General features: G+C 35.8%; 5 protein-coding genes across 20 annotated transcripts in view; 1 reads left to right on the top strand and 4 right to left on the bottom strand.

The window, feature by feature from the left end:
* Positions 1–537: 537 nt before the first annotated feature.
* Positions 538–17,384, top strand: man2b2 (mannosidase, alpha, class 2B, member 2). Of its 2 annotated transcripts, none has more exons than XM_021477750.2 (19): positions 538–729; positions 817–963; positions 2,007–2,112; positions 2,321–2,493; positions 2,619–2,734; positions 4,858–5,035; positions 5,363–5,561; positions 5,655–5,845; positions 6,962–7,145; positions 8,232–8,368; positions 8,461–8,738; positions 8,833–9,024; positions 10,404–10,647; positions 11,657–11,767; positions 12,365–12,557; positions 14,395–14,520; positions 14,722–14,834; positions 16,244–16,364; positions 17,144–17,384. In XM_021477750.2, exons 1-19 carry the CDS (start codon positions 604–606, stop codon positions 17,227–17,229), a joined length of 3,021 nt encoding a protein of 1,006 aa, XP_021333425.1. In that variant the 5' UTR covers positions 538–603; the 3' UTR covers positions 17,230–17,384. The 2 variants fall into 2 exon arrangements, with proteins under 2 accessions (XP_021333425.1, XP_073764361.1); XM_073908260.1 differs by having other exon boundaries at positions 5,347–5,561.
* Positions 17,385–20,814: 3,430 nt separating this feature from the next.
* Positions 20,815–24,615, bottom strand: si:ch211-212k18.9. 8 transcript variants are annotated; one of them, XM_073908273.1, is made up of 8 exons: positions 24,496–24,615; positions 24,249–24,406; positions 24,057–24,155; positions 23,553–23,606; positions 23,259–23,420; positions 22,780–22,887; positions 22,486–22,608; positions 20,815–22,390 (listed from the first exon to the last, which is right to left on the bottom strand). In XM_073908273.1, the coding sequence occupies exons 1-8, from the start codon at positions 24,500–24,502 to the stop codon at positions 22,352–22,354; spliced, it is 750 nt and encodes a 249-aa protein (XP_073764374.1). In that variant the 5' UTR covers positions 24,503–24,615; the 3' UTR covers positions 20,815–22,351. The 8 variants fall into 8 exon arrangements, 7 of the variants coding, with proteins under 7 accessions (XP_073764374.1, XP_073764378.1, XP_073764376.1 ...); XM_073908277.1 differs by having other exon boundaries at positions 23,259–23,362; XM_073908275.1 differs by having other exon boundaries at positions 24,249–24,403.
* Positions 24,616–26,934: 2,319 nt separating this feature from the next.
* si:ch211-212k18.8 lies at positions 26,935–31,356 on the bottom strand. Of its 2 annotated transcripts, none has more exons than NM_001386716.1 (7): positions 31,237–31,356; positions 30,991–31,148; positions 30,798–30,902; positions 28,321–28,374; positions 28,046–28,207; positions 27,384–27,506; positions 26,935–27,289 (listed from the first exon to the last, which is right to left on the bottom strand). In NM_001386716.1, the coding sequence occupies exons 1-7, from the start codon at positions 31,241–31,243 to the stop codon at positions 27,251–27,253; spliced, it is 648 nt and encodes a 215-aa protein (NP_001373645.1). In that variant the 5' UTR covers positions 31,244–31,356; the 3' UTR covers positions 26,935–27,250. The 2 variants fall into 2 exon arrangements, with proteins under 2 accessions (NP_001373645.1, NP_001373646.1); NM_001386717.1 differs by having other exon boundaries at positions 30,991–31,145.
* A 4,277-nt stretch (positions 31,357–35,633) lies between these two features.
* On the bottom strand, positions 35,634–47,318 carry cd68 (CD68 molecule). Its single transcript, XM_002662803.7, has 8 exons — positions 47,090–47,318; positions 45,139–45,183; positions 44,093–44,266; positions 42,776–43,128; positions 42,566–42,685; positions 41,969–42,038; positions 41,009–41,182; positions 35,634–36,477 (listed from the first exon to the last, which is right to left on the bottom strand). The coding sequence occupies exons 2-8, from the start codon at positions 45,143–45,145 to the stop codon at positions 36,338–36,340; spliced, it is 1,038 nt and encodes a 345-aa protein (XP_002662849.2). The 5' UTR covers positions 45,146–45,183; positions 47,090–47,318; the 3' UTR covers positions 35,634–36,337.
* A 1,246-nt stretch (positions 47,319–48,564) lies between these two features.
* Positions 48,565–60,948, bottom strand: part of si:ch211-212k18.6 — a 53,993-nt gene continuing 41,609 nt past the window's right edge. For 5 of the 7 annotated variants that reach the window (XM_073908254.1, XM_073908258.1, XM_073908255.1 and 2 more), the window contains 7 exons: positions 57,934–58,064; positions 57,693–57,820; positions 56,019–56,173; positions 53,362–53,568; positions 52,724–52,818; positions 51,456–51,580; positions 48,565–51,327 (listed from right to left, as the gene is read on the bottom strand). In XM_073908254.1, coding sequence (XP_073764355.1) covers positions 51,068–51,327; positions 51,456–51,580; positions 52,724–52,818; positions 53,362–53,568; positions 56,019–56,173; positions 57,693–57,820; positions 57,934–58,064 — 1,101 coding nt within the window. In that variant the 3' untranslated portion in view covers positions 48,565–51,067. The remainder of the gene's footprint in view (positions 51,328–51,455; positions 51,581–52,723; positions 52,819–53,361; positions 53,569–56,018; positions 56,174–57,692; positions 57,821–57,933; positions 58,065–60,948) is intronic. The other 2 variants (XR_012383225.1, XR_012383226.1) reach the window with 1 other exon arrangement.

Raw genomic sequence — 60,948 nt, 5'->3', positions numbered from 1 at the left:
ATGAAACAATGACTAAATAAATACCCAAATAAATAAATAAACTTATTCCTGCATAAATACAACAATGAATAAATTATTACCCGAATAAATAAATACGTATGTAATCAAATAAATAAATTCTTGCTTAAATAAAACAACGAATAGATAAATACCAGAATAAATATATAAATAAATTCCTGCATAAATAAAAATGAATAAATACCAGAATAAAAAAATTAAATGAGTTCCTGCATAAATAAAACAATGAATAGATAAACACCAGAATACAAAAATAAACAAATTCCTGCATAAATAAAACAATAAAAATTAAATACCTAAATAAATAAGTAAATTAATAAATAAAACGGTAATTAAATAAATAAATAAATTCCCGCATAAATAAAACAATGAATAAATAAATACCCAAATAAATAATAAATAAATTCCTGCATAAAAAAATAATTAATAAAAAAACTAATTTGCTAATATAATTTAAAGTTATTTAGAGAAACTCCCCGCGAACAGGGAAGTAAAAGGTGCGCATGCGCAGGCGATCACGCTCTCAGTCATGAGACTTTTGATACTCGCCGGTTGTGATGTTTTGATGGTTCTAAAGTGGCGAAGATGATTTTCCCTTTCTTCTTCGGTTTACTGCTCATGACAGTCTCTGAAAACGATGCAGCCGAGAAGATTCAAGCTTTCGTCATTCCACACAGTCACATGGATGTTGGCTGGGTGTACACAGTACAGGTAAACACACACAGATCTCTGAGGTATTGTTCTGTATGTGTGTTTCCTCGAGTAAAGCTGTCAGTGTTGTAAAACTTCTCTGTGCAGGAGAGCATGCACGCATACGCCAGCAATGTCTACAGCACTGTGGTAGAAGAGCTGACAAGAGTCAAAAACCGCAAATTCATCGCAGTTGAACAGGAGTTTTTCCGACTCTGGTGGACGAATGTGGCATCAGATTGGCACAAGAAACAGGTGAGAGGACGTAATAGATTTATAGTTATTGTTTACCACGGTGGTTTTCTAAAGCGACCCTTAGAGACCCCCAGGGGACCATTGAGGTTTTATATTCGCACCTTCAATCAGTGACAACTCGTGTCATGGTCTCTACATTGTTTACCACGCTACTTTGAATATTCGATCTGAAATTGAATGCAAGAATGACTGCAAAACAACATTTTGTATACATTAATTATTTGAATGAGAACAGTGTTGTACTTTGATAGACATTGGGTGCCAAAATGATTTCTTTATTTAGAACTGACTAACAATACTTTTCTGAAATTATGTTAAAAAAGAGAAAGTCTGAATGTGCTAATATAAAACCAATTTTACTTGAAGATCCATGAAAAAGTGGAAAAATAACATTTTAACTTGAATATTAATTATACACATTAATACGCAGTGCTGTTTTGAGTAGAAACAATAATGTAACAACAGAAATGAATGTTTTTGTGTTGTATTTTGTATTTCACGTATTTAAAAATAGTAATAAACCTACATTTATCACTGTATAAGTTGAGTCTTTATTGGGCCAGCCCAGTACTAGGAGGTTGGAAACTAATAAAGTGGCCATTTAGGGTTTATAGCTGCAATTTAAAGTTAAGATCAGGCCTCTTGCCCAGTGATCTCCTGTAAACTCTCGAATCATCTAGAACAGTGGTTCTCAAACTGTGGTACGTGTACCACTAGTGGTACGCGGGCTTCCTTCCAGTGGTACACGGAGGAATGAAATATGTCATGTACATGCTACATATAATTCAAATTTTATAAAAAATTATGTATATAATATGCCATATATTATATATAGGCTATATTTCTGAGGTAATCTGCCAGGTTTTTTAACTGTGCAGAGTTGTAGCTGCTTTACTGGGCCTACTACACTACTGTATTTCAATACTGCTCATTTTGGTGGTACTTGGAGAGACAATTTTTTTCGAAGGTGGTACTTGATGAAAAAAGTTTGAGAACCACTGATCTAGAAAACTGTTTTAGGCTGGCTTATTTTGATACATCAGGTGAGACAGCTGCTGCTGGAGGGTCGTCTGGAGTTTATCATCGGTGGTCAGGTGATGCATGATGAGGCGGTGACAGATGTGGATGATGCCATTCTTCAACTCACAGGTTTGTCAGCCCCACACTTTATTTACAAATTAACCTGTAGTGTGTAAACTTACCATGGTGCAGCAGTGCTGGTACATTGTCCTGCCATAGTAATGAACTTTAACGTGGCTTTTACTTCATATTACTGTGGTTTTTGTTTGTGTTAATGTTGTTTTTTTCCATATACAGTAGCTTTTTACTTCTCTCTTTCTTTCTGTCTGGCTTGTAGAGGGCCATGGCTTCTTGTATGAGACTTTTGGTGTTCGGCCACGTTTTGCCTGGCACGTAGATCCCTTTGGAGCGTCAGCCACCACCCCTGTCCTCTTTGCTCTGGCAGGGTTTGATGCTCACCTCATCTCTCGCATCGACTACGACCTTAAAGATGACATGCAGAAAAACAAGGTACCTTTGTGTCACTGTGATGGAATATTTTCGTATATATGAATGCAGCTGTTAATAGTGCAAATTTTAATTGGTAAATGGAGATAAAATTTTGATTCAATGTTGTGATAACGCTGCGTTTGTAGAAATTGCAGTTTGTGTGGAGAGGTTCTCCAACTTTGAAGGAAAAGCAGGAGATTTTCACACACACGATGGACCAGTTCAGTTACTGCACACCATCATATATCCCCTTCTCTAACAGGTCATTTTAACTTTGTTACTTGGTGACTTTTGCTATTAGGTTCTCTTAATTTATACACTAGCATTTAAAGTTTTGTGTCAATTCATGTTTGTTTTTTTTATGTATTATGTATTTTTGTATGCATTTATGTATAAATGAAGACAAAATGATTAACACTGCTGCTTTTGTTCCATATGTTTCTAAAGGGCTGTTTAATAAACATAATAGTTTTAATAACGAATTTATTGTTACTAGTTGAATTGATAACAATGAAAGGTCATCTTTGGTCTTTGCCATGATGTTGACATTACAAATATTTTTCTAGTTATTTTGCAAGATAGTAGTATTCAGCTTAAAATTCTATTTAAAGGCTTAAGAGCATTTCCAGCGTTATGGATGTGACAATTGCAGTAAAAACTCAACACAGAAATTGGCAGACAAAGTATATATTAGCAATATATTTAAACATCTGTATAAATTTTCCCAAAGGTTTTGGGATAAAAAAAAATCTATCTGTAAAAATGTTTCCTATACTATATGAGGAAAATAAAGATGCATTATGGATGTGACCAAAAAAATGGTATGCATGTTTACAGGATACAACATGCTTTGTTGAAATTCTGTAAAAAACTGCACAACCCAGATGAAACGATGCTAATCAAAAGTATAAGAGTCAGCTGTCTGTAGAACAAAAATTATTTGATTTATTTTATTTAAGATGTTTGCATTTATTATGAAAAACCTTCGTTATGGATGTGACATCTCTCCTTTATGGATGTGACCGATGTGAAATTGCCACTTTTGTGACCTTAGAAAACATTGACAGAGACAGTTTTGAGTATTTCTAAAGTACTGTAAAATACTTGCTTACGCAACAATCTTAAAAAACGGTTTCAGTATTTTGGTGATTTTTTTTCTCGTCAATGAGATTTTTTTCATGTCAAGGTTGACATTTCCATGGAAATGCTCTTAACTAGGTTGATAATGCAAATTATTTGAAATCCCGGGTTTGTTCTGCAGGCAATTAAAATAGTTAAGTAATAATAAATAAGTAAAAGAGTTGGTAATAATTTAAAATATATATTTCTATTCCAGCCAATCTAACATATATAAAATACTTTTTGTCAGCAAAAATATAATTGGATATACTTTGGGTATTTTTTCCCTTGGTCTGTTAAAATATTTGAAAATTTGAAAATTTTTAAATATATATAATTTATAGATTATATTTAATCTATATATTTTCAATTCAATTCACCTTTATTTGTATAGCGCTTTTACAATGTAGATTGTGTCAAAGCAGCTTCACATAAAAGATCATAGTAAATTGATACGGTGTAGCTCAGTATTTAGTGTTTAAGTTCAGTTCAGCTCAGTTCAGTGTGGTTTATTAGTCACTATTGAGGGCTTAAACACTGAGCAGCAAATCCATCAATGCATAGCTCTACCGATCCCAAACCATGCAAGCTAGTGGCGACAGCGGAGAGGGAAAAAAACTTCACCAATTGGCGAGAGTGAAGAAAAAAAAACCTTGAGAGAAACCAGACTCAGTTGGGCATGACCATTATAATTTCTCCGCTGGCCAAACGTCTTGTGCAGAGCTGCAGTCTCAGCAAATATATATTGAACAAATAGTATCAACTTTATTGGAATATTTAAAAAATTGGTAAAAGTTTTGGCATTTACATGCAATTTAAAGTCTAAATAGTGACAGAAATTACAGAAATAAATAATTTTATTACAAATGTTTTATTGTAATCATATTTTTAATATAAATAATGTTTTTTTTTATGTAACGCAATTAGTTGTCTTTGTTTTTAACTGTAATTTCTACTAAATAAATGCTGCCTCGGGAAGCATAGATAATAACTACAACTGTTAAAAGTTATTAGTAATTAGTTACTCCGTTAATCAGTTAAAGTTATTAATAATTAATAAAGTTATGGTAACTAATAACTTTTTACATAACAAATTTTCCGAATTTGATTGTAATGCAATAATGTGTACCTTTTGTAAAGCTGCTTTGAAACCATCATTATTGTGAAAAGCACTATACAAATAAACTTGAATTGAATAATGCTAAGAGAAAGCATTTAAACACAATGTTTGAGAAGGTTTTTAATATTAACGATTGTTTTATCTAGATCTGGGTTTTACTGGAATGGTGTTGCCTTGTTTCCGGACCCCCCTAAAGATGGCAAATACCCTAACATGAGTCTCCCAGTGACCAAGGAAACTGTGGAGCTTTATGCACAGACCATGGTGGACAACATCAGACTGAGGGCTCAGTGGTTCAGAAGCAGCCATGTTCTCTGGCCTTGGGTCAGTTCAGCTCCATCCTCCCACAAAACAAAGCATGCGTTGATCGATAGTAGCTACAACATACACTTAATACACAATACACTTCATTAAACATGTACACATAGACATCACCTATATGCTGTACAATTGCAGGTTAACTATGCTTGTATATAATAACTTATATTTGATTGTAACTTTATCTTAAATTGTTTGTAATGCAATAACGAAGCAATCAGCTGCTTTGAAACAATAGTCATTGTAAAAGGCGCTGTAGAAATAAGCTTACATTGAATTGATACTTTTCTAAATGATTATACTAAACTATTATACAGTGTGTTGTATTTACAGGGCTGTGACAAGCAGTTCTACAACGCATCCGTGCAGTTCTCAAACATGGATGTTTTAATGAACTACATTAACACACACAGTGACCAGTATGGAGTTACAGTTCAGTACGCCACACTTAAGGATTATTTCCAGACACTGCACCAAACAAATCTGTCCTGGGACGTGAGAGGAAATCAAGACTTCCTCCCTTACTCAACAGGTTTATGATTATTATTGCTACATCTTTAATTGTGTTTAGGGTTTCACTGGATTATATAATGATGCTGAACAGGGTTTTATTCTCATTTTCCAGAGCCGTTTCAGGCATGGACTGGGTTTTATGGCTCCAGAAATGTGTTGAAAGGTGTGGCACGACGAGCAAGCTCACTTCTGTATGCATCAGAGTCTCTCTTCACTAGATACCATATCAGCTATCCAGATGGTCCAGTACAGAGAGAATGGGCTCTAAGCAAACTCAAGGCCCTGAGATGGGCTGTCTCTGAGGTGCCTTGATTTAAATCTGTGTGTTTGTTACTGTAATTTCCGTTTGGGGCAACTTTAGGCAATATGCTATTTATAACTTAAAGGGAACCTATTATGCATAAATCACATTTATAAGTGGTGTAAATACAGTTGTCTGACAACCGTCTGTATATATAACCAGCTTCTAATAGTAAAAGTTCATTCATTCATTCAGATTTCAGAGGTTATGGATCCGGCGTGTTCCGGCACAGTTTAAGCCCTGGATGAACACCAAATAGACGTCAACAAAATGCCTTTTTATGTCGTAGCAACAAAATCGATTAAAGGGGATGGTTCACTTAAAACTGAAGATTTCCTATTTGAGGTGTAGGTGACGTTTTTTACTCCAGTAGAAAAGTAAAGAAGAATTTTGTTATATAATGGAGGTCAGTTTGTGCTTTACTTTGAGATGAAAAAAACACACACACACATTCAAAAACAAATCATAACCTCTACCAGCAGCTCCCAATGATTCACTAAGGTCTTATAAAGCGAAATGATGCCTCACTGCAACAAACTAAACATATTTTACAATTTTATTACCTTTTATTCACAGCTTGGCCAAATAGATCTGAGCATTAATACTGAAGTATGCACTAAGACTGAATAATGAATTATTTACAAGCACAAAATCACACAAGAGCTTAAGCAATTGGGTTTGTTTAACAAAGATAATGGACTCACCAGTGAATACGTCATTATGCGATCGTTTCACTTCATAAGACCCCAGGTAATCATCAGAAGGCGCTGTTGGTAATTATGATGAGTATTATCTAAGAGTGATGGCACTCATTGACTTTCATTATATGGATATCAGAGCCCAACATTTGCAGCTAAAAACTCTTTAATTTTTTTACTGAAAAAAAAAATCACCTACATTTCAGATCGACTAACGGTGAGTAAATTAACTGGGAAGTTTCACTTTTGGCTGAACTATCCCTTTAATAAATGTAGTTGCTATGACTTTTGAGTATTTTGTTGATGCTTATTTGGCACTTAATTCCAAATAAAAAGTAACCCTGCTATGAGATCATTTGTTGGTTGTGTATTACAATACATTATTGACTAGTTCTGATAGGTGGGTCTGATTTTTACCAGGTTCAGCATCATGACGGCATCACAGGGACCGAATCTCCCAAAGTGGCTGATATGTACATGGAGCATCTCTTGCAAGGCATGATGGGAGCAGAGGAACTCTTGGCAGCCATTTTCCTGCTTCCGCAGACCCTATCCAATGACATCTATGACCAAATCAAGAACACACCCACCACAGCCAGGACTGGTATATGTCTTCATTGAGATTTTCTAAATCAGGGGTTTCTAACATGGTTTCTAGACCTCCGGTGTGCTCAGTCCGTCTTTATCTTTTCCTGTTAATTGAACAGTAATATGTGTAATTGATTTAATTATTGTTTATAAAAATATATAAAATGTCTTACATTTTTAAATATAAAAATAATTCGGTAACACTTTACAATAGGGTTCATTAGTTAATGCATTTACTAGCATGAACTAATCATGAACAACACATATACAGCATTTATTAATAATAATTGAACATTTACTAATGCATTATTAACATCCAAGTCCATGCTTGTTAACATTAGTTAATGCACCATGAGTTAACATGAACTAACAATGAACTACTGTATTTTCATTAACTAACATGAACAAATACAGTAGTAAATGTATTGTTCATTGTTTGTTCATGTTAGTAAATGCATTAATTAACATTAACTAATGAAACTTATTGTAAAGTGTGACCAATAATTCATATTAAATTAAATTGCACTTTATATGTAATTACAAATACAGATGAAGTGAAATCTTAGTTTTTTTGTTTTTTCAAAGATTTCTCAAGTGCTATTTAAATGAGGAGGAAAATGGCTGGAATAAAAGCAGTTTTTAAATGTTTTTTTTTTTTTTTTGTAATATATTCATCAATATTATTTGCCTCCTTGAGAAAAGTTTTTTCAATTGGCTACAGCTGCTGTTGTCAAATAACTTAATATACACTCTTAAAAATACAGGTACAAAATCTGTCACTGCGGTGGTAGCTTTTAAAGCTAGTAAATTTTTGTTCTGAACAGGTCATTAAAGGTACAAATGAATAGCCAAAAAGTACAAATGTGTAACTCAAAGTACATTAAGGGTACAAAATTGAACTAAACCCTAAGTGTACTAATGTCCACCTGCATAGTACAAACGTGTACCTTTTGAAAAGTGACATATTTTGTACCTTTCTTTCTGAGAGTGTAAGTAACCTAGTCAAGCCTTTAAATTCTACTTTAGTCATCAATAATATAATGAGAAGAAAGTGTTTGTTCAAGTGTTTTAATATCTAATTCCAGCTTGGTTGTTGTTTCAGACTCAGAAAATGTTCCTGAACAGCATATCTTCGTGTACAACCCCCTTGCTTGGAATATTTCAACATATGTTAATGTTTCTGTTCAATATGCAATGGCAGTAGTGCTTGACGATGATGGAAAGGCAGTCCCTGCACAGGTAGCCAAAAATAAGTTCTTATCCATTCATTTTTTTTTAATATTCACATTTAATTGCATCTCTCAATCTCAAAACTCAATCATTTTCTGCAGATCCAGCCATCGATGGAGTCTTCCACTGTCTACGATCTGTTTTTCGTTGTTGAACTGGGTGGACTGCAGTACAGAAAGTACACTGTACAGTTCCCACAATCCCCCTGTGACACTGGCTCTGCCTGTGGGGCGACTCATGTGGCCAAAGTAGTGAAATTCAATAAAACAAATGTGAGACAGTGGAAGAAGACTGGTAGAAAGTTGTTACCAGTTCTGAACGAGTGCTATAAACTGATGTTTGACCAAGAGACAAATCTTCTGCACAGCATCACAGACCGGCAAGTTCTACTTCAATATATTACCAGATTACTCAAATGTTTTGTTCAGTCGAACATTTCAGATTAAATTTTGGGCCTTGTCTGTGCGTTACAGGTCAAAAAAGATTAGAGTTCGCGTTCAGCAGGATTTTTGGGAGTATAAGGCCAATGGGGACGTCCAGTCAGGGCCGATTTCAGACAACTACATCTTTACTGCCAACGGCTCAGCTGTTCCTGCTTACAAATCTGTGGTTATGGAGATTGTGCCAGGAAAGGTCATCTCAGAGATTCGTCAGTATTTCTACAGGTAATTGGAATGATTAAGTCTGCTTTGATATCCTAAATCAGTCTATTGGTTGGTCTCTGCCGGTGCAGTGTTAAACGGTCTTCAGAGTATAGTGCTTTTTCATAGAACGCAAAATTACCCATCATGTTTTGCTTGCTCGGAACTTCAGGTTGACAGTTCGATGCGTATAAAGGGTCACATTTGGACAGCTGTGAAATTATACTTTTAATCTAACTTTGAACAAATTCTGCTGTCGATTAGCGCCACCTACTGGACTTACTATTTTATAAATGCGATCTTATGGGAATGGAAAACTTGCTGCAAGTCTGATGGCATCTTGTGCAATTTAAATGGAGCCCTGTCATTGTTAAAGTGAACATGATTTCTTTTTTTTCAAACATATAACCAAGCAAAACAAATGTAATTCACCAAAATGTTTGACACATGCTGAAAAAGAAAGAAGTGGCACAAAGTCAAAATAAAGGGACACTTTGAAATGACAATAAAATAAATGGTAAATACTACACAATACAACTAATCAACTGAAACATAAACAACTCCCGATTAGAATCAACTGGCAAATCAGCCAGTATTGTATCAGTAACATACTTTTTTTGGTAATTTTTGGAAATTGCATGGCATACATACACCTGTTAAGTTTCATATATAATATGGTTTGCTCTATATAATGGTGTGATGTATTGGATGTGCGCACTTGAAGAGCCTGCTGAGCACAGTATAACCGCTGACAGTTCGGGAACACGGACACTGTATTTCAACATCTTATCTGACCAAAGACATTGAATAGGAGATTGTTTTTCTCTCTCACTTGAACCACATCGGACAGAAGCAAAGCAAACTTTTAACACACATCCTCAAAAATCAAAGTTTTGCATCACAAAAACATTCCATAACCCACTCAAAATATTATTGACACCCACTTTCAAATTACCAGTTGAGAAATGATTTCCTTTCTGATGACAATTCAGTTAAAAGTAGCGAAGTGATGTACAGTAAACTAATTTGCATGTATATCTAGCCAATGACAAGAAGTTGACATTAAAATCTATAATATTTTGTGTACACAATTTTTTTATTAAATAATTAATTAAGTGATTACATTTGAATTACATTTCTGAGTACTTTTAAATGTAAAACATAAATAGCCCTTTACATGTGGTCTACTTAAAAACTATTGATTGAATTGTACTATATTGTGATATATACACCATTTAAAATGACTTAGACCGCGATATGAGATTTTTTTTCATATCACCCTGCCCTATTAATAATGCACTCATATTTGGTGGGAATCCCATTTCAGTCATCCATTAAACATCACACACAAGTACTGCATCTAGTATTAGTTCTCAGTGTCAATTCGAATGCTGTCTTTGCAGGGAGGAAGAAGATGCAAACCACACTTACTCTGTGGTGACCAGAGTGCCGGTGGGGTTCAAGGGTCGCCTGTCCTGCTTCAGGCTGGAGCAAAGCTATAAAGTGGGCCCTCTAGAGGTGAACAGAGAGACGGTTTTCAGAACCCGCACCAGTCTGCAGAATAACAGAACACTGTTTACTGACAACAACGGCTATCAGATGATGAAAAGGACCTATAAGGGCTATGCCAACAACACAGTGGCCCGGGTAAATATGATTCACACCTAAAATTTATACCAGTATTTTATAGATGTGAAAGGAAATGTCGACACTTAGATTTTTTTTTTTGCATATTTTTTTAATTGCAAACTTTTCAGAGCTGTTTTCAACAATGCAGAATGACAAGTTTTTTCAAACCACCTCAGATCACTTGGTTTTCACTTCAAACTTGTTACATCACTATTAAGGCCATAGTTTACAAAAAAAGAAGAGTTAAATTCAATCATCCATTAATTGTTACAGACCTTTTTGAGTTTCTTTGCTCTGTTGAACACAAAAGAAGATATTTTGAAAAATGTTGGAAACCTTTGTAACTATTGACTTCCATAGTATTTGTTTTCCTACTATGGAGATCAGTGGTTACAGGTTTTCCGCAGTTGCTAAAATGCTTGAATTTTAATATATGATTATGAAATTTAATTTAGTGTTTTCAAGATTTTGGAAAAACAAAAAAAAAAGTGAAAAAATATAAATATGAAGTGTATTACGTTTTGGATAGTGTAATTATAAACAAATTGAATGCTACAAATTGCCTGGTAGAACTATTACCATGCTGGTAAAGCTCTTACCATGATGACAGTAATATTTGACGTTACCACTAAAAACTATAACTTAAGCAAAACCCATGTTTTGTTTAATATACAATTAGAAACATTTAGAGGTTTTATGAAAGGGTCATATACAATAGATACTTGGCAACCTTTTCCAAGTTTTGGGTAGATCACCCCTGCTAAAGAATTGTGCTGAATGTACAGTGCTTTTTGTTCTTTCTTCTGTTGTCTGACTGTTGTATGGGGGTTGTTTGGTTGTCTACTATCTTAGAGTTTTGTTTTTTGCTATGTTTAAGAATAAAAAATTATAAATAAAAAGGCAATCCTAAAGACAAGAATAGGTGTTCAATGGTTTTAGGACAACTTTGATAAAAGGTTTTGATCCACTTCAGATGTTGACTACTGTATATGTAACACACACTCATCTTTTGTTTTTGCATGCTCAGAATTACTACCCAATGGTTCGAGTGGCCTACATGGAAGATGAATCCAGCAGAGTGGTGTTTCTCAGTGAAAGAGCTCATGGAGTGGCCAGTCTGAGTCAGGGTCAGCTAGAAGTGAGTGTCATTTCACATACAGTTGAACTCAAAATTATTAGCCCTCCTGTGAATTTTTATATATATATATATATATATATATATATATATATATATATATATATATATATATATATATAGGAATTCACAGTATTTCCTATAATATTTTTTCTTCTGGAGAAAGTCTTGTTTTATTTCGGCCCATTTTAAACCCATTTTAAGGTCAATATTATTAGTCCCTTTATGCAATTTTTTACACTACAGAACAAACCACTGTTATATAATGACTTGCTTAATTACCCTAACTTGCCTAATTCACCTAGTTAAGCCTATAAATGTCACTTTAAACTGAATACTAGTATCTTGAAAAATATGTAGTTAAATATTATGTGCTGTCATCATGGCAAAGATAAAAGAAATCAGTTATTAGAAATTAGTTATTAAAACTATTATGTTTAGAAATGTGTTGGAAAAAAAATCTCTCCGTTAAATGGATAATGTGGAAAAAAAATACAGGAGGACTAAAAATCCAGAAGGGCTAATAATTCTGACTAACTGTATATGATACTGTTTAGTCAGTCTTTTTGGTTTTTCTCAATCAGTTGTATTGTCTATCAGGTGATGCTTCATAGGCGGCTCTGGAACAACCAGGAGTGGAATCAGGGTTATAACCTGACCCTGAATGACTCATCTGTGGTGCGGCCCGTTCTTTGGATGATGCTGGGCTCTCCTGATTCATTGTCATCCATCTATCAGCAGGAGGCAGTGGAGCTGCAGCACAGACCAGTGGTTATGGCCATTGACCAGCCCCGTAAGATTGCAGAAAACCAAATAATCATTCCAATTAATCACAAAATCATATGAGTTAAAGGGATAGTTCACCTAAAACTGAATATTCTGTTATATTTTACTCACCCTCATGTCATTACAAATCTTTTGAGGCTTTCTTCACCTTCAAAACACAAATGAAGATGTTTTAGATGAAATCTGAGAGCTCTCTCATTTTCCATTGACCGCAACAGTCCTGTGATGTTTAAAGTCCAGAAAAGGAACCAAAACATTGTGAGTTCCGTTTTTGGCTCCTTTTCTGGACTTTGAACAACTTAATCATTGCTGTCTATGGGGGATACATACAGAAATACATATAAATGTTAGTGTTTTTTTTTTAATGATGATGTACTGTAAGATGCTGATGATCATTAAATCATGAACTTATTCGTTAAAACATAACTTAAAAAGGGTCTATTAAGAGAATTAGAATTTTTGGGTGAACTCACCGTTTACTGTAGATTATTAAAAAGTTTTCTGGTGTCAGTGCAGATAGCCTAGTGGTCAGTGCACTGACTTATAGAGCAACTGTTCAAGTTCAAGTCCCGACTCACCAACCTTTTTTCCGATCCCATCTCTCTCTCGCTCTTTGTTTTTTAGTCAATAGATACTGTCCTATAGTAATACAGTAAAATGGCAATAGAAAAATAGAAAATTAAATATTTTTTAACTGTAAGAAAATTGCTGGTACAAGTCTCAGCTGGGCCAGTTGGCATGTTTGTGTGGAGTTTGCATGTTCTCCTCATGTTAGCGTGGGTTTCCTCAGGCTGCTCTGGTTTCGCCCACAGTCCAAAGACATGTGGTACTGGTGTATTGAATAAATTAAATTGGCCGTAAAGTAGGAGTGTGTGTGACTGCAAGTGCATCCGCTGCGCAAAACATATGTCAGAATAGTTGGTGGTTCATTCCGCTGTTGTGACCCCTGATAAATCAGGGACTAAGCAGAAGGAGTACAAATTAATATATTTTAAAAATAGAGTCGTGGGTAGCACGATTGCCTCACAGCAAGAAGGTCGCTGGTTCGAGCCTCGGCTGGGTCAGTTTGCATTTCTGTGTGGAGTTTGCATCTTCTCCCCGTGTTAGTGTAGGTTTCCTCCTGGTGCTCTGGATTCCCCCACAAGTCCAAAGACATGCGGTATAGGTGAATTGGGTTGGCTAAATTATCAGTAGTGTGTGTGTGTGTGTGTGTGTGAATGAGTGTGTATGGATGTTTCCCAGTGATGGGTTGCGACTGGAAGGGCATCCGCTGCGTAAAACATGTGCTGAATAAGGTGGTGGTTCATTCCGCTGTGGCGACCCCTGATGAATAATAAATAAATTTATGAAAATAGAAAAATTTGAAATGTCCTCCTTCAGCTCAATGCCAGGGTTATTGTTCTTGACTTGAGCTAAAACCATAAAAAAGTTATACATTTTATAACTGTTATAATCATTTACATTTAAAGTTCCTATATACAGCAGTGTGGTGATGTACAGCAAACATGCATTCATATGTGAAACCAAAAGCCTTTCATTGGGTTCATGTCAGGTGAATTCAGCCACATGGACAGAAATTCCCCAGCATGTTCCTCAAACCATTGCTTGACAGTTCTGGCAGTCTATTCATTATATTTTCCCACTCTGTACAGTACGCATTATAACAAATATGAAAAATAAATTCTAAATTGGAAGTGAAGAATAATCATGCTCAAGCGGTTATTTATCTTAAGCTTGCTGCACATCAATAACAAAATACTTATTTTACATATCTTTTTTGTGTGCTTGAGTATGCTGTGTACTGTTAAAGAAACAAAGAAGTGTATTTATTTCTCCACACACAGAGAAGCTACTGAATCAGAGAGAGACGTTTAGTGGACCGTCTGTTCATCCGGTTGTGCTTCCTCAGAATCTCCACATGCAGAGCCTCAGCATCCCAGGCTGGAACTACAGTCCTGAACACAGCTCAGGTCAGCCACGGTATACAGTAGCACTGCTGACACTGCTAAAGATTTCATGTTAAGTTGTAATTTTATTTGTTGGACCCCAGGAAGAATAGCCAGCATGCAGACACAATCCGTACAATATGTGATTCAGGGATTGTATTATGAAGTGCACATCTAAATTTAGCTTAAGTTCAAAATATAAATTTTTTTATATTGTTATCGAAGGTGGAGATGAAAAGTCAGAGGTCAACTTTGATCGTATTCTTTTGAGGATCACACACCTGTATGAAGAAGGAGAAAGCCCAGTGCTGTCACAGCCCACCACTATTAACCTAAAGGTACTTCACATCTGTTCATTTTTAGGCGTAGGCATATTGGCATCACCCTGGGTTCCCACACTTCTTGAAAGTACATAAAAGGCATATGGATTCAAGGCTTGGAAAGTACTTAAAACAAACTTGGGTCCTTAAAAGCGCTTGAATTATATTTGAAATGAAACGATGGTATTTCAGCAAAAGAATTATGGATTCTTAATTTAAATATCTTACATTTTGTACAACAACTCTGACAAAAATGCTCATTTCATCAATATTTCAAAAACCACATTTGAATATTATCAGTGTTGAATTCAACACATTTTATTGAAGTTTTTTTTTTTTTTTTAACTTGACACATTAAATCATCATCACTTTGAAATTTTATTGTAAGTATTAAGTGAAATGCTAAGTACAGTAAGGTGTTTCATGGAGCTACATATGAAGAGTTCAGATGCAAAACCATCTAAATCAATCAGACCTCTTCTTATGTAAATTAGCATTTTCTACCAGGCTGCTCTGATTAGGTTCAGAAGTTTCATTTTTTAGGTAATTGTAAGGTTATTATCTAGGAAATAAAATGCGTTTTTTTTTCTCTCATAAATGTCACGTTAGACAATTCTTTGGTTTTTAAACAGGTACATTTTCTTTTGCGTCAAAACCAGCTAAATCCACTTGTGCTTTTAATGCAAAAACCTCTAAATCCACCTATTGTGACAAGACAGTGTAACTAGTTAAAAAATCATTAAAGATGCAATAATAAATTCTTTTACCAATAATAAAACACCTAAAAATTTTAAATATATAAATCTGTCAAGTAAGTGGCGGTTCATTCCGCTGTGGTAACCCCTGATAATAAGTGTATTATTTTCTTACAATGCACAGAGTTTTGAGGTGAGGGACATTTTCATTTGCCATTCACTGACAGTCAGACAGGCTCATCCAGTTCAACAAACTCCGTCTTTTAAAATTGAAAGCTGAATATGTCTCCTCATAAAAGCTGGCGTATCAGCGTGCTGCTACATTGAAAACATTTGATTCGAGTTGCGTCTTCTGATTGGTTCTCTAAATATAGTGGCTTTTGCCAACAAACTGTTATTTCTGAAAGCGCTGACGCTGGAATTTGGAAGATTTGAAGCAAATCTGTTTGTTGATGGTGTACTACGTGCCTAAAGCATTTACTCAGTGTCAGTAGCTCATTTTTGGCGGAAGTGGCGCTTAGCGGCTTTTGCATCTGAACTCTTCATATGCTGGGGGAATTAAGAAAGATGCTTCAAAAGGTCCTTGAATCTGCTGTTCATGAAAGAATGGGAACCTTGAATACCGTTTTGTCAAGTTGTGTTTCAGGTTAAAATACAAGATGTTTTTTTATAATATGAGTGCCTGAAATTGCTGTGTAAGCATCTGTGTTTCCGTTCATTCTTCAAAAAAAGGAAGTTATGCAGGGCATAGGGAAAGTGTCAAAGGTTCAGGAATGCTCTCTCACTGGAACCTGGAACATATCGGACCTCCAGAGGTGGAACTGGAAAACGGATGAAACCATGCAAAAAACAGGTTATATTTCTAAAATCACACTTCTGTTGAGGGGATGGTTCACACAGAAATAAACACTCAGTTTTTAATGACTCACCAATATCTCATTCCAATCCCCTGAGACCTTTGTTTGTCTTCAGAAAACAAATTAAGATATTTTAGGTGAAAATAGAGCTCCCTTATCCTCCATAGACCGCATCAAAAAACATCCTCAAAGCAGACCATATGTCTTCAATGGTTCAATCGGAATGTTATGAAGCTACGAGAATACTTTTTTTTTTTGCACATAAAACAAAATATTGACTTTATTTAAGTTTCTTGTCATCATTGTCAGTGTAGGGTGCATGTTCATGAGCTCTGTGCATTGATGTATACTCTGATTCCCGCATGACTTCCTCTGTTCGAAACAAATACAGTCAACACCATCATGAACACTGACAGACAGATGGAGAAACTGTTAATTAAAATAGATATTTGGGTTTATGTGCACACAAAAGTATTCCCCTAGCTTGATAATATTCCAGTTAAACAATATAATCTGCTTTGAAAATACCTTTCTGGACTTTGAACAAGTCACAAACCTTGGATGGAGAGTGAGGGAGTTCTCAGATTTCATCAATAACTTAATTTGCATATTATGAACTCATCTTAAGTTTATAAAGTTGAGCAGTTAATAACATCATTTTCAATTCTGGGTGAACTAACCCTTTAAGATCAAACATTTTGATGATAAATCTGGTAAGAAATTTCTGGTAAAGAAAGAAAAAGTGTCATTGTGTTTGTTTTTGCTCTTTTTACAGATAAAAGTGGTTTTAGTGGTGTTACCCAAGACTTCAATGTGACCATTTCCCCAAAAGAAATCAGAACCTTCTTCATCTACTTTTAGTAAACAGTCTGGCAGCAGCCAGTAGTTATCTTCTGTGAAGATTAATTTCTGAAAAAAAATCCAGAATTGTCCCAAAATTGATCACCTAAGCATCTATTCTTAACATTTTACAAAACTCTCCTGTAAACATTTAAATAAAATATAAAAAAAATAAATATTTACTCATTTTCTTTCTTTTGTACATTGCTAAAAACTGTGTTTGTTTCTGTCAATTTTATTTGGTTTGATCTTCAGGCAAATAACATGTTTTAAGATTGCAAATAATGAAGAACTGGATATAACAAAAGTTCAGTACAGGAAATTGACATGCCACAAGCCTCAAGCATCATAGTTTCTGAAAAGGAGTTAAGAGGGAATGTTCAGCCAGCTAGCTTGAAGCCAGTGGTGCTGTCGGTAAGAACTGTCTAGTACAGACTAGTCACTCTATTTAGCTGCATTTATTAACCTTCAACAAGGATTTGTGCTCAGGAGGAAAGGTGTTTATGTTGTTTCTTTTTATGTGTGTGGTTTATGGTCCGATACACGCACACAGGAAAACAAGAAATCAGATTCAGGCCTCTACACAGTTCAGCCATGTGCAGCCAGATAGTGCAACTGTGGACACAGGTGCCTTTAATAAAGCCTTTGAGGCAGTCCTGATTGGCCAGAGATTGAGTGGGTGGAGATTGGAGTAAACCATACACTGAACAGGGGTGTGCCACTACTTTGAGTTTGCAGTTTAGGAAGACAAAACTTTTCAACAGTTTCCTTGTTCTCATGTAATTCATGTAAGTGCAAAATGCCAGTCAATAAGAGGAATAAAACACAGGCTGTGACGATTCACTCTGGATCACTAATACACACACCTTAGACAGCGTTTTGATTGGCCACAATATTTTCTAATGAGATTACAACAATTATAATTTTTCAAATATTTCTAAGTTTATCTAAGCTTGTTTTCTAATTATGTATGTTGGACTCTTATTTAAAATTATAGGCGATTATAGAGCTCTCAGGTTATGCAATTTTGGTATAGACTAGAGCACAGGTGTCAAACTCAGTTCCAAAAAGGCTGCAGCTCTGCACAGTTTAGTTCCAACCCTAATTAAACACACCTGATCAAACTAATTGAGTCCTTCAGGCTTGTTTGAAACCTACAGGTAAGTGTGTTGGAACAGGGTTGGAACTAAACTGTGCAGGGCTTCGGCCCTCCAGGAATTGAGTTTGACAACCCTGGACTAGAGCATCACAGCACAGCTCCTTGTCAGAATGCAAAAACTGGAAAAATGGATTATACACTTGGGCACACAATAAAGGGGCATTAGCTCTGTTTATCAGAATCTTTTGTTAGTTTAACATGGATATTGTGAAATTGGTCAAATACAGTATGTTTGTAATGAGGCAACAGATATATATGTAGGCTGCTGAATACAATAAGTGTTTTATGCACATTTATGTATCCAGTAATTTCGCCCAGCTCTTATTATGATTTTTCTGGAATGAAAAAATCTGTTTATATAGAGCAGTGGTTCTCAAACTGTGGTACATGTAACACATGTGGTACACAAGCTTCCTTCTAGTGGTACGCGGAGAAACCGCTGAATAATTCAAGTAAAACAATGAACACACTTTTAACCCTTTGATGCGTACGATAACAACCATGTGATCAGGAAATTGATTTTAATGGGCTAAACATTTTATTTTCATTTTTCCAATGTTTGTTATGTATTCTATCATTTGAGCTTATTTTCCTCCCCGTACTTGTAGTGGTTGTTGGGGGTTTATCTCGTATTTTTATATCCCAATGTTGACAGGTATAGTTTAATCACCTGCTTCTCTGACACACATTGCCTACTCTAACCAGCAGTGAGCAGATCTAATTTCGAATTTAAATATGTAAATCCATTTCATATATTTAAAATACAAGTTAACGTTGAGATTTTAAAGATATACAAAAAGTCATATATACATTCAACATATTGTAGAAAATATAATTCATTTCTCAGAGTTATCCTTGATTCTCTGTTAGTATGTTGTGTATGTTTTGCCTAAAGAGATGTTAAATCATTTACCTTACAGTCATTCTTTACCATATATATTTTTAGATTCTATACTATATTTTGTATGCTCTGTGAAACTATATGCTAACCGAAACTCGCCTTTGTGATGTATTTTGCATACTAATGAGGCATTTTGCAGAAAGAGCTATCTTGGACAGGAACTATGCAGCAGAAACAATAAAAATAACATGCCTCTGATTTCCTGTGAAAACATACTGGAGCCTATGTAGGTCTCTAAGAATGTGCATTTAACTGGTCCAGTTCTTCCGTGCAGAAAAGCTGACAGAGAGACAGAAACAACCCGCCTTCTCCTTCTTCTGTGGAAAAAAAACTGTGTCTTTAGTGCTGAGTACACTGGTGTGTTCTCTTGGATAGCATTGTATAAATAATAGGACACATTTGTGCGACCCAGGGCCCTAATCGAATTATTCATTTGTTCTTAATAAATTACTAATATTTTTTTTAATTGATCTCCGCCTCCTGAGTTTGTGTTGAACACGCATGGAATTGATTATAAATTCCAACAATATATTTTAACATTTATCAGAGTTATATATAAATATTATGACATACGGTATAACCTATATTTATGAATTCCTTGAACATTTGCAGGTTTTCATGAATAGGCTACTTTATCATAATACTTTACATTTAAGTACAGCAGTTTTCTTTTAACTTTTTAAGAACCGTGCCATTTTTAATAACTTTTAAAATCACATTTTAATCTAAACGTTGATGTCTTATTTATTTATTTATTTATTTTTTTACCTGTGTGTAATTGTTCAATCTATTTATTATGTTTAAAGTGGCTAACAAATAATAAATATTCATAATAATAAGAATTAATCTGCCATGTTTGTGAACTGTGCAGAGCTGTAGCTGCTTAGTCATTATGGTGGTACTTGGAGAGACCATTTTTTCTGAGGTGGTACTTGGTGAAAAAAGTTTGAGAACCACTGATATAGAGGTTGATATAAAATAAGCTTGATAGATTTTGACAACTAGTTCAAAATTTTTGTATGTAATGACTCAAGTAATGAAATGAGGACTATTAGTTTTCTATGGAATGACTATTCAGCATTCACAAGTTTAGACTGACATAAGGAAATGATAATGTTATAAAACAGCAGAGAGTTGTATGAAAGCAATTGATGCACGTCCAAAAGCATTTGCAGTTTGTTGGAAAGAATGAGAAACTGCTACTATGATGTGCGCAATTAATTGTTAATGAATCTAATTGTTTTGAGAAATGCATTAACTGTTGTGCAAATGTAAATAGTGTTGTGAGAAATTCACACACTCTTTCTAGCTGAAGTAAACCTCTCTATAACCTTTGCATCAAAGCATCAAATCAATATGTTAAAATATTTTTTGACAACTGAAAGATGAATTTGGTGCCCGTCCACCACTTCAATAGATGTTAAAATCTGACCATACATATATTTTAAATGAGACCTTGGGTGTCTCGAACATGCACACAGATCTGACTAACTATACAAACTCTTTGCAAGACCTGAAGCTGGCTTCTCCTGATGAAACGGCAAACTTTTATTTCAGTAAAAATTTCTTTAATATATTTATTGTACACAACTGGTCAAAAGTTTTCAAACAGTGAGCTTCATATTTGTAACATATTAAAGGACACCAATGATGCAGAATCAATCTTTGTAGGACAAATTCAGTGTTGCCGGATATAGCAGACTTTACCAGCCTAAAAGCTGTCCAAAATCTGCCCAAACACACAAACCCCACCCCCCTCCACCCCCCAAAAATATTAGATTCATATTTTTATTTAATTTTAATTGAATTTAATCTAAATTAATCAAGTTACTTTAACTGTCATCATTTTAGTCATACAGCAACACCTTTACTTTCGAAATGGGGTATACATTTATCGTATTTGGCGTTTTAAATTCTTTTGATCATAATTAGTTGCTGCTTGTCAATCAGACAACGCATCTATGTGTGTCTTGCTGTTAATTGCAGAATAAATGATCGATAAGTATCATGATAAACTGATGTGAGTTTAACTGCAGGCGCTGGGTGATGAGCGTGCAGGTGAAGGGGAGTCGGATTTGTCCGGGAGTCAGATTTTGATAGAACTTGTCTCCACCTCCTCTTGTGGGTGGGCCCATGCGGTTTGTGCTATGCACTGGTCACTACTAACTGAATGCAGTAGGAGCACACAGTTATGTTTCGTTATATAAGTTGCATATAAAATTTACGTTTCAAAACCGCCCAAATTTTGTCAACCCGCCAAGTCATTTTTTACCCGCAAAATCAAATTCAAAACCACCCTATCTGGCAACACTGTAGGTATAGTGTGTCCACAGTCATTTTGAAGTGAAATTACCACAAGTGCCTTTTTAAAAAATTCCTGATAGGATCCAAACCCTAGAGATTTTGAGGCCCACTACAACATGACGTAGGAGTCCACTTTTCCCTTCCCACCAAATCGATTGATAGAATCCTATTAACATGTCTTCATAGAGACGCATATAAACATGTCCACAGAACAGGATTTGCAAAAAAAAAGCTGATTAAAAGATCTGCTCCAACTCTCTACAATCATCTGCACCTCAAGAATGAGTTTTACAAGCTTAAAGTGTATTTAAAAAGGGCATGTTTACTATAAAAATATAATAAAATTCAGTTTTCTGTAAAACCATAAAGGAAATTGAGGGATTGTGATGTCAAAGCACAGAGATCATGTCACTAGTTAAAATAGATTATTTTTTCTGGATTAGACCATTCTTCGAAACATTTAAGATCATGTAAGTAAGTCAATTACATATTGTGCCTTTAATTCAAAATCTTTGGTACAATTCAGAGGGAATCCTCCTCTGGCCAGGCTACTAAATTGTAACACTAAATCAAATGTTAACAATTTTTAAGTAAACTAACATATTAGGACTGTATTAAGATAGCTACATTTAAAAAAAGGGTACAAAAACATGTATTGGTATGTTTTGTCCTGTAACACTGTTTAAGATACATACTGGTAATACATGACTTGTGTTAGTGATATATTTGACTGTGGTATAAAGTATTACTGTAAGTGTATAATATACACACTCTCGCATTCATTCGGAAGCTGCAGGTGGCGTCATAACAATAACAGGCTGAAAAAGACAACGAAGAGCACCATGTTAATATTATGCGCATCATTAATGCTGCTTTTAAGCATCTCCAGATTTATGGAATGAGCTTTTCTTACCACGTTAGACCTGGGAGAGCAGCATGGAATCACCTTGCAGCAGTATGCGGCTAATGTAATAGCCAGAATAATCTGAACCGTCTCCAAAAGCTCGTCTAACAAAATCAGTTGATTGAACAGCTTCTGTGAGTAGAGAACAAAATTAAATAGCAATAGAAAACATCACTTGGGAAACATTTAAAAAAAGAATTCAAATTTCCGAGACGGGCTAATAATTTTGTCTTCAACTGTACATGAAGAATGCGGTGAACTGCACACAATGCCAAAAAAACCTCTTTAAAGTGGTTGACTTACCTCGGTATGTGAAAATGTAATTCTTTTAAAAATATTTCTCAAATATTTTAACATAACATTCTTCACACTATTGCCTTTTTTCTGGAGAAAGTACTTCTTTTTATTTGACTGGAATAAAAAAAAAAGATTGACCACAGAACAAACCAATGTTATCGAACAACTCGCCTTATTAACCTAATTAAGCATTTAAATGACACTTTAAGCTGAATACCGGCGTCTTAAAAACAACAAAAACTATTATTTACAGTCATCATGGCAAACGCAAAAGAATTTAGTTTATTAGGAATGAGCTATTAAAACTATTATGTTTAAACATGTTTTGGAAAATAAATCTCTTCATTAAACTTGACTAGGGAAACATTTAAAAAAAGAATTCAAATTTCCGAGACAGGCTAATAACTTTGTCTTCAACTGTACATGAAGAATGCGGTGAACTGTACATAATGCCAAAAAAAACCTATTTAAAGTGGTTGACTTACCTCAGTATGTAAACATGTGCTGTTGCTTGGTATTTGTTCATAGTAATTTTCATGGTAATTCCAGCAGCCACCAGGGTGGAAATGTTGCTCACTTAATGTGATTACTACACAGACAAAATATGCCACAGATGTGACGACTTGCATTCCCAAACAAGCCTTAAGCTGTTAAGAAATAAAATGACAGCGATCCAGAAATGCTTATTAATTAGGTGCATTTTCAATTTAGGCATACTATGATAAAATAATGATGTGTTTTTGGAAATTTCTTTGTTTTTGCAGTGCGTCCAGACATACTGTTGGTAGGTGGAGATTCTGAGCTGCTATCGCCACACTGCCAGAAATTATGCCCTGTTTAAGACAAAAGGTGTTACATATCCTTTTCAAAATTGGTCTCAGAGGATGTCTGAAATTGCAGTGTGAGCCAGGCCTATTATTACTGGAGATTCAGAGACTATCTAAAACTTGATTAAAATGCCAAAATATATTATGAAAAAACGCATGACAGTTCTTGGCTCCGGAAACATTACATAAGTCACCATTTAACAAGCTGATTCTATGCAATAACGTTACTACAAGCTGGAGATTTTCCAACATGTCATGTTTTGTGGTTCGAAAAATACGACACGTGACACTAGAACAACATGAAGGTGAGTGAGAAATGATAACATGTTTAAAATTTTTGAGTGAACTAGCCCTTTAAATTATGTTGTGTTCATCTGCAGGATGAAATTTGAGACATGTTTAAACCCTATATTTATTTATTTTTACAGAAAATAATAATGATAAATGTATACTCACAATACTTGAGAGCAGAATAGTTATGTTTGTAGCCCATGCTTCAAGATAAAATGAAATTCTCCAACCAATAAAGAAAACTGTAATCGCGATCTCCGTGATCTGTGGAAAACAACAAAAAAACAGTCCTCACCAGTAACGTTAGATGTTTTGAAACCACATTGTACTGTACATTGATACCAACTTAGTGAGTACCCCTAAAATCTTGGGTTCTCCCTCCAGGTATTTGTATTTATGACGGGGGTTCTTCTGGAAAGAAACTTCCACTAATGTTCCAGCCTCGGCCGAGTCGCTGGGGCTCCGGGCTGCAGCCTCCACAGACACCGCCGCCTCAGCCTCGGGTTCAGCTGCTGCTTTCAAGCATTAACACAAGTCTCTGGGTCACTTTCGACTGGTACACATACTCATTTTTCATACACTCGTTACATATTACATGTCTTACTTATCATTTTCTTTTGCTGGTCTGTAAAGTTTCCCTACAAAACAAATTCTGGATCCGTGAAAAGGGCTCTTGTCTTGTGGGGGTTTGGGAATGTTTCCGCCCCTCTCCCATCTGGAGTATGAGGAGTTAATGCACTTTTTGGACAATACAGATAAGGCTGCATGGACTTAAACCACACGGGGCATATGACTTTAGTTTATGAAAGTAAACTAGATGAGTTACAAGCAAAAACAATACAGAATGTGTAGCCTATATTGACGAGACAAAGAATACACATTCAGTTCCTCTCATAATTAAATTGAATATGAAATATGAAATGTTTCTCTGTAGGTCCACTGTTGTCCTTCCTCCCTATAGTTTCAAATGTCCTCTACAGCGCCATTTTATATATATATATATATATATATATATATATATATATATATATATATATATATATATATATATATATATATATATATATATAATTATAGGGGTAGAAATAATCCTCAAAGGAGACCATATATCTTCAATGGTTAAATCTGAATGTTACAGTAAACTACGAGAATACTTTTATGTGAACATAAAACAAATAGTGACTTTATTAAAGTTTCTTCTCCTCAGTGTCAGTTGGGTGCATGTTCACGAGCTCTATGGACAGATGTACCGGATTCCCGCATGACCTTCTCTGTTAACAAAGCTCAGACACAACCATTGTAACCTCAGCAGTGTGACTAAACGAGACACACATAAAGGGCAGAGCGCTGTCATGAACTCTGACAGCAAGAAGGTGAAACTGTTAAATAAAATCTTTATTTTTAGTTTATGTATACACAAAACTATTCTCATAGCTCGATAATATTCCAATTGAACCATGTAGTCACCTTTAAGGATGGTTTTGGTACCTTTCTGGATTTCGAGTCTGAAACCTTGCTTTTATGGAGGATGAGGGAGCTCTCAGATTTCATTTATTCATGCATTTTCTTTTTCGGCTTAGTCCCTTTATTAATCCGGGGTCACCGCAGCAGAATAAACCGCCAACATGTCCAGCACATGTTCTACGGAGAGGATGCCCTTCCAGCTGCAACCCATCTCTGGGAAACATCCATACACACTCGTTCACACACACACTCTACAGACAATTTAGCTCACCTGATTCACCTGTGCCACATGTCTTTGGACTGTGAGGGAAAATGGAGCACCCGGAGGAAACCAATAATGCGAACGTGGGGAGAACATGCAAACTCCACACAGAAATGCCAACTGACAGAGCCAGCGACCAGCGACCTTCTTGCTGTGAGGCGACAGCACTACCTGTTGCGCCACAACATTCATTCATTCATTCATTTTCTTTTCGGCTTATTCCCTTTATTAATCTGGGGTCTCCACAGCGGGATGAACCGCCCTAATTAATTTTTATATTTACTGTATTTTATTTATCTATGCTTGTCATTTATTTGTTATATATAATTCGAGATTCACTCCCCTACAAAATCCCCCCAATCAAATAATCCTGTTAAATCATCTGGTGAAATTGTATTCACAGCACAATATATATCACAAAAATCCAAAATATTGTGATGTCAGATATTTCCAGTATTGCGAAGCCCTAATTCAAGTATTCAGATATTTGTTAAACTAATTTTCATGACAAAACTCTTTTTCAAAACTTTTCCATGCCTGGAAAATGCATGTCAGAATTCCATGACTTTTCCAGGTTTTCTTTCTTTTGCATATCCAAAAATTGTGTTTGTTTCTGTTTAATTTTAACTCACACTGTGGTTGTTTTTTTGGAAATGGAAAAAATGGCATTTTTAAATCTGCATTTTTATTTTTAGACTGTGCAATATCATATTTTTAACTTAAGAAAATTTAAGAAATTAATATCGGGTGGAATAACCATGATTTTCGATCACAACAAATGAAAAAAAAATTATATTCTGAGCAACTTTCAAAAACGGATCCATTGTTTAAAATCCTGCCCCTTTGTGTTATATAAAAAAGTCAACATTGTTACTTGGCTTGATCTTCAGGCAAATAACAGTTTAAAGGTTGCAAAAAAAAGAGCAGCATATAGCCGAATAATAAGTTCAGTACATTAAAAGACAAGCCTTAAACATCATAGTTTCCTTGTTCTCATGTAATTCATGTGTGCAAAATCCCAGCGAATAAGAGGAATAAAACACAGACTGTGACAATCCACACTTGATTATTAATACACACCCTAGGCTGCATTTTAAAAACAATGTGTGTTTGTAATAAAGAGAAGACAGTAAAATGCCCTGTTTTCTGTAAAACCATAAAGGAAATTAAGGGATTGTGACGTCAAAGGACACAGACCATGTCACTAGTTAAAATTGCTTATTTTTTTGGATTTGAACTTTCTTTTACATTTGGGATCATGCAAGTACATACAGTAAGTCAGCAAAATATACAACATTGATGTAGTGGTTTTTTGATTATTTTAATGAAAAGAAATGTACATATTGTGCCTTTAATTCAAATGTCTTTGGTACAATTCAGAGGGAATCCTCCTCTGGCCAGGCTACTAAATTGTAACACTAAATCAAATGTTAACAATTTTTAAGTAAACTAACATATTAGGACTGTATTAAGATAGCTACATTTAAAAAAAGGGTACAAAAACATGTATTGGTATGTTTTGTCCTGTAACACTGTTTAAGATACATACTGGTAATACATGACTTGTGTTAGTGATATATTTGACTGTGGTATAAAGTATTACTGTAAGTGTATAATATACACACTCTCGCATTCATTCGGAAGCTGCAGGTGGCGTCATAACAATAACAGGCTGAAAAAGACAACGAAGAGCACCATGTTAATATTATGCGCATCATTAAACTGCTTTTAAGCATCTCCAGATTTATGGAATGAGCTTTTCTTACCACGTTAGACCTGGGAGAGCAGCATGGAATCACCTTGCAGCAGTATGCGGCTAATGTAATAGCCAGAACTATCTGAACCGTCTCCAAAAGCTCGTCTAACAAAATCAGTTGATTGAACAGCTTCTGTGATTAGAGAACAAAATTAAATAGCAATATTTACAGTTGAAGACTAAACAATTAGCCTTCCTGTGAAATTTGAATCTTTTAAAAATATTTCTCAAATATTTTAACATAACATTTTTCACACTACTTCCTTTTTTCTGGAGAAAGTACTTCTTTTTATTTGGCTGGAATTAAAAAACAATGATTGACTACAGAACAAACCAATGTTATCGAACAACTCTCCTTATTAACCTTATTAAGCATTTAAATGACACTTTAAGCTGAATACTAATGTCTTAAAAACAACTAAACTATTATGTACAGTCATCATGGCAAACGCAAAAGAATTTAGTTTATTAGGAATGAGCTATTAAAACTATTATGTTTAAACATGTATTGGAAAAATAATCTCTTTATTAAACTTGACTAGGGAAACATTTAAAAAAAGAATTTAAATTTACGAGACAGGCTAATAACTTTGTCTTCAACTGTACATGAAGGATAAGGTGAACTGCACATAATGCCAAAAAAAAAAACCCTCTTTAAAGTGGTTGACTTACCTCAGTATGTAAACATGTGCTGTTGCTTGGTATTTGTTCATGGTAATTGTCGAAGTAAGTCCAGCAGCGACCAGGGTGGAAATGTTGCTCATTAAGAGTGATGATAATACAGACAAAATATGCCACAGATGTGACGACTTGCATTCCCAAACAAGCCTTAAGCTGTTAAGAAATAAAATGACAGCGATCCAGAAATGCTTATTAATTAGGTGCATTTTCAATTTAGGCATACTATGATAAAATAATTATGTGTTTTTGGAAATTTTCAGACATACTGTTGGTAGGTGGAGATTCTGAGCTGCTATCGCCACGCTGCCAGCAATTATGCCCTGTTTAAGACAAAAGGTGTTACATATCCTTTTCAAAATTGGTTCCAGATGATGTCTATAATCTATAATTAGAGTATAACTAGAGCTAGGCTTGTTATTAATGAAGATTCAGAGACAATGTAAACTTGATAAAAATGCCAAGATATATAGTGCATTATGAAAATACATGACAGTTCTGCTTTTAGGAAGTCTTAAATAGTCTTTAAAATGTACTCAAAAGCATAGAGTTGTGCCTTTAGGAATGATCAATTATTTTAACTCTCTACTGCACGGTGTCACCATATGGCAACGTGATATTTATGTTCATTTCCCTGCCACTGTTTTTTAAAGACCAACATGGTTTTTTTTTGTTGTTGGTAAGAGAAGACCTTAGAGTAGCCAATGATGTGCTTTGGTTAAGTCACATGTCATGCAGTGTTTTTCTGTAGCGAATTTCTGACAGACTGACATTTATTGTGAGATGCAGCTGAATGCAAATGTAAACGTCAATAAAAACAAAGGATCAAATTTTGTCAGATCCACAAAAAAAATCTGAAACATCACCTCCAGTAAGGTATGATGACATATTCACAACCAATTTTTTTTTAATTAAATTAGTTTTGTGTAAATTGATCACATGTATGGGCTGCCAATTGGCAACACTGTCCAAGAGTGGAACATGCAATATTGTAATGTGTTAGCTAGCTAGCAGGGTCAGCTGTGAACTTTTAAGTTGTAACAATAACAACATGAAGGCTAGTAATTAGTCATGTGTTAATGGCATTTGCATTATGGATAAAATCTTGTTTTAATGGTAATACTACTTTTGAACAGATATGTATACAGGGAACAGTGTATTAGCGAGCACCACCATGTTCTATGTTAAATGAAAGAAGAGAAGGACAGAACTGGCTCTTCCTGCAGATGAAAGTGAGGGTGAGATGGGTTTTAGTGACCATGAGAATGATGCAGATGAGACATTTGATAGAGACAGTTCAGGTAAGTTTGTTTTTAATAATATCCAGCAAAAAACAATGGAATAAATGAAAGTTGTCGGAATATCAGTTGTTGCAAAGTATGTATAAGGTGTCATTTATAATTTCTGTGTTAAAGCTTATAATACTGCAACACCAATTAAATCATTTCAAACAACAAAACTATTTATTATAAGGGAAGTTTTAAATGTGAAATTTCTGAGTTAGATACACTGTTGGACGTTGAGCCATATGGCAACATATCATAAAGTACCTTAAAAATAAACTTCCACATTTTTTTCACAGCACTTCAAGCTAAGCCATTTCAAGAAAAGAAAAACAGATTAATAGATTTAATAGATTTATCATAATGCATGCGGTAGAGGGTTAAATATATGTTATTATGAGAAATAAACATAAAAATATGTATGTAGTTCCAATTGTAACAAAAAATATGAACAGTATTAAATAAACTAATGCTATAGTCCATAAACTGGTATTGCCCATTCCTGACATCTTTAAAAAAAGTTTTTCAGTTGTGCCCAGTTTTGCTAGATTGGGTAGTTTTGAATGTGATTGAGCGGGTAAAAAAGGGCATGGGCTGGTTGACAAAATTTGGGCGGTTTTGAAACATAATATTTATATGCGACTTATTTAACAAAACAACTGTCCTAACCATTCAGTTAGTAGTGACCAGTGCATATTGCAAACCACGTGGGCAAACCCGCAAGAGGAGTTAAAGGAAAGTTGTATAAAAAAAAATCAGGCTCCCCGGACAAATCTGTCTTCCCTTTAAGTGCATGCGCATGACGCAGCCCCAGCAGTTAAACTCACAACGGTTTATCATGACACTTTTATTAATAATTTTTCCCCACAATTGACAGCAAGAACAAACATAGAAGTGTTGTCTGATTGACAAGCAGCACCTGATTATGTTTAAACCTATATTTTACAGTCAATGGTTTAAACACCAAATAGGACGAATTTAAACCCCATTTCAAAAGTAAAACATACTCTTAACATATCCATGTTGTAACTGCTAGTATCGGTTGCTGTATGGTTAAAATTATGACAGTTAAATCCGATTTAAAATTTAATAAAACATCAATCTTATATTTTGGGTGTTTTTTTGTGCATTTTGGCGGGTTTTGGACAACTTTTGGGCTGGAAAAAGTCAAAATCTGGCAACATGTCCCTCTTCTCCTCAGTCAATATAACGTTACACCAAGCTGGAGATTTTCCAACATTTCTTGTTTTGCGGTTCGAAAAACATGACACTAAAACAACATGAAGGTGAGAGTAGGAAATGATAACCTGCGGTTTAAAATGTTTGAGTGAACTAGCCCTTTAAATGAGGTTTGGTTTATCTGCAGGATTTCGTCGTTTCGCAATGACGTTAAATATTAGGAATGTTTCAACTCCATATTTAATTTTACAAAAAAAATATATATATAATAAATGTATACTCACAATACTGGAGAGCAGAATGGTTGTGTTTGTAGTCCACGCATATGCTTCAAGATAAAATGAAATTCTCCAACCAATAAAGAAAACTGTAATCGCGATCTCCGTGATCTGTGGAAAACGACAACATTAACAGTCCTCACCAGTAGATGTTTTGAAACCACATGGTACTGTACATTCACACCAACTTAGTGTGTACCCCTAAAATCTTGGGTTCTCCCTCCAGGTATTTGTATTTATGACGGGGGTTCTTCTGGAAAGAAACTTCCACTAATGTTCCAGCCTCGCCTGAGTCGCTGGGGCTCCGGGCTGCAGCCTCCACAGACACCGCCGCCTCAGCCTCGGGTTCAGCTGCTGCTTTCAAGCATCAACACAAGTCTCTGGGTCACTTTCGACTGGTACACATACTCATTTTTACACACTCGTTACATATTACATGTCTTACTTATCATTTTCTTTTGCTGGTCTGTAAAGTTTCCTTACAAAACAAATTCTGGATCCGTGAAAAGGGCTCTTGTCTTGTGGGGGTTTGGGAATGTTTCCGCCCCTCTCCCATCTGGAGTATGAGGAGTTAATGCACTTTTTGGACAATACAGATGATAAGGCTGGACTTAAACCAGATGGGGCATGTCCGCACTTTGACTTTAGTTTATGAAAGTGAACTAGATTAGTTATAAGCATAAACAATTCAGAATGTGTAGCTTATTGACGAGACAAAGAAAATGTATTCAATTACTCTCTTAATTTTGGTAAATATGAAATGTTTTTCTGTTGGTCCACTGTTGTTGTTCTTCCTTCCTTCACTGGTGGTTTCAAATATCCTCTACAGCGCCATTACATGCAGTTTGAGCTTAAAGGGATAGCACTGAAGTCAAAAAAGGGCCATATATACTTGCTAAACAAAAGAAAAATTTGCAAACAAAAAATAAAGTATTGAGCAAAAATAAATTAATTAATTAAAATCTCCAAAAATCGCAAAGCGGAAATTTATTTTTGAAAGAAAAAATAGTTTTGCTAACAAAAATAAAGAACTGGAAAGGGAAAATTAAGTTTTGAGAAATAGAAATTACATTTGCAAATATAAAAAGAACTGCAAACAAAAAACAAGCAGTGCAAAACTTTTTTTTTACAAATTTGCATATATTCATCCGTGAGTTTGTAAAGTTTTTTAATTTGCACTTCAAGTTTCTGTGTGCTTTGTGGCCCTGATTTGACAAGGGGGCGGAGTCAAGGGAACTTGGGAGCGCATTTACGGCAGGCAGTCCCAGTTTAAATAATTTTCTGTTAAAACATGTAAAGGTCATGTGACCATCAGGAAGAACACTGTATCTCTTTTCTCACAGGATGCGTTCTCTGTTCTCAGGGTCTCCTGAGTTCGTGCTTCCATGGTAACATGGCAAGAACTGCCTCTACAAGAACATGAGTCTGTTCTCTGCGTTTTTGGAATTGACACACAGCCCTAATGTTATCACATACCGATAAACTTCCGGTGAACAGTTAATGTGACTTTTTCTTTCAATCTTATAAGGTTACTTGTACGGCACGAATGTTTTAATGTAATTAAAATATAATCCGTTAAATAGATTTCAACGTTTATTTAGCTGTTCAAGACTAAAACGAGATAATAATCCTTTTACATGCAGGCACCCGTCAGGATTAGTAGGCTAGCGCAGAAGCTCCATTGAAAACACTGGGGTAAAATAAATGTATTTTAAGACATTGCATTGAAAATTTTTTATTTAATCTAGTGTTTCTTGTGCATTCTTAGACCCACTTTATATCATATATTAATCAGGCAGTAAATATCGTTGTTTTTTAAATGTGCCAATTTTGTAACGGCATACAGCTCATAGGAAGTGCTTGACCCAGGTTACTGAAAAATTCTAAGTCTTTTTACATTCTTCTGCATATACCCCATACACATACTGAAAAAATACACAATATAGTAATAATCCCAAAGTAATAAATCAAACTGCCAGTTTCATTGTTATTATTAAGTATGGGTTTGAGTAAAATGTTGACATTCCTTTTATTATATACATTTTTGTGAACAATGTTGTGGCTGGATCTGTTTTTGACAATTGGTCAGAATTTATTTTTATTTTTTTTGATGTCTTGTGATTGAAAATCAGGGTTATTCCGCTAAATATTAATTTCTTAAATTTTCTGAAGTTAAAAAATATGTTATTGCGCACAGGGCCAGACCATTGCATAGGCAGCATAGGCAAATGCTATGGGCGCCAAAAAGTATATATAATAATAATAATATAGCCTACACTGTAAAACCCAAAAAGTTAAAGTAACTCAAACCATTTGAGGAAACCAATTGCAACAAACCATGTTCAAAAACTAATGCTAATGAGTACTGTGAACTTAATTCATTTGAGTACACAAAGCAATTTGAGCACAGTAAAACCCGATAAGAGAAGAGAAGTCTTAGGACAGAACCCCAGACTTCCCTCTCCCCAGACACTTCCTCCAGCTCCTCCAGGGGCATCCCGGGGTGTTCCCAGGCCAGCCGAGAGACATAGTCCCTTCAGCATGTCCTGGGTCTTCCCCAAAGGCCTCCTCTTAGTGGGACATGCCTGGAACACCTCCCAAGGTAGGGGTCCAGGAGGCATCCGAAACAGATGCCTGAGCCACCTCAGCTGACTTCTATCGATGTGGAGGACTCATTTCGGCTGCTTGTATCCAAGATCTTGTCCTTTCGGTCATGACCCAAAGCTTATGACCATAGGTGAGAATAGGAACGTAGATTGACTGGTAAATCGAGAGCTTTGCCTTTCGGCTCAGCTTCTACTTCACCACAATGGACCGGTACATTGACCGCATTACTGCTGCTGCTGCACCAATCCGCCTGTCAATCTCACGTTCCATCCTTCCCTCATTCGTGAACAAAACTTTCTAACCACCTTTTTCCGGTGGAGCACTATGGCCTCAGACTTGGAGGTGCGGATTCTTATCCCAGCCGCGTCACACTCAGCAGCAAACCACCCCAGTGCGGAAGGTCCATGTTCGATGAAGCCAACAGAACAACATTGTCTGCGAATAACACAGATAAAATCCTGTGGTCCCCGAACCGGATCCCCCCCCAGCCCTAGGCTGCACCTTGAAATTCTGTCCATAAAAAAATTATGAATAGAATTGGTGACAAGGGGCAGCCCTGCCGGAGTCCAACATGCACTGGAAACAAATCTGACTTATTGCCAGCAATGCAAAACAGACTCCTACTCTGTTCATACAGGGACGAGACGGCCCTCAACAGATCGCCTCTGACCCCATACTCCCCGAGCACCCTCCACAGAATGCCACAAGGGGACACGAATGCCTTCTCCAAGTCCACAAAACACATGTAGACTGGTTGGGCATACTCCCATGAACCCTCGAGCACCCTGGTGAGGGTGTAGAGCTGGTTCAGTGTACCACGGCCCGAACGAAAACCGCATTGTTCCTCCTGGATTCTAGGTTCAACCTTCGGCTGGATCCTCCTCTCCAGTACCCTGGCATAGACTTTCCCCGAGAGGCTGAGGAGTGTGATCCCCCAATAGTTGGAGCACACCCTCCGGTCTCCCTTCCTAAAAATGGGAACCACCACCCCAGTTGCCCAGTCCAGAGGTACTGTCCCAGACCTCCATGCGATGTTGTAAAGACGTGTCAGCCATGACAGCCCCACAACATCCAGAGACCTATGATACACAGGGTTACTCCATTTAAGTTGAGGTAATAAAGAATTTAACTCCTTACCTTCAACACTGAGTTCAAAACTCTTTTTCAACTCTCTTTCAACTTTGAGTTATTACACTCATTTCATTTGATAAAGTTGGCTGTTGGGTTTTACAGTGTACTTGCCTAAGACGCACCCCTTCCAAATAATTGCTTTATCTAGGTATATTTAAATTTATTATTAGGCTGGTGTCACTTACAGTAGTTCTCTTCTGCCTTCAGATGCGCTGCTGAGCTTTCTCAGTCTCATCGTAGTAAATCCTACTTTCTAAGTATTTTGAATGTGCGACTGCTTTATTTAAATAAAAGAATGTCCAAGACTAAGCTAGTAAGTTTGTATACTGTATACTAGCAGTAGGCACAGGCCGGAATAAGATTCTGATTTTATGATAACCCCCCAGCCGCGTTGAACGCAATATATTTTATTTTAAGAAACATTTAAAATATTATGGACTAGTAGATTTTGATGTATAGGTTTGTTTTCTGGTGAAGGTACTGTGGCTCTAAGAAAAACCTAAATAAAATAGTTGTGAAAAACATGTTAGAAAAAGTATACATATATCATAGGAACTGTATAACAGACAACGTTGGCGTTTTATAATCTTGACTACCAAACCGCTGTAAACCTTGAAACTGGTTGTCATCCCATGCCTAAATAGCAGTGGAATTTACCGCGATGCAACTGGGCGCCATCTGTAATTTTGCCTAGGGTGCCAAATAGGTTACGATCGGGCCTGATAGTGCAGTCTAAAAATAAATATGCATGTTTGAAAATATGCCATTTTTTCATTTACAAAAATAAGAACCACCATGTTAGATCAAATAAATAGCAGCACAAAAATTATCTCACAAAATCTTGAGAATTTATCAAATATGTTAAGAAACAGACATCGCCCAGACGTGAACTAAACTAAAACTTGTTCAGAAATGTCATAAGCTGCTCTATTTACATATCCTGAAAGTTAGTTTTTGGAACTGAAAGCTGAGGTTACCCACTTGCATATCCTTAAAATTACCCTACTATGTCGCACAACCTTCTGGAATATCCCCGGTTATTGGTTTCCATGAGGATCCATTATGATTATGTTAATAAATGCAACAAATAAATCAGTCATTAAATTCTCTCAACAAATTATTTATTATTCATAACCAAAAATCAAACATTATTCCCTTTATTCAGTGCATAAATGCAGATTCTGATCACAATTCAGTATAGTAAAGACACTCGCTTTGAAAGCAGAAATATAATAATTCACATCAGAATGAAACTGCTTTTAAAAATCGGATATATTATTAATTACAAAACACGATGTGTAAGCATCAACAAATACAAGAAGCTGAATTCCCTTTATGCATCTTTTTATGTTTTAAAGCCCTTTTGGAAAGCTCAGATTAACATTGGTTATCACAAATAAAACGCATTTGATTTGTGTCAGGAACAAAAGAGTACCTATAGATAGAGAGCACTTACATTTAAGATGGAGCCACAATAAATTATGCACATCCTTCTGTCAGCATAAGGTTAGGTTCTTGAAAAAGGGGGATTATTTTATAAAGATATGCTAAATAAGCCATATACTGAGCCATTTATCTAGTTTTATCGATATTCTTTTAGTGGTAACTGTGATGTGGCCCCATCAGCTTGTATTAGGATGTGCCATATAGTCTCTGCATAGTAAACAATGTTCGGACATATCCAAGGCCATCCATGTTCATCCGTACACATAAGTAACATTCACTTACGACATGCATAACAGTATTAAAATTCCCGTAAACCGGAATTGCTGGTTTTTACATGAACAACAACAACAAACTTTAGGCCTCTATAGTGACTGGTAGCCATCAGTCCGCCGTTTCCTGCTGATAAGATAAGCGATGACTACAATGACGATGAGGATGATGAGGATTATGCCCACGGCGATGGGAACGCGGTAGTCAGGTTGATCAGCCTTGCACACATCAGCTGTTGTAAAAACAAGGAGAACAAGATGTCATTGTAAGAAAAGAAAACATCTATAATACAATATAAAACGACTTTTCAAATCAACTAGATTAAAATGTACACCAACTATTGTTCTAAATGTTTACAAAAAACTGTAACGACTGAGGATCATATACTACAAGTGTATTAAAAATGATTGCAATTAAAATGTATAGATTGTACTACCTGTTAGCTTACATCGATTTCATCTAAAATTAAGTGCGATAAAGGAAGCGAGGTTACAAGCACAAACTAAAGGTAGTTCACCCAAAAATGAAAATTTGGTCATTATCACGTCTTGTTCCAAATCTGTTTGACTTTTTTTTTTTTTTTTATGTTGAACACATTAATATATTCTGAAGAAACCATAGTGTTTGGTTTTCCTACTATGGATGTCGATGGTTACAGGTTTTCAGCTTTCTGACCAGGATGTCTTCTACAAAAGGGTGCTTAAATAGTGAGTTAATATTCATTTTTGTGTCAAATATCCTTTCAAGTCCAAGTTATAATTTTTACAACTGTATATGCATTTATGCCACCTTTAAGCAACAATAAACAGTCGGTGTAAAGACATCTAAAGCCCCGCTCAGATCACATGATTTTTGTTGTCGGTTACGAAAGTAAAATACTGACTTGTCGCGAGTAACAAATGTGCCAGACTACTCGTTCCTTCATGATCAGTCATCCCGTGATGTTTACAAACAGCGTTATTTCCCAGAGCAGTTACAAGTTTTGCTAAAACAATATTTCTTATCTCAATTTCAATTGTTTTTAATCTCAATAAACACTGATGCTTACAGACAATTAGCAACATTATTTAAGGGCATTCCTATTCATGACATGAATAGGATCAAACTTAGGATTCCTTTTTAATATAAAAATATTTTCTTTGAAATTCTTTGAAATTCTTTGAAGTTTTGTGAAATTTTTGTTGGTCAGTTATCAATGAACAAGAATAATGAATAACATTTGAGGTGATGAGCTTCAAAACAAATCCGCTATATGCAACCAAGACACAAATTGCCGTGAGATTGTGTTGGTTTGTTAAATAAAATCATTATCTAGCCTAAATAAAATTAAAGTGAAATATTCAGTTTCAGAGAAGCCTTTATTAAATCATTTTCACTATTAATGACAAATTTGAATAAGCAGGAAATGCTTCTGCAATGTATTCGCAGCACTAAACATGTTTCCAGATTATTTCGGAAGAACAAACTCTGTTGGAAGGATGAGAGAACTCAGAAACTCGTGAGAATGGAGATATCTGCATATTTGTGTCAGTCTGTCAGATAAAATTGCTTAAAACACCTTAATATTTTAGAAGAGGTAGTTAAAGTTTGCAAAACCAATGATTGATCTTATCCACCCGTCACCCACCCCTAAGTAAATATGCAGCCTATTTTTTGATTACCTGACCAGCGCATTAACGGCGGCACCCTCGGATATAACCAAATAATTATGTGCACCTATTGCACAGTGTCACCCACGTGACTGAACTCGTTGTGAGAACGAGAAAAAATAAAACATGCTAGACTTTCTGCGATGGTGTCGTGAGGCATCGCAGGCATGGTATCAGTTGTCGTGAACTATGTCACATTACACGAGAAGAAATTATTTAATCTTGTGTCACGACACTCATTTGTTGTTTATGAATCCCCATGACACCCTGCATCAAGAAGATCGTGCCGAAATCGTGACAAATTCATGTGATCTGACCAGGGATTAAATGTTCTTTTAGATGCACCTCTGTTCTACTTCTGCAGTGTAAATTTGACCCTAGACTTTCAAATCAATCCGAAGAAGTAAATGCAAAATATGCACCTCTTGCTAGGAGACAAATGACAACTGTAAACAATATATTTTCTAAAGTCCATTCAACACATCAGATGTCTGGTCTTATCCAACTAGTGGTTTTGACAACTACTGTTGATTCATCTAGTGGTGTGTTTCTCAAGATGGTTCAATGATTAAATGGCCATTCACACTAAGGGCAATAACTATAAATATACTATTATATTATATATACCATTATATACTTTTTTTGTGTAGACACAAGCATTCGTTAATAATAATGATCTGTTTCTTTTTAGTTTATACTATTTTGCAATTCCCTTTTATAACCAGCAGATGTGCACGTTTCAGTGTGCTACGTTTCTTGTGCATCTGACCAGTGAATCCAGCTTGTGTAATTTAATCAAAGCAACTGCAATCTAGTGGAAGTAAAACAACTCTTATTTTTCCGCAGCATTTTCAAAGGAGCAACACAAAGACGATGAAACTATACTGGATACACGAGGTACTTTTATTTTTATACTTCAATTTGCTTAACTGGTTTGCATAGCTTCCATCATTCCCTCCCCTAATACAACCAACTGTTTTCAAGATGGTTATCATCTTTCAATAATGTTTAAAAAGATGGCTAAACATTAAGCAGTAAGCTTCTCCACACTATCATCTGTAGCTTTAAATTATGGCAGCCCTTTATAATTCAATGGATTTTGACTGGCAGTCTACATTTTTTTGTTTATTAGCAAGGAAAAAAAACGTTTTAAAAGTAGTTCCAATGAAATCATTTCTCTAGATCTTTATCGATGACATAGCTGTCATTTGAACTTTTCTGTTTATTAGAATAATGTCTTCAGAGTTGTCATGCTTGGATGGCCCTTAAAGGGATAGTTCACTCAAAAATAAAAATTGACTTACTATTTACTCTCCCTCAAGTGGTTCTAAACCTTTAGTAGTTTCTTTATTGTGTTGAACACAAAAGAAGATGATTTAAGGAAAGCTGAAAACCACTGACTTCCATAGTCAAAACAAATACTATTGAAGTCAATGGTTACAGATTTCCAGCTTTCCTAAACATGACTTTTGTGTTCAACAAAAGAAGAAAATAGTAAAGGGCGAGTCATTTTTGGGTGAACTATCCCTGTAGGTATTTCCAGAAAGCCTCATTAAAATGAACATTTCATAAACCTCATTGCAAACTTGTGGATGAAACTACCACTTGTGGTAGAATATAAGCAAGCTTGCATACAGTACAATCTATACATTTAATTCCACATATGCACAGCGTTCATCTTACATCATTTAGTTTGTTAAACCATTTAAAAAGCACAATTAAAGCAAAAAAAATTTGGGTAAATGAAGTCCCTTATTGCCATGTCTGCTATTTACAGCAGTAATCAGTCATTATTTTAAACTACATCTTTTGAATTAACAGAAGTTCTAGTAACAGAGAAAAAACAATGTGGTTTGAACAACAGATACGAAACCATTCGGGAAACATTGGTGAGAAGCATGCATTGTTGTTGAAGAAACACACCCTTGACTATCAATCTGAGCAAAGGTTGTGTAGTTTATTCCAGCCTTAAATATCAAGAAGACTAGAAAGAGATGCACACCAAAAATATAACAATTCAGAAATGACTATTACTTTTCTGTTGTGTTAAAGGAAACATTTTAACTGATAGTTGTGTCAGATAATAAAAAAAATCTAGCAATTTTTTTTAAAAGTAGCAGATATTTTTAAATAAAAAACTAAAGATGCAAAGAACAAGATCCATATTAGTTAATAATTAATTATAGCAGGTGGCCTTTGAACTTATTAGCAGTTGGACTTTTTCTTTGCGCCAGTTGTTCAGAGTCATCTGGCTGGTCTAACCAGCTTCTTTGCATTGGCACATTTGCAAAAATAATATTTTTTGTAAACAAGTTAAAAAAGGTATGTAGGACATAAGATATGCGTAGGCCCACACGGAATCTGCACACACAGAAATCAGCAGATTTTTAGCCCACCATGGAGTCTATTTATTTACTTGTGTAAATGCGTGTAAATGTATATTTATTCAGTTTTTTTATTAACTTCAGTAATAATATTGACTAATATAAAAGTGTTCATTTGTTTACAATACAGTTTATAAAGTAATATTTTCTGTCTTTTAGTAGATATCCTATGACAGACTTGCTTTGTTTACCAAATAAGTGGATCTAGATAAATTTGCATTGTAAACATTCAATAAAAGTTAAAAAGGTATTACTTTTTATTTCATATATTAAGTTTTTAGTTACGATACACCCAAAATCATTCTGCATAAATCTGCAGATTTGTACAAAATTCTCAGCAGAAATAGCAAAAAAAATGTCAGCCGATTCTGTCTGGCCCTAGTTATGCAGTACTTAAAATAGTAGCGTCTATTTATACTTTGTTACGTAGCTTTGTAACAAAGTAGAGTTTAAGGTTGATTTATTACAAAGACGGGGGTGATTTAAAGGGGTACTTTACCCAAAAAACCTTTGAGTTTCTTTCTTCTGTTGATCAAAAAGAAGATATTTTAGAGAATATTGTAAACTGGTAGTTATTGACTTCCATTGTAAAAAAAAAAAAATATTAATAATGGAAGTCAATGGCTATCAGTTTAGAACATTCTTTAAAAAAAATCTACTTATTTGATCAACAGAGGATAAAAACAGCAACCGACACTTAAAACACGATGACAGAATTCTCATCACTTACGTGTCCCGAATTCGTTGTTTTTGAAGTTGAAGGCTTGAATTTTGTTGTGGGTCAAGTCTAGACTTAGACCGTTCCCCATGTACACCGTCTGAGAGCTGCAGGAGTAATAATGACCAGGAACAGAAGCAAACAGCTGCAAAGAGTCATTCTTCCCAGAGTAGTTTTTTGACCCAACTTTGAGAAAAATAAAAACAATTTTTTCATTACACAATTGTGCGTGATAAAACTACAAGGTCAGGTCTCTTCTTGTTTTTGCTCTGCACATTAATGGATTGGCTCTTCAGTGTTTGGACTCTCAGCAGTGAAAATTAAACCACACTGAACGAAACTGAATTTTAACTCTGAAAACTGGACTGACACTGTTTCAATTTACGATAATCTAATATGTTAGGCTGCTTTGATGCAATCTCCATTGAAAAAGTGCTATAGAAATAAAGATGAATTGAACTGAATTCTTAATCCCACATATGATTGAGATAAGGCTTATATGCAAGGCATAATTATATATAGTCAAAACAACTCTACTTCCTCAGATGAAACATGGAAACATATGGATGCATACGTTAATATACTAGTCTTTAGGCAACGTCTGATTTTTTTTTGTGTTTTTCATACTGCCAAAGATTTACTGTAACCAAAACAACTCTTAATACTTCCTCGTACTTAAATGGCGGCATGTGACATTTAATGTTGTCAAACTGGTTGATCTTCAAAGTCTCGTGTTTGTTTGCCATTTATGTCACATTTGATTCAATTCTTGAACAACCGATTTTAAAATTAAATAATATCAAACTGTTTAAAGAAACAATTACTATTGGTCTATTTTTATCTTTAAATACTTAAATGCAAATATTGTACAACTATACAGATACTAATGTGAAAGTACAAGGAATAAATTTATGACGCTTGTTTTTGGTAATTTACATTATGGTACTATGGTACATATGTAAAGGAGGTTACCTTTAGTATTGAAAGCATAGGTCAAGTCAACTTCCACAAGCTGCACATAGATCTTTTGTGCTGTATCATCCTGAAAAATTAAAGACAGAAATTCATTAGAATGTTAGCCAAAAAACAAGCAAATCGAAACCCTGTCATGCATTTCAAAACCGTAACAGTTTTCCAAATAACTGTTTGAACAAATTTGCCAATTCATACACTTGCTATACTACATTAAAACTAACCTCAATCTGGTAAACAACAACATCAGGCTGAACTTGACCTTAATGACTAACAAACATTATCAGCATAACTGCAGCTTACTGATATTATGCAGGTCACCGTATCTCAGCCTGGTGCCTCCCCTGTGAATTTACTGCTTTATTTGTTATTAAGAGGGCACTCCGATTTCAATAATAGTCTTTTAGTCTTTTATACTTCCTCCTAAAGTGGCCTAAAGTTCTGTTTTTTTTGGACCACACAAACTCAGGTTGCACCCACACACAACAGTTGAATATCACTAGTGTGATTATAAGAAACTACAACCATAAACAAACTTCTAGATAAAAAAAATAAATGTCACCACATCATTGATGAACATTCAGAGAAAATACTTACATTTACAAATTTTAAGATAACTGAACCTTCACCGAATAAAAGATTGATATTAGCTGTCTTTTCCGAACATCCTCCACTGGAAGTAGTTTTGCTTGGCTGTACAATGAATGTGTCGTTAACCTAGAGAGGGCAAGAGAAATGTTTCAAAAGAGTGGATAATATAGGTTTAGACATAAGTGAATCGCATTTGGATGCAGAGAAATCTTTTACCTCGCTGGTGTTCACACGGATCCCAATTGCAAAGTCAGCCAGAATACATAATTTTCCATCTTGACTAGAATTATATTTCCCCACTGTCAAGTTGGCAGGTGGTGTTGGAGCTGGGATTGGAGTGGTTGTGTTCGGGGCATGGGTGGTTGTGTTCGGGGCATGGGTGGTTGTGTTCGGGGCATGGGTGGTTGTGTTCGGGGCATGGGTGGTTGTGTTCGGGGCATGGGTGGTTGTGTTCGGGGCATGGGTGGTTGTGGTTGTAGTCGGGGGAGGGGCGGTTGTGGTTGTGGTTGGGTCAGGTTTGCTTGTAGGACCTCCTTGCAATGTTGAACTGTACTGACCTGAAGTCAGAGCTGAGGAGAAAGATTCAGACAAAAATAAAAATCAATTGTATCCTCAATCACAGAAATTATTCCAAAACATTTACCTTAATAAAAAAATAACTAAGCTACATTTCTAGTGAGAAATAAAGAATAATAGTGTATAGCACTGAGCCTCTATGAATAGTGCACTTGTTGGTTCTATTTACATACATTCACTTCCTCAAGAGCGCGCGCGCTGTCACAAGAACGCACACGTCAAAATTTCCCAACAGGGAAATGTGCTAATTCACTTCAGACGGTTTCACGTGATGTTTGATCAATAGTTTGGACGTACAATAGAAATGCAAGTGCTGGTAACTGACGCTAACTTTAGGGACAGCTTCGCATGTCAACTTGCTTACCACATGGTACACTTGTGAACTTCACTCTACATTCGTTTTAAATGCAAAAACAAACGACATCAGCTGCACTTCAACATCATTTCTAATTTCTTTCAACAGTTCTAACATTTGATAGTCTGAAGCGCGGTGAAGACTTGATCTCAGTGTTTTTCCACAGCGTTGAATTTAATTTAAGCGTGGAAATCGAAACCAGTTTAGGTGCCAAAAAGCGTCACATATCAAGTCTGTTGCTGTCATACTTGCTTTAACAAGTTATCTCGAAAAATACATTAAAAAAAAGTAAATCACTTATTACACATATTAATAATGAAATGATAAGTTAACGTTACAGCTGTATCCTGCACCACCGCCACTTCCTTGATTAAACCAGTTCGTTTTGTTGTAAAGTGAACATAGATAGATAGTCATTTATATACTTAACACAGCTCCTTAATATTTCAGTATAACAAAATACACGATTAAAATGGCGTTTACCAAATGGTGGACACAAGGTAAGCGCACTATTTAATATTCCCACCTAGCAAAAAGTCGTCGAAAAGACGTCTCGTGCTGAGCGGGTTCCCTTTCAAAAGCGAGTAAATAATCTACTTTACCTGCTGCAGCAATGCAAATGGCGATCATTAATAATCCGTGCTTCATTTTCGTCTGTTTTTCGATGCACCTGACACAGAAACTTCGCTGGATTGTCAGCTGTAAAGCGGCGTCAGTAGCCTGTGTGGTGTTGAAAGTCTGTCGCACACTGCACTTATTCGCCTGAAACGAAACCACTGATAAAGCAAAGGAAGTCTGGTCTTAGTGTTTGTCCAATCACAGTTGTAGTTGGACTTTCAGCAGCGTCCCAGAAATTCAATACAGTGCTCAGCTTGCTATAAAGTGAATGAAAACTAATATTGTTGTCTGTAGTTTAGCTTGTAAGATCTGTTATTGTGAGATTTATTGTGCATTCGTCTTTAAATCAGATAACTAGCTACTTCATGACCAGTTCTCAGTTATTTTGTTCAATAAAACGTTTTAAAATGATTTAAATCTACATAAAATCACATATAATCATTGGTAATATAAGGTTAAATAGCCTATGATTTAATTCACATTAATTTGGTTGCTAAAAAGGGGACACATTCTTATCATCCCTTTCAGAAAGAAGTTCAAGTATTGTACTTTAAAACTAAATCAGGGGTGCCAATCTCTGCCCTGAAGGGTTGCTTTTCTGACAACTTAGTCTAACAACAAGTGCATATGATATAATAGCCACAAGTGCACTTGATTTAATGAACTTGTTAAGTTGGTGGCCTCCTTATTGGTCATTGCAGATTATGACTGACATATTTTTATGGTGTCAATAATAGATAGTAATATTAAGGTGCCATTATAAGTCTAGGACAACCTCAGTGCCAGTGCAAACAAATTGGGTCACTTCCTTATCTCACACCTTGACTCCTAACCAGACTTTACAATGAATAAAGAGTTAATAAAACAGTTAAATACAAATGAGAAACAATCTTTTTATTTTTAATTTGCAATAATAAAGCTTATACAGCAGTTCAAATCTCCCTAAACACCGAGCTAAGCAGGAAGCTGTTGTGATTTTGCTGTTAATCATGTGACAAATGCAGGAAGTGAAAAACTGACTCAGGCTCACCATGCATGACAGTAACTGGAGAATCAGTCTGAGTCTCATTAAGCACTGCAATGTCAAAGAATGCACACATGCATTTACATCATTATCTGTTAATATATCAAACTGTAGGAAAATACAGTGAATTTCTATCAAATGATAGTGGTTTTATCATAACCTCTACATCTCATGACTTCTGGAATAAGGCGGGGAAGTTCTGGTAAGTTTTGTAGTATGAGGAAAAACAAGCACAAGAAATGCTGATTGAAATACGATGCATTCCTAGTCTTAGGCAGAAGTCACATGTCTACCTCTTGTGCATTTTTGATAAACACACAAGCAAAATTTCCTCTGAAATCTTTAGAAACAATAAAAAGCGAAAGTTCAAGATCATTAAAGTCCCATATTTACATCTATAAACTGTAAAACTGGGTAAGTTCAGACTAATCAAAGCATTTGTGGATGCAAAACATTTGAGTAAATGACTCCTCTTTTTAAGTTAGTATAACTTAATATTTTTTGTAGGCTACCTACCACAACATGTTTGTGATAGGTGTCTCTCAATAACACTTGCTCTCATTAACTCATAGCCCTCTTTGTCAAAGTGTTGGTTATAATTTGAACGAAATATCATATACAATAATTTGTGCAATTTGTTTGCATAAACAAAAGCTTTGCAAAGGTTCAATTGAACTCATGCACCAAAGAAACAGACCTTTTTGAGTTATTAGGATCTTAAAGTTTAAGATGTGTACTCATAGAGTCTGCTGTTGCAATGAACTGCCACTAACAAACTCACAAACAGTTGATGCCCTAGCTTTAGCGCTGATAAAAAGTTTTATTTATGAATAAATTAAAAGGTTTGGTGACAAAGTTTTAGAGCTGGTCATAGCACCGAGTCTGCTCTATTGAGGGTTTCAAGCGATATTTTGTTTAAGGTTGATTCAGGTAGCCCTGTTGCTCTTCTACTGTTGGATCTTAGGGTGCTTTCACACCTGTGAATCGATTCAGTTGTTCCGAAACAGAGATTACAATTGTTACATTGTTGCTCTTTGCTCTTGGAGCGGTTCGCTTTCACACTGCAAAGTTTCTAATCGGACCAAAAGAGCTTAAACAAGTCACGTGCGAGTAAACTCTCCTCACATTGGTCAGTGTCAGGGTTTATTTTGCAGCGTCCCGCTAAGCTGTCAGGAGAAGTGGTGGTTTGGTGGTGATTGACAGGGTGCGCGCGCGCGATGTGTCTGAGGAGAGATGCGGAGGGGAGGGGTGAGAAGGGTGCGCGACGATGCCTATTTGAGGACCTGTAGGGAGACGCGAGATTACCGGGAGATCATCACTCGTTTGCGGGCATCCGGAGACTCGCGAAACTTCCCACCCCAATCATAATTCTCTCTTCATATAGCCGTATATGCCTATTACATATCCATAAAACACAGTGATACAACCGCGCTCGGATCGGATCGCTTTCTCACTACAATCGAACCGCTCCAGGGTTCGTTTCAATCGAGCCGAGACCACCTCATTCAAGCGATCTCGGAGCGATTACTTTGGCGCGGAACAGAGCGCGATTGCCCTGTTCACATATGCCAATCGAACCGCGCTAACTGGGCAAACGAGATACGTTCCGAAACAAAAGTGTAGGTGTGAAAGCACCCTTAGTGCTGCTTTTGATACAGTGGATCATGACATTCTCACTGATCAGCTTAGAGAACACGCTGGTATTCAGGGTCTAGCCTTGGATTGGTTCTCCTCATATCTGAAGGATAGAACTATCTTAGTCAGTTTGGACAGCTCTTCTTCATCTGTCATTCAATTAGTGTGTGGGGTTCCGCAGGGCTCGATACTGGGTCCTGTTTTGTTTTCCCTTTACTCACTTCCGTTAGGAAAAATGTTTGAAAAGCATGGCATAAATGACCCTCTATATGCTGATGACTCTCAAATCTACTTCCCTATGAAATCTGAGGAATTATCCTACCTTCAGGCTTTGTTTGATTGTTTGACTGATGTGAAGTGTTGGTTAGCAAATAACTTTCTCCAACTGAATGAGGACAAGAGTGAATTCATAGTTTTTGGTCAAAAAGGTTTGGATTTTTATGGCAATCTATCATTGCTGCCTGGAAAAAATACATTCCTCTGTAAAAAAGTATTGGTGTCATCTTTGACTCTGAGCTTCTTCTTCTTCTTGTTTTATGGCGGGTGGTATCAAACTTTAAGGCACTTTACCGCCACCTACTATACTGGAGTGTAAACCAGAAGGATTATGAAACTCATATTATATATTATATTATATATATTAGCCCAGTTTGCCTCAAAAATGAAATTAAATAACTATAGTTCTCTGTTTGACTAAGTATTTGATTTGTTTTTATTGTTTCCTGATGTATTTTCCTGAATATTTCCCTTTCATAATTATATTTCTGACAATGACATAATATATGATCTACCGATTCTTCTACTTGACAATAATCACATAATCCAGTAGGATGCTTCCCAATAATATGTAATGTTTTATTCTGAGCTTAAACTTGATCGGCAAATTAATGCGGTTGTCAAAAATAGTTTTTTCTATTTTAGATATATTGCCAAGCTGAAGTCTGTCCTCTCTTTTAGTGACTTGGAGAAGGTTGTTAATGCTTCATCTCTTCTCGTCTGGATTATTGCAGTGCATTGTATGTGGGTGTGAGCCAGGCCTCTCTCTCACGACTGCAGCTGGTCTAGAACGCAGCTGCCAGGCTCTTAACAGGCACAAAAAATGAGAACACATTACACCTGTACTGGTTTCTCTACACTGGCTGCTAATACAGTTTAGAATTCAGCACAAAGTTCTGTTGTGTGTTTTTATATCCCTCCATGGGCCCCTGAGTATACTTCTGAGCTAATTAATACACCAACCTGTGAGATGTCTTCGCTCTAAGGATCATCTCTATTTGACAGTTCCACGATCACGCTTAAAATGTCGAGGTGATAGAGCTTTCTCGGTAGCAGCTCCAAGACTCTGAAATGATCTTCCACTCTCCTTAAGAACAGCTCCAACTTTTGAGTCTTTTCAGAGGTCACTTAAAACACACCTATTTTCTTTAGCTTTTAATCATGTGATGTGAGTATGCATTTTGGTTTTGTGTATATTTGCATGTTTACTGTGTGTTTTATGTACAGCACTTTGATACCCATTGTGGTTTGTTGGAAGTGCTCTAGAAATAAAATGAGTTGAGGTATTTGGTTGTTCCACATTTCTTTGAGGAAACCAGTCCACCATTATACCTGAAATGTGTATATAATACACATTTTATGACCAGGTTGCCCTCTATTTGCACATTTGAAGTTAAGGACTTGTGTGAGCAGTAGACATAATATGTGTATGGTCTCTCAGAGATACAGCAAGAGTTTGTCAGTTTGATCCATCAGACTGCTTAGCGGATGGTTGCACAGCAGACTCTACGCCTATCCGTCCAATAAACAGTTCACTTTAATACACATGTGGTTTTGTGAACAATTTCTGGTTCACTTAAAAAGCATGTGACCAACCAAAGCTAGAACTTTCCAAGTGTTGAATAGACCCTTAACGGTCCCATTAAATTAAAAGAAAGAATTGTAGATGTTAGTATTGTTAGTTTTTAGGATACCTATAAGCTAATGTGCTCCAAAACTGTGGCTTTACATGATATAAACACGCAAAGCTTGTTGTTTGTCACTTCCACCTAAATTTATCAACGATTTTATTCACGTCACCTTATCCTTCAGTTTCAAATCGTGCCAAAACAGCCAACAGTGTTTTGTTTTATCAATGCTCAATTACTCTTACTAGCAGAAGTGGTGATAAAACAAAATGCTATTGGCTGTTTTTAAATAAGAGGAGGAGCTACTTTATATCCCTCCCTCCCTTCATGTTTCAAATGCACTTCACAGGGCCTTTAATTTTACTGTTCATATTCTGCAGTGTTGGGTAGTAGCTAGCTACAAGTAACTTAGCTACTAGCTTAGCTACATTTTTCAGTAGCTTGACATTAGCTCAGTAGCTCTTATGATACAGTCAACTTTTTCCAGTAGCTAGCCCCTTTTCCAGCAAGTAGCAGAGTAGTTTGACAACAGCTCTACTTTTCATTTTGTGAACCTGCAATGGTCTGAAGCAGCACAGCATTGTCTTACAAGTTCACATAAGTTTTCTAATAGTTGGTTTTTAACATGAAATAAGAATGTTCTTGGCGAAATGTGTAATATGCCACTTTTTTCTTTACAAAATGCTACCGTGCACTTAATCAAAGACATTTATTCTATTATTCCAATGCTTATGAAGTACACTTTTGTACTTTGACTCTGGACAGTCTGACAAATGTTTAAAACTTGAGTGTAAAGCATTAAGTTTTAACAATATAATTGTATCATAGATACTGTTTTAAGTATAAAATATTTTACTTAAAAGTAATGTTTATACATATTATGGATGCTCCGGTCAGGATTTCATGGTGAGGTCAAGAGGTCATGGTGATTGGCCAATACAGAGTACCCATTCTGATGCTTTAATCTTTTTAATGCATAAAGCACATGTCCCCTCCAAGTAAGTGGAAATCTCTCCTTACCTAAGAGAATAAATCAGGATGTTCCATAAAATCCCTTAAAAATGTCTTTTATAACTGTTTTGCGTGGACATGTCATGGTCAGAAGCAGCTTTATTACCAGATAAAATAGTCAAAAACACAGAACTTACAGTTTTTATACACTGTAAAACCCAACAGTGAACTTTATCAAATGAAATGAGTGTAGTTACTCAAAATTGACTGAAAGTTCTACTCATTTGAAAATAGGTTTGAACTCAGTGTTTAACTCATTAATTAAATTCCTCATAACTTCAACTTAAATGGAGTAAGTTCACAGTACATGTAACATGGTTTGTAGCAATCGGTTGCCTTAACTTATTGGGTTTTACAGTACTCAGTTGGTTTGAGTTCTCTTTATTTATGGGGTTTTACTGTGCTCACATTGCTACGTTTACTCAAATGGATTAAGTTCACAGTACTCATTTGGATTAGTTTTTTAACTTAACCGGTTTGTTGCAATCAGTGTCTTCAAATGGTTTCACCTTAACTTTTTGGGTTTTACAGTGTACATGTAAAAAGGCCTAAATGCATGCAAGGCCATTCCAATATTTTGCTCTCCAACTAGCACGTCTGTGACAGCAGCTCCTATGCTCTAGACAGCCTTAGAGCAACTCGATCACTCAATGGGAGAGACAGGGATGTGTACTCGAGATGTCTCTATTGTGCTATTTTTCTAACCTAACAAATTTAAAGCTTAATAAATCACAGTGACACTCACAATCTGTTCTTTTGCTAATTTACTCTCATCTCCATGATTTCCAGGTTGTTTTATCTAATATATAACACCTGCGACCGGTTCATGAGATCGGCCAGATTGGCGAGTTCTGATCGAATCATAAAATGTGATTATCGGCCGATACCGATCTTCAGCCAATCTATCAGAGTATTCCTAATACATATTTTTGTTAAACACATCTTTGCAAATGAAGCAGCTTCAATTTAACCAGCTACATTTACATTTAGTCATTTAGCAGTTGCTTTTGTCCAAAGCTATTTAGGAGACATTCAGCGATTTAACAAGAAAAGGCAATACACCCAAAAAGTGCTGTACAAAGAAACTAGTTTGTGCTCAGAGAACTTAGTGCTAGTGTTTCTACAGGTGGTTTGTCAAGCCTACTCGCCTGTGTGAAGTACACTTTATAAATGCATAGTGTTTGTGTCGCTTAATGTGTCAATGAGGGGAATGTTTTCTACAGGTGGTTTGTTAAGCCCACCTACAGCTACTTTTAGGAATTAACTAGTAGTGTAGCTAGCAACTTTTTTCGAAGTGACAGTAGCTTAGCTAGCTTTCATGATGAGCTGCTTGTAGCTTATCAAGCTACAATTTCAGCTTCCTCAACACTGAACTTCTGTTCCAGTCAGGACTGATTTGCTAGTTCATGTTCCTCATCTTCACTACTGCTGGATTCCCCAAACAGGTCTTTTCCACAAGCAGTGCTGGATTTAGTGTGTGCGTTTTGTTGGCTGACCAGCATGGTGATGAGAGTTGACATGTCACTAAAGCCTAAAAGCAACGTGCCATTGCTTGGTCCAAGTAGAGAGATGCTCTGGATCTTAGAGTCAGGTGTGAAGACTGACAGCAACGTCCCATTGTCCAGGTCCCACATGCTCACTGCGCCTGTTCAAAACATTGAAATCTGCATTCAGTAAGGCATTCCTTCAAATGTTGCATGTTATTTTTGACCTGGATTGCACTGATAGCATCTAGAGCAAGATGACACAAGTATGAACAAAGGTCTTTTGTACCTGATAACAAAATGGCTCTGGATTGTCCTTCAGTGATAAAGAGCTGGCTGGACCAGTTAAGATTTAAACTCCCGTAACCAGAGATGTTTTTATGCTTCCTCCGGAATGGATCCCATACTTTCAGCCTGAGTTTTTAGCACACGGGAAAAAAAACAATTTTAAGAGTGATTCGTGCATTACTAGTTGTCGTATATTCTTTTTTTTTTTGTTGTTGGAATAATTAAGATTTTATTTATTTATTTATTTATTAAATTAAAAAATCTCAGGTTCTTCAATACAATAAAAATAGTTATAGTAATGTAAAATATTATTAGTGTTCAAAACAATTTTGGATTTTATTGCATTTAAAAATGAATTTACAGCATTATTACTCCAGTTTTCAGTCTTGCATGATCATTCAGAAATCTTTTTAATAGGCTGATTTTGGTGCTCAAGAAATATTTTGTCTTAATACAGTTGTAGTAATTGTAATTCCCAATTTTTGACAAGTAAAATAATAAATAAGTAGAAAGTGTCAATAAATGCAGTTAAATGTTAAGAAACAATAAATTCAACATTTGAAACATCTTATGAATTATTATTAGCATCAATCATAATTTAATACAACAACAACTGACATTTTACAATCATTTTTGAAGGATTATGTGACAATAGATTGGAGTAATGGAGTAATTGGCATTGAAGTATTAAATTACATTTTCATTCATTCATTTTCCTTAGGCTTGGCCCCTTTATTCATCAGGGGTCGCCACAGCGGAATGAACCACTAACTTTTCCAGCATATGTTTTACGCAGCGGATGCCGTTTCAGCTGCAACCCAGTATTAGGAAACATCCATACACACTCATTCACACACATACACTACGGCCAATTTAGCTTATTCAATTCACCTATAGCGCATACCTTTGGACTGTGGGGGAAACCGGAGCACCTGGAGGAATCCCACATGAACACAGGGAGAACATGCAAACTCCACACAGAAATGCCAACTAGCTCAGCTGGGACTTGAACCAGAGACCTTGTTGCTTTGAGGCAACAGTGCTACCCCTTGGGCCCCTTTGCCTCCCTGATATACATTTTGAATTCATTAAACTAGAACATGTATAATAACATTTCACCATATTACTTTATTTATATTAATTATAGACTTGATCAACATGAGAAACTTCTTTCAAAAACATTTTACAAATCTAAATTATTCCCAACATTCGATGGCAGTTTAAATTATTTAAAAATCTCTAAAGATGTACAATATTGTTGCCACATACTTGTTGAATCCTGCAATCCCGAACACCACTCTGCAGGCATCGTCACTTACAGCAATGCAACAGATTCCAGGTTCATTTTTCAATCTCTTCCGCACCTGCCCGATCCAAAGAATATTCCACTTACACACTACGCAGAGAAGAAGATGCATTTCACCTTAGAGCAATGGTCTCAAACTCAATTCCTGGAGGGCTCTGCATAGTTTACCTCCAACCACCTCCAACTCACACCTGCTTAATAGTTTCTAGTAGTCTGGAACAGCTTGATTAGTTGGATCAGCTGTGTTTGATTGGAGTTGCAGCAAAACTGTGCATAGCTGCGGCCTTCCAGGAATTGAGTTTGAGACCTATATCTTAGAGCAAGTGTAACCCTGCTCCTGGAGATCTACCTTCCTGCTGAGTTCAGCTCCAACCCTGATCAAACACACCTAAACCAGTTAATCGAGACCTGAACAGCACTGGATAATTACAGGCAGGTGTGTTTAATATGGGTTGCAACTGAAATCTGCAGGATGGTAGATCTCCAGAAACAGGGTTGGTCACCCCTGCCTTTGAGCTTAGTTAGCAATGTGCCCATTTTGTTTGTATTTAAAACTACATGACTCGTTATTGAACAGATCAGCCTGTGATGATTGGCGTACCATGCCCCGTTGTGTGTCCCAGAGGGTGAGGAATGGAGCATGCTGGGCCTCACTGTAGTTGGAAACCACCAAGTGCTCTCCATTATGAGTGATTGCAGCAGTACGGAGGCTCAGAAGGGACCATCGGTCCTCAAGTGTGTGCAGATGCTCCTCAGAAATCACACTGAAGACATTAAGATGATGGGCAAAGTATGAACATACGACCACCTGAAGTGATACACAAAGAAAACATCAATTCAAAAATGATCTTTACATCCGTAACAAACTTGATTGCTTTGCTGTTTTCTCCTCTTTGTTTAGTGTGTAAGATCAGTTTCCTATAAAAGATTTTTATTTCACTTAAGAGAATGGCTCTAGGCCTACCTTAGAGTAAATGCATCCATCCTTTTTAATCAACCCAGGCTCATTACGGATATGTACCCTGGTCTACATTTCTGGGCACAGCGAAATACATAACTGGTCTGCTCACAGCTTTTATTTTTGTAAACCCACCGGAGGCAGCTGTGTATGCTTTTTGGTGATCTCAACTTTCTCTAATGTGTCCTCTTCTCGTATAAATCCACCAGAGGGCGCAATATACACTTTAGTTGACCAGGCCAGCTTGCTGTCGACTGACTGACTGACCCACCCACCCCCTCAAACGATGTCGTTGCAGTCAACTCCACTCTGTGTCCCAAGTCCATGTGCATACTATGAGCTACTAGGCAAACTGGTAACACTGGAAAATCCGTCTGTACAAAGGTAAGTGGTCTTCTGGTAGTGCTTATAGTAACAGAAGCAATCGACAACGTCATACTGCCATAGCGTTTATTTTAAAGACAAAATGCAGCCATACATACCTCTGGCTACATAATTTGCACTCTCCAAAAATGTAGACAGGGGTACGTATCCACAATGAGCCTGTGTTGTTTTTAATTTTTCTCCAAATGTCTATGTAACATTTTGACATATTATCTGTATGTCTTTGGAAAACAAAAAGATGAAGCTTACTAAATTAGCATGATGTTGCCAAGTCATTTGAGAAAGAGTTAAGATAAAAAAACTGAACGTTTGAGTTTAGTTTTAATTTCCCTGCTTGATCATTTTAACATTGACTCATATGGTAAAACTCATGCTATTAATAACTGTTTACAGTTGCTTTATAAGTCTTTAAAGCTAAATACCGGCTACTATGGTAAAGATGCATTTCTTACACAAGATTGAGGTTTTTGGCCAAGCAGAGCACTATAGTTTTTTCAGAAGGAGGGGCTTGCGGAAACTTGAACTGGATCAGAGTGTTTCAGACAGGCTGAGAATAGAGGTGTTGCAACAAGTTGAAGTCCGCATGAACTGAAAGCTGTGACAGTTTTTTTTTTTTTTTTTTTGCATTGTGACTCAGTTTCTAGAGAAACAGAATATTAAATGACAAAACAGTGGGCGTGGCTTGTTTTTTTTCTACTGCGAGCTGATTGGATGTAGTAAAGTTGGCATTGCAACCGGTCTTTTTTTGCAACCGGTATGCGTAATTGAACCAGTGTGACGTAGGCTGGTAATTCCCCTATTGGGCGTGGTTAACATTTAACCACGCTCCTCCAACGGCCCGTTTTTACAGTGCTATGACAACAAACAGAAATGGCGAGGAGTTTGTTTATGTTAGGTTCTAATAACGCTTCTAAAATCTTTTTCCCCATATTTCCCAACTTTACTACATCCAATCAGCTCACAGTAAAAAAAACAAAAAAAAAAACAAGCCACACCCACTGATTTCTCATTTAATAGTCACTATGCAAAAAAATACAAAAAAGCTGTCGCAGCTTCCGGTTCATGCATTTTTGTTATCATGTGGACAGAGATTTTTTTTAAAGAAAGCGAGGAAAACTGTTTATAAAAATACCTGTGTATGTGTGGATATGGTCTTAGAGCATGTTCATTGTTAGCGACTAGGGATGCTCCGATCAGGATTTTTGCAGCTGATACTGAGTGCCGATTCCTTGTCATGTGATCGGCCTATACAGAGTACCAATTCTGATGCTTCAATCTTTATAATGCATAAAAGTTTATTTTCCCTATAATATATACTTACGTTTTTTTTTCTCCTTATCTAAGAGAATAAATTAAGGATGCAGCATATAATCCCTTAAAAATGGATATTATAACTATTTTGTGTGGACATGTCATAATGGTCAGGAGTTTTACAGAAAATAATAGATAAAACAGAGTAAAAAAATCAGTAAGCAATGATTAACAATGCAATTTAGAAACATTTCAAAAGATGGAAGAAGAATTCAACATGTCTTGTTGAAGAAAAAGTTTGGAGAGCATAATTGATGCATAAGAAGATAACCAATCTAATGCTTAGAATATCAGGCTTGGAGTGTCTCTCAATCTGTTCTCTATTCACTCACTCTCGTCACCTCTTCCTCTGCTTGCAAACTCCATAAATAAAAACCTGTGATCGGTTCATGAGTTCAGCCAGATTGGCAAGTGCCAATTGAGTCATGGAATGTGATTATCGACCGAAACCGATCTCCGGCTGATCGATTGAAGCATCACTATTGATCAGATAAAACATAAAATATTGGCCAAATAACTAATTGATTATTTCTGCCATGAGAGTGTTATTTGTTAATGCTGGAACATTTAGTGTATTTGTCAACTGACAGTATTGATCAATGTACCTGCTCATCTCCACTGAGAAGATACTGGTCTATAGAGTTGAACTTCTCTCTTTCGAAGCGCTTCTGTTCATCTTTCTTTCTCTTCGCCTCACGCTCTTGTCGAATCCTTTTTGCATTCTGGGTTTCGGTGCGCCTGTCCCATGGCATCACTAGACCTGAGCAACAAGTAAAAGTAATAGTAGAAATACAATCAAATGTGTCTGCTTAAAATGCCAAAAAGAAAAAGCGCAGTATTTGTACACGGCAATTTACTAGTTTGTAATACAGCTATGGAAAACACTTAGACACCAGTTGAAAATTTAATTTATCTCTGGATTCATTATTAATAGTTCTGTTTTCAAGTAAAATATAATTATAGCTTTATTGTGACTACTGATGACATTTCTTCTTGATTCAAAATAAAAATGTAATTCAACTTTAACAAGAAAGCAGCAATTGAAGCCTAAAAAGAAACAGCCCAGTTTATTTCTTTTTCTTTTCATTTATTTATTTTTTCTCCATTTTTCTTGAATTTATTTCTCTTTTCAATTTCCTTTACCTCATATACTGCATTTCAAGAGTTCCCACTTAGATATGCTTGGCACTTACAGCAGGTTTGGCATGCTGTCCCGGGAGAGAACCCTGAGCTCGGAGATATTTGAGCCCAGGGCTCCCGCCCGGTCTAGAAGCATATCAGGAGAACCGAGATCAGGTAGGTCTCGATCGCTCCCCCTTTAGTAGGGGAGAAAAAGGAGGAGATGGGGTGGAAGGGGGGATTCTTCCAAAATGAAGATGGGGAGAAAGTGATCCATTTATACTAAGCTAGGATCATTCTGATTGGATTATTACTGATTACGGATGAGTGGCCAGCGGTGCACAATCATATCACGTGCTCCTCTCGAAATTAGTTTATGAAACTTCACATGTTGTTAAAAACTGCTGTAAAAAAAAGCGTATACACATAAAAGATAGTATCAGAATTTTTGTGCCAATGTAAAGAATGAAATATAGGAATAACATAATATAGCAAACATGAATTTCAAAACTAGAATAAAAAAAAACAAGAATAATATTTGGTTTATTCTTTAAACTACTGACATTTCTTCCATATTTAAATTATATTTATTTATTTATTTATTTATTTATTTATTATATTTTACACTTCTCAAGGAATACTTTTAGCCACATACTTAGGCCTGTCAGGGTAAAGAATTTTTGTTGTGCAAAATATTGTCACAGAAATTGTTGTGATAAGTCATATTTTTGTCATTTGAGATCATCATATGACAATGATTATACAATACTATAATCATTTAAATACCCTTAAAGACTTTCAAGAGACAACAAACTTTTCATCCCCAAGGTTATTTAGATTTGGTAATCTGATATTAAAACAGTAAATGTCTTATTATATATCCTACTAAATGTCCTATTAAATAAATGCTGAATTATAATGTCCTTGTAAAATGACTTTACTGTTATTTGTGATTTTGTAAATATATATTGAATTACCAAAAATTGTTTAGGTCATGTGCAAGCATTGCTCAATAAGTCAATATATTGATTATTGTAACACACTTGCATATACTTGTACTTTTAAAGAGTACATTTACACCCAAAATCTATACTTTGCGATTTTTATTTTTATTTTTTTATGACATTTTATACTCCTGTGTTTATGTACAGTTTTAATACCTGTCTTCTCCTTTGAGGGCATAATATGTGAATCCGTGTCCATGCTGAGGAGCAGGCTTTCTTTGTAGGACGTCTTAATACGTCCTTTAATATAGCCAGAGTCCAGATCCCACAATATCAGATGATCCCTGCACACCACATATCCATGCAGCCTCGTGATTATTACTCAAACTAGACTAAGCAATATTGTAATTTTCTGTTTCTATCGAATGAGGAAGTAACAAAATGATGTAGTTCTTACCGTGTTTCTGAAAGGCCCAGCAGTATTTCACCCTCCAGGAGATGATAGTCCTGCTGAGGACAGGGCACAATGAACAGTCCAGTTTGTTTCTTGATGTAGCTCTTTTTCAGAAGGTCATACACCAACAGGGTCTGCAAAAAATAGGAAGTGTAACAGGAAACGGTTTGTAGACAGTAAAATATTTGAGTAATTGTACCCAAAAATGACAATTCTGTGCTAATTTTGTCAGCTTCACATAATTCCAAACCCATATGACTTAACTTCTTCTGCTGAATATAAAAAAGATAGTTTGAGAAATGTATTTTGTCAAAATATACAGTATTTTTAGTGAAGTTTAATATATTAAACTAATTTCGTACGTGCTCATGATTGACCCAGCTGGCTCATATTAGCTTATCAGGATTCTCCAATCAAAGGATCCTAAGTTTCTATATATATATCTTCTTTTTCTCTCTACAACTATCTTCGTCTTGAATAAGCCCCCCTCCCCCCTTCTTCCACCTTTATCCAGAACGTGGGTTTCTAAATATGCTCTACATTATAGACCAAATAAACCTATGTCTCTTTTACTAGACGTCTCGCTCTCAGGAAGTTCGCCTTGGCCTTAGCTTCGGGGAAGTTTTGAAATCGCCCTGAGCTCAATCTCCCCTCGCCCTGCAAAGGGAGGGAGCCCTGGACTCGAGGATCCCTTGAGCTCAGGGCTCTCTCCCGGGACGGCATGCCAAACAAGCTGTTTTAAGTCATGAGTTAAGTATAAACTCTTAAATAATTGTTTGGCTGCCTGCTTTTTTATTGCCAAACTTGTACAATAACAGGTAAATAAGACAATTATATCTCTTAAGTGTAAATATAACATGCAGAGGAAAATAAATTATAACAATGACAAAGAAAATAAAGCATAATGCTTGGTTGTCATAATGCTTTTCTTGTTTTTAGTAAATTTAAGAGAGGAAACAAATTGAGAATAACAAAGGAGATTTAAGCCATTTCTGCTTATGAATAAAAAAAATGCATTCAATATAAAAAGTGTAACAATATATTCAAAAGATAAGAACTTAGCAAATGCTTTGATTTTCTTTTTACAAGTGTTGTCAATTTCCTGTAGAATCAACAGTAATTTACTGCCAGCAGTTCGCCAGAAACAGCAAATCAATAACAGCAAAAATACCGTATTGACATCCACAGCACCATTTATCTTGCTGTATATCTATTGACAGTATTGCGTATCTTTACTATAAACTATGCTGTCATTTTCACAATGCAACATTAGAATACAGTAACATACCGCATATTGTAACTGTCCTACCATAAAATACAGTTAAATTACAGTTAAATACTGTGTCATTTACAAAATTCATTAACAGTGTGGAAGTGAATGATGATTCAATGATTTGGCTCACTAACTTTAATCAAAAACATATTTTAGTTGATGCAAAAAATGTGATTTTGTGCAAAAAAAAAGGAAATTAATGGCCAAAATTTTTTTTGAAAGCATTATTTTTCAAAATATAAAGTCAATATTTTAAGAAATATTCTTTGTGTTTTTGTCTAAAAAGAAATGAATGGCAAACGAAAGTGTACACACACTACATGAAAACACAAAGTTTTTCTAGGGGGTGAAACAGTGGCTCAGTGAATAGCAGTGCCGTCTCACAGCAAGAAGGTTGCTGGTTCGAGTCCTGGCTGAGTCAGTTGGCATTTCTGTGTGGAGTTTGCATGTTCTCCCCGTGTTCGCGTGGGTTTCCTCTGGGTGCTCCAGTTTCCCTTGCGAGTTCAAAGTCATGCACTATACTGTAGGTGAATTGAATAAACTAAACTGACTATAGTGTATGTGTGTGAATGAGTGTGTATGGATGTTTCCAGTGCTTAATTTGTGAATTGCGAGATCCCGCAACTGATCGGGGTAACGGACCTGGCATGTTACCCGAGGATGGAGAGGTGAATGAGAGTGTATGGGTGTTGACTAAATAGATGACTAAATCCCTTTTCAGACAACACAATTGTTATTCTTTGTTATGACAGTCAGTTAATCAGATTTTGACTAGATTAAATCTTGACATAACATGGGTACAAAATATACAAAAATAACTTTATGATTAATCATTGCATGACATCTATGATGCGCATGCTGTCGTCAAGTATTCTAACACTAACATTGCTTCAAATTAAAACTTTCTGTAGACTACAGGTTACTTTAAAAAATACATTCATATGAAAAGTCATGCATCGCCACAAATAATGGGAAACACTGTGTCACTATTGAATATAAGGAGTGGTTTTGCTAATTCAAGTACTCATCAGGCTGCTGAAGACCTCGTCCAACAATTGCACACATTTATCTTTTTGTTTTCCCTCAATGACACATACATGCTAGACTTTCTGTGTTGATTTTGTGAAGCATTGGTTGTCCACGGCGTCTTAAAAAGTTTAAATTATCAAAAACTGAATTTAGAATTTTGGTAGTAAATGTTGAATTTTGATGATAATAATTATAATTATAACAAAAGTCTTAAATTTACTGCAGTATTGTCTTGTATGTCTTATTTAATATACATACAAAATACACTTATGATAGTTTAAAAATAAAAAAAAGATTTAATATTGTTTTAAAGAAATATTACGTTGAAAAAAAAAATTGCATATATACAACTAAAGCTAGCTTGTTTTGACAAATATTTAAGTTTTTGCTAATAATTAACTAAAATATTTTTTATTAATGTATTATTATTGTATTATTTAATTTATTATTCATTCATTCATTTTCCTTTGGCTTAGTTCCTTCATTCATGGGGGATCAACACAGCGGAACGAACGGCAAACTATTTCAGCAAATGTTTTAGATGCCCTTCCAGCTGCAACCCAACACCCTGGGAAACACCTATACACTCTCAATACACACATACACTACGGCCAATTTAGTTCATTCGCCTTCTGCATGTCTTTGGACTGTGGGGGTAACCGGAGCAAGCGTAGGAAACCCACATACACACACATGGAGAACATGCAAACTCCACA

The sequence above is a fragment of the Danio rerio genome, chromosome 7 (genome assembly GCF_049306965.1).
Source record: "Danio rerio strain Tuebingen ecotype United States chromosome 7, GRCz12tu, whole genome shotgun sequence".
Lineage (NCBI taxonomy): Eukaryota > Metazoa > Chordata > Actinopteri > Cypriniformes > Danionidae > Danio > Danio rerio.
This window is presented reverse-complemented; position numbering and strand designations above follow the sequence as displayed.

Coding starts and splice junctions, on each gene's coding strand:
- man2b2 (XM_021477750.2), top strand. CDS start 604: ATGATTTTCCCTTTCTTCTTCGGTTTACTGCTCATGACAGTCTCTGAA. Junction 2,735..4,857: donor TATATCCCCTTCTCTAACAG/GTCATTTTAACT, acceptor TGTTTTATCTAG/ATCTGGGTTTTACTGGAATG. Junction 10,648..11,656: donor CCAACAACACAGTGGCCCGG/GTAAATATGATT, acceptor TTGCATGCTCAG/AATTACTACCCAATGGTTCG.
- si:ch211-212k18.9 (XM_073908273.1), bottom strand. Junction 23,421..23,552: donor AGAATCTCCACCTACCAACA/GTATGTCTGGAC, acceptor ATTTCTTAACAG/CTTAAGGCTTGTTTGGGAAT. Junction 22,888..23,258: donor GCACATGTTTACATACTGAG/GTAAGTCAACCA, acceptor TTTTTATTCCAG/TCAAATAAAAAGAAGTACTT.
- si:ch211-212k18.8 (NM_001386716.1), bottom strand. Junction 28,375..30,797: donor CCATTCTGCTCTCCAGTATT/GTGAGTATACAT, acceptor TGTCTTAAACAG/GGCATAATTGCTGGCAGCGT. Junction 28,208..28,320: donor AGAATCTCCACCTACCAACA/GTATGTCTGAAA, acceptor ATTTCTTAACAG/CTTAAGGCTTGTTTGGGAAT.
- cd68 (XM_002662803.7), bottom strand. Junction 43,129..44,092: donor CATTTGCATTGCTGCAGCAG/GTAAAGTAGATT, acceptor CTTTCTCCTCAG/CTCTGACTTCAGGTCAGTAC. Junction 41,183..41,968: donor CTATGCTTTCAATACTAAAG/GTAACCTCCTTT, acceptor TTTTTCTCAAAG/TTGGGTCAAAAAACTACTCT.